General features: G+C 36.0%; 4 protein-coding genes across 6 annotated transcripts; 1 reads left to right on the plus strand and 3 right to left on the minus strand.

Annotated features, from left to right (window-relative positions):
- Positions 1-4,938: 4,938 nt before the first annotated feature.
- On the plus strand, positions 4,939-9,163 carry LOC110113989 (pentatricopeptide repeat-containing protein At5g15280, mitochondrial). Of its 2 annotated transcripts, XM_028692087.1 has the most exons (2): positions 4,939-7,737; positions 8,039-8,201. In XM_028692087.1, the coding sequence occupies exons 1-2, from the start codon at positions 5,025-5,027 to the stop codon at positions 8,062-8,064; spliced, it is 2,739 nt and encodes a 912-aa protein (XP_028547920.1). In that variant the 5' UTR covers positions 4,939-5,024; the 3' UTR covers positions 8,065-8,201. The 2 variants fall into 2 exon arrangements, with proteins under 2 accessions (XP_028547920.1, XP_020702387.1); XM_020846728.2 differs by having other exon boundaries at positions 4,939-9,163.
- Positions 9,164-9,854: 691 nt separating this feature from the next.
- LOC110113969 lies at positions 9,855-43,159 on the minus strand. 2 transcript variants are annotated; one of them, XM_028692098.1, is made up of 10 exons: positions 42,891-43,159; positions 41,851-42,373; positions 33,889-34,030; positions 33,578-33,634; positions 32,877-33,420; positions 31,093-31,185; positions 30,910-30,979; positions 19,280-19,452; positions 10,539-10,608; positions 9,855-10,246 (listed from the first exon to the last, which is right to left on the minus strand). In XM_028692098.1, exons 1-10 carry the CDS (start codon positions 43,026-43,028, stop codon positions 10,098-10,100), a joined length of 1,959 nt encoding a protein of 652 aa, XP_028547931.1. In that variant the 5' UTR covers positions 43,029-43,159; the 3' UTR covers positions 9,855-10,097. The 2 variants fall into 2 exon arrangements, with proteins under 2 accessions (XP_028547931.1, XP_020702354.1); XM_020846695.2 differs by having other exon boundaries at positions 33,527-33,634; positions 42,891-43,158.
- A 5,622-nt stretch (positions 43,160-48,781) lies between these two features.
- LOC110113968 (fatty alcohol:caffeoyl-CoA acyltransferase) lies at positions 48,782-50,650 on the minus strand. The gene is made up of 2 exons (XM_020846694.2): positions 50,032-50,650; positions 48,782-49,829 (listed from the first exon to the last, which is right to left on the minus strand). The coding sequence occupies exons 1-2, from the start codon at positions 50,485-50,487 to the stop codon at positions 48,945-48,947; spliced, it is 1,341 nt and encodes a 446-aa protein (XP_020702353.1). The 5' UTR covers positions 50,488-50,650; the 3' UTR covers positions 48,782-48,944.
- Positions 50,651-53,504: 2,854 nt separating this feature from the next.
- On the minus strand, positions 53,505-71,720 carry LOC110113974 (U11/U12 small nuclear ribonucleoprotein 35 kDa protein). Its single transcript, XM_028692089.1, has 9 exons — positions 71,664-71,720; positions 69,467-69,673; positions 69,295-69,392; positions 69,144-69,195; positions 62,670-62,740; positions 59,056-59,146; positions 58,857-58,932; positions 55,023-55,101; positions 53,505-54,334 (listed from the first exon to the last, which is right to left on the minus strand). Exons 2-9 carry the CDS (start codon positions 69,603-69,605, stop codon positions 53,909-53,911), a joined length of 1,032 nt encoding a protein of 343 aa, XP_028547922.1. The 5' UTR covers positions 69,606-69,673; positions 71,664-71,720; the 3' UTR covers positions 53,505-53,908.
- Positions 71,721-72,089: the final 369 nt, after the last annotated feature.

Below are 72,089 nucleotides of genomic sequence, written 5' to 3' on the forward strand. Positions count from 1 at the left end.
TTATGAATTTATGGTGCCATTGAAGATTAGAATTTGATAAATATTAACAAGTTGGAAAAAATAAGGTGAAAAGAAATTATTTCAATTTTAATTATAATAAAATTATTATATCTTCTACTTCTCTCAAAGTAGAGATATGGGTTGTTTGGTATTAGATTGGAAGCAGAACTTAGTAAATCATATAAATCCGGATTTAGTAAATCTTAAGGCTGTTAAATTCTAAAAATGGTTTGATATGACAAATGTTAAATCCAGAGAAATTGTTTAGCAATATATTTTAGGATTTATGATAGTTAGATATTTAAATATGAAGAAATAATTCTGAATTACATAAAAAAGCTTATAATAGATTTAAGATAACTCCATACCACATAATAAATTCAAAATGAGCACGTACAATAGAAACTACAACATGCAAAAAGAGTTCATGACACTATAATAGAGTAATTGTGGTCTAGACACTCATACATTACTATTTGATAGTTCACCTCAATATGATAGAGAATTTGATATATCTTGCATGGGAGAGTAATTCCATCATGACGATCAATTTCTTTGGCAATATACTTGAAACCAGAAAATCATGAAATTACTTTTTATGCAAAGAAAAATGCTTACCTGAGCATTCCACAAGTCTGTTGCAATGTCATGGTGTATCACTTCTCCATGAATTCTTTCTCCTATTGTCGCATGTAAGTTAGAATCCTCATCACATAATTCAACTTCGCCATGTTGATTATCATGATGCATTTCCATCTACGATATATTGAAATACATATATTGTTTATGGTATTGACCTATAAAGTTGTGCAAAACTACACATGCAATAACCAAATCAGCTTGAGCACATAGAGGAAACTGTCTCATGTGCCTCGAAATTTAAAATCATTCCTTCCAAATTCCAAAAGTTCTCTCTACCACATTGTGCAATTGGGCATGTCGGTGATTAAATAACTCTTACTAAACTACATATACCTTGTAGATGTACTTCAACAATAATCACCTAAGTGATATCGATATTTTTGAAATGATACAATCAACTTATCAGTATTTGCGTATCCATAATCAACCAAGCAATAACGATTGCGGGGCACTCCAAATCGACCATACTAAACAGCCCATCTAAGCACATGCATATCCGCAGCAAAGCCCTCCCACCCAGAGGAGACATACACAAATTGCCAATCAACTGAAATTGTAGCCATTAAGTTCTGCAAAGTAAAACCCTTATGATTATGATAACGATTCTATAAATTGAAAGTTTACCTGAGTTAATAATTTGAATTTGTAATTTGTGAGAGCTAGTTAATAGCAAGATAAATACCTAACTAATCTCCTCCCACAACTAGTTAATCACTACTGGCATGTGTAATTCGTCATCCCAACCTCAACTGCTATGATTTTTTAGTTGATATAGTGTTTTGAAGTCAACTTTCATGTTCTTAAATCTTATAATTATGGAAGATACTGTGTAATTTGCTCCAACACTTCTATTCAGCACAACAACTAAGTTTGACCATTGCTCTTTCCTCACATTACTATTACAAAAATTCCAATATACATACTGCTCGAACACTACATGAAAATAGGTGATTACCGGCGAACAATATCCACCGGTAACAAGAAAAAATGCTGGAAATTATGATTTTTAGGCGAATTTCCGACGAAAACCATGTGACGGTAATTCGTGCGTCGCAAATAAAATACCGACGTAAACATTTCAGCGATACTTCCGGTGAAATACAGGTGGAAATGTAAGACATATCTGTCTATTTTTAGATGTCATTTTTTGGCGTATGTTCCGCCACCATTTCTGATGAAAAAGTACGTCGGAAAAGCAGCGGAACATATGTCAGAATTATCATCAAATATCGATTTTACGAATATACTGACGTAAACGCCGCCGATATTAATGTCAATAGTTCACGCATTTAATAAACTCATATATTAATGTCTATCGTCGTTGTGACAATCGATTATACATGCAACTTCTTTGATTTATGATATCCATCTAAGATAAAACTGTATAAAAATATAGTGATTTAATAATAACATTTATAACAACAATAATATTAATAGTTGTGTAGTGATCAAAATATTTCCTATTGAAATATTGATCTTCGAATTTACTCCAAAACTCAACTCTTATCAAACACTAGGAAAATGATAGGTGGCGAGCAAGTGTTCGTGCAAAATCATTTCAAAGTGCCCAACAAGTGTTGAAAATCATCAAATATTATCTATCAAAACCCCTATAATTGATTTGGCTGAACATTAATGGCCAACATTCTCTTTTAATGGCCAAACTTAATATTATGATTTTCTTTTAATGGCCAACATTCTTCACCATAAAGCATTGCAGGTCTAACCACCATATTATAGAATTTTTTTGTAAGTTTAAGAGGGACTTTTCTATCAAACAACAAGCTAGCCCGATGAATTCCTTCAGTTCAACCATCCAACTTGAATTCTACTACTATTCTTTCTGTTCAAAAGCCATGTACTGTATTTGTAGATGATTGTTTTGAGGAAAAGAAAGAAAAATATAGATGTTTTGTTCCGCTGCATTTGGTGACTTATAGTAGCTCTGTTGTTCTGTGTTTGTGTGTTGTTTTGAGTTAAATATTTGGAAGATTCAGTTCAGGAACCAAACTCCAAAGCCAGATCCTGGATAAAAGGTTTTGTCGCGGCCCGGTGCGAGCGGGATCCGTCCCGGATCGGGTCGGGTCGTGATAGAGTATTACCGTAAGAGACGGACAGGGTCACGAGAACCAGTACGGGCGAATGAAGATCGGCTCACATTAACGGCGGCGGAGGCCAAGAATGGCGGCGGTGGCCAAGAACAGCGGTGAATGGCTGACTGAGGTCGGCGAGGTGTCGGTCGCAGCTGGACAGCGAGCAGAGAACCAAACGAGAGAAAATGAGAAGGAATGGACCGAAGCTGGGAAATAGGGCTCATTTCATCGAAATTACAGACGGATAATATGCCGGTCAGGTTTTCGGTGAACTATATGCCGGCAATGAGCTGTTATGTTTAAATAAGTCAGTGGCTAAATCGCCGGTAATTTCAACGAATTATTCGCCGGTATAACAAAATCACCAACAAATTAACTCGCGTCATATACGACGAAAATGTACCACCGTAATATACACTGATAATTACGCCAGAAATATTCTGACGAAATATCCACCGGTTCAACCGCCACTTTAAGCGACATATGAAGATCCGCCGAAACATCCGTCAGAAATAAGTAGTTTTCCTGTAGTACAATTGCTGCTTGCATAGTATGACGTTATGATATTTTGGTCAATGAGAATTTTGGGTTGTGCTTTTTGATTGGCCATAGTGAATGGAGAGGTCATCACCTAAACGGTGTTAGGTACTAGAACTTTCACGTGCAAAACCTTTTTCTTTTAGAAATGTCTACATTTCTATCAAATATTTATGAGAATCTTATTTGATTGAAATTTCAAATCTATCCAACCCATTGTATTAATTTCAAAATAATTTTTAAAGAAGTTTTATCAGTTTTACGGCGATAGATAGTGTTTGATGACTCGTTGTCGCTCACATATTCTACATAAATTATAAGACTACGTTACTACGAGATAATGGTTAAATTATTTTATTTCAATGTACTTGCACCATAACATAACAACTATTGTCATATATCATTCCTCTACAAATGCGATATGAAAATTTCCTAACAATAGCTACTAGATCCACCTTCCAATTAACCATATTTGATCATGAAGCCATTTGATTTACTCAATTAATTCTATTTTAGTTCTTTTCTCATGAAAATTTGGTGTTCTCCACACAAACAACAATTTGATGGCGGTATTATAGAGAAAATATTTCATCATCATGTATTGAATATGCCATTGAATATTTGTTTAATATATAATGTTTTCAAACACTCATATTCTACAACAGCAAGCTTACTCATATAATTTCATTTAATAATTCAATATAAAAATATATTCTTATATCTATATTTCTTCATCTGAACTTACAGCTTAATAGGGTGTTAGCATAATTGCTAATCAACAAGTAATTATAATAGCTATAGATTTTCAAAAGTTCAAAAAATAAACCAATTATCAATGCATGAGAACCACATAATCTATCTTTCAATGCTATATAATATTATACATGTAACAGCCCAAATTCTTAACTATCGAGATATTGTCCGCTTTAGCCTAAGAGCCTCACAATTTTGTTCTGTTGGTGTAACTTCCAAGTATGTCATTCATCATGAAATTTTTCCGGGATGAGCACGCTTAATTGCAAAATTTTTTAATGAAATTTCAACCATCACACCAAAAGGCACCTCAATATTTAAGAGCTTAGCTTCTTTTACTTATGGTTAATTAAATCATCTAATATTAAAAATTGATGATGAGAGTTTGCAGTCACTTAGGCTAGCTGTTCGCATCGACTCAAACTGAATGCCAGTCATCATGTTAGGATCTTGTCAGCCGTCATGTTGAGCCTTCAAGGTCAAGCCAGGCATCCGCTTCCTAGTGCCAGATGTAAGCCCCACCCGCAGACCGTAGTCTGCTCTTCGCTACCTTGCTCGCCTCCTCTTGTTGCCGAGTGCTCGCCTGCCTCCGTGTCTCGCCACATTCGGACGTACATGCAATGTGACAGCCCTCACGACTCAACCAGTCACGCCCGTTTCTAATCCAAATGGGTTCGCGGATCGGGTCAGATCAACCCGATAACCCGCACGGGTTGGGTCCGGGTTGAAATATCTGACCCTTTTGCTAAAATGGGTTGAGTTCAAGTTGACCTGTTTAGATCCAGATCAACTAAGATTTGACCCGAATCCGACCCATCGACCCAAAATTGACACCCCTGTCCCCAAAGTATTATCAAATTCAGAATATATAACACAATTTTACCTTACCGGGCCCTAAAATGTTCTAATTTCCCTCGCATCAATATCCACATTTTCCACAACCTGCGAGTTTTCTCCGTCTGAGCTTCCATGGTAGCATAGCACACATGAGATAAGGCTATGAGCAAGAAGCTATTTCCTCTTTCCTATCCGTCTTTAGAAACCCCTGCTGCTTCTCTTGGTCCCAAATTTGGCTGCTTGGGCGCTGTCTTAGAGCTGCTGCTGGTCAGTTCCTCTCCCATTCTCCGTCCAGTAGTTTCGTCAAACACATTCTCCACATCCGGAATTGCAACGTGCAAGCTTCATCTCTTCCTGAATAGAAGACCCTTTTCCACTAACCAGGCAAATTTTCTACCCGGAAGAGGTTTTGGTATTGGGAGAGCTGTTATTTCCAGATGCTCCCTCTTTTCGAAGAACAAAGCAGATGCCTGGTTGGATAATTATTCTTCTTTGCCTGAAATACTGAAGAAATATGGAAACCTTTGCCCCGAGATCATCCGTCGTTTCTGGCGTGTTTCCACATTGAGTCCTGGAGATTTCCTGGAGTTGTCAATGAGCTTCGAAGCAGGCAAAGATTCGATTTTTATGGTGGAATTCCTATGGACGTTGTTCAATTGGGCTCCTAGACAAAGCAGGAACTTTCATCATCTGCCAAGGTCGTATGAGATAATGATCTCCATGCTTATCCGATCTCAGATGTTTGCCGATGCCGAGTCTTTGGTTTTATCTTCAAACCCCAGTGGCATCTTTTCCAATACAAGTGAGATGTTTAGTAATATTATCCAAGGTTATGCTGAGAATTTCCTATTACAAAATGCTGTTGCTTTGTATAATAAGGCAGTGAATCAAGGGTTGGAACTCTCATGTTCATGTTACCAAGCTCTATTGAATCTATTAGTTGAGGAGGATAATTCTGAATTGGCAATAAGAGTCTATATGGACATGATGGAGTCTGAATTTGGGTTATGGGCTGAAGGCCGGCTGCTTGATTATGTTGTGGGATCTTTATGCAAGGATGGGAAGACTTTTGAAGCTGTAAAAATCCTAAGGCAAGCAAGGACTGCTGGTTTTAAAGCAAACCCTGGTACACTTGATGCAGTTGTTCTAGGATACTGCTGTAAAAAGGACTATGAAGATGTCTTAAATTTTATGAAAGAATGGGCACACATACCTTCATCTTCTGTAGTTAACAAAGTAATTTCTTCTATCTGCAGAAAGCTTGGTAGTGATTATGCTTGGTTCTTTACTCAAGAGTTGAAGGCTTTACGTGCTCAGATAGACCATATTACCTTTGGAATTCTTATTGTTCGGAGCTGTAAAGAAAGAAAGCTGAGAGATGCTTTCATTTACTTATCTGAAAGTTTTTCTCATAGGATAAAATTGAATGTGTACACTTATAATGCAATTATTGGTGGGGTTTTGAAGGAGGGAATGTGTAAGGCTGCAAAAGATATTTTTGAGGAGATGGTTGAGAGAGAGATCTTGCTGGATCTATCTACTTTGAAAATCTTGCTGGCTGGGTATTGCAAGTATAGAAAGTTTATTGAGATAAAGAATTTACTCACTGAGGTGGAAAATTCTGGTGTTATTTCCTTACCTCAAGGGGAGGAGGATCATCTTTCTAAGGCCTTTAAGATTCTGGGCATTGATTATCTAGGTTTGAAGGTTAAGAGGGATAATGATGCTAGAGTTCCAAAAGCTGAATACTTTGATATCCTTGGCAATGGGCTTTATTTAGAAACTGAGAATTGTGAATTTGAAAAGATTCTTGATAAGATTCTAGAGGATGCCATGAGTCCAGATTTTGGTTCTATATTATATGAGGAATGCCAACAGGGAAATCTAGAAAAAGCACTTAGGGTGAAAAATGAAGTTGTTCAATGGGGGCATGATCTTTTTCCTGAGACTTGTTCTCAGTTCTTGAAAGTGATGTGTAAATCCTCTTCTCATTTGAAAGAAGCCATCAGTTTTCTTGATGAGGAGCCAGAATTATGGGATCGGCTCGATGGCGATACTCTTAATCTAGTTGTGCAGTCTTTAAGCAAGAATGGCATGACACTCAGGGCAAGGTCAGTTCTGGACAGGATGCTGAAAATAGAGTTACCGGTCGATAATGCTAGTTACAATGCTGTGATATTGGGTTTCTACAATGAGAAGAATCTTCGACGACTTCGGGAATATTTGGAATTACTCAAGGGAATAAACTACTCACCATGCTCCAACGACATCAACATCCTTGTGAGTTGTTTATGCAATTCAGGAATGGTTGAAGATATGTTCATGCTTTTTGATAGCGTGACAGAGAAATTTCATGATCTGGTACCATCATTTGTCACTGCAATTCTGAAAGAGTTTAGTTCTAGAGGAATTTCGGTTATTGGAACTGTGTTTCTCGAGGAAGTTTTTAAGAGGATTGAAGTTTTGGGCCAATCATTCCTTATGAATCTGACAGAAACTATATGCCAAAAATCATATCAATTCTTATTGCATTTTTTGATAAGTTCTGGTAGAACTGAAGAAACTCTATTTTTGAAGCAACAGGCCCTGAGCAGAAGGGGAGGTCATGCTAATTGTGTTTATGGTGTAATGCTGAATGAATTTTGCATGAAGGGAAATCTAAGGGAAGCAACTTCTCAGTTGCAAGAAATGTTAGCAAATAGAATGTTTCCTGATGATAAAATTTTAAACGCCTTTGTTCATGGATTCTGCCGGCAGAATAATCTGAAGAAGGCACTTGAGATTTTGGCTATCATGTTAAGAACTCATGCTAACCTTTCAATTTCTAGCTATCGCTGCCTTGTTCGTGGATTGTGTGTTCACTCAGTGTTAAATGGTGCGTTAAATCTTCAAAAACTATTTCTAGTTGAAAATGGCCCAAATTCAACTTTAGTATTTCAAAACATTCTGATTTTTTCTCTCTTTCAGACAAAAAATTATTCACTTGTTGATGCCTTGTTAGATAACATGCGGGAGAAACATTTACTTCGGGATACTAACACTTGTAATTTCCTTGTTTATGGATACTATAAGTTTGGAATTGTGTCCAAAGCAGTTGAGGTCTTCTATGATATGATGGGCCATGGAATGAGACCGAATAATCGTAGTTTTAGAATCATAATTTGCCATTTTTGCAGGCATGGGGAGCTTAACAAAGCACTAGAACTGAGTAATATGATGGTAAACAATGGCTGGAAGATTGGTTCTTGTATTCAAAATTGCCTAGCCATGAGTCTGATTTCTTCTGGCCAGCTTTCTGAAGCACTAATCCTTTTGGACCGAATAGAGGAACAAGAGTTGATAGCTGAACGTGTCTGCTATGACCTTCTAATTAAAGAATTGAGTGCTGGAGGGAAAGTAAAGAAGGCAGCCCATCTGTTGAATATAATGTTGAAGAAGGGTAGCCTTCCAAGTCAAACCAGTTACATTTCGGTAATCCATGGATTCTGTATCCACAAAGCCTATGATGAGGCACTTGATTTTTATGAAGAAATGTTTCAGAAGGGCCTTGTGCCAAGTGAGGCTTTCAGTGCTACACTGATATGTTACTTGACTGAGTGTGGCCGAAGTGATGATGGTAGAAGGATATTAGGTTTAATGCTTCAATTTGGTCTAGTTCCAGCTTGCAGAATGTACAATTCTGTTATTAGAGCTTATTATGCTGAAAACAATATGGAGAAGGCTTCAGAACTTGTGCAGGAAATGCAGAAAGCAGGATATTCCCCTAATTTTGAGACTCATTGGTCACTTATAAGCAAGTTAAGTGGCGCTGCCGTGAAGGAGAATTACAAGGGTTTTCTGTCTAGTCTGCTATATGGGGATGGCCTTCCAGTAAAGAATAGGAAGCAAAGAGGTGTTTCATAATGACAGCCCTTGGTGGCCTCTCAAATGCATCCAGCGAGCTTGCACGATAGAGAGAAGAAAATATTTATGGGGGAGAGAGAGAGGTAGTTCAGGTGAAGCAGAAGAAGGGAGAGGCTCCGATAAGAAAAGTTGCCTCAAGGAAAGATGAGAGAAAAATTATCTGAGGCAGCTATTGGAGTCCTCAAGACAGGAATAACAGAGGGAAACTTGTATTCTCATTGGTGTCAGCAAATGGTTGAATGCCTTATTCTTGATTTGCAGCAGAAAGAAAGGAGGTTTGTATTTCTTTCTCAAATCTCATCTTAAAATTGACAAATCTTTACTTTATCTCCTAATATGCAAAGAAGGTTCTTCAATAATTCAATCTTTGTGCGGCTTTGCACATCAGCTTGATTGAACTTTAATCACGGACGGAAACATTGATGCAATTTTCGTATGCTTAGTTCCTAACAGAGAGAGAGAGAGAAAAAAGAGAGTTTGTTGACCACCTCAGGTAGAAGTTTGGAGACAAAATTTCAATGTGGTTATGTCGACAGCATTAAATGCTGCGCTCAAGATTGATTGGCATCGACTGCTTTTGGACCATGGTGGCTACTTAGATACATATCAATATTTTAAAGGACTACATTAAAATCAACTTATGATGTATTTAGGACAATAAGTTTATTATTATTTTATATATTTAGCCATAATCTGGCTATTATTTTCTTATTACTTTCTAAAAAAATTTATGATGAAAATTTATTTTTTATATCAAGAATTGCTAATATATGATTAGTTAAAAAAAAAAAATTTAATCTCAACAAGAGCTTTTAAAAATTTTATTTTCTTTACAACAATTTTATAATAATTTTAAACCAAGCAAATCATTAATCTTGTCATAGACATGGATATACCTATTCTCAATTAAATTATGTAAAATATCTTTAAATCAATATCACCTAATGTTATAATTTAAAAAAAGAACAAAAAAGTTTGAACATAATATTGTAAAACATTAAAAATGTAAAAATCAAACTAGCTTAAACCTTAATCGAAGCTACTGAAAAATCAAAATAATCAAAACTATCAATACTGAAACTTCCATAGTAGAGCCAAAACCAAATTAGCAAACCTTGCTTCGTGTTCAGATGGCACAGATTCAACATACAGTTAATGGCTCTTGGTCAGCTCTAAGGCTAAAAACTAGACGCATTTGGCATATTAAATTGCTATTGAATTCTTATAAACAGCCATAATGCCTGTCTATTATAGTTACAGAATATCACAGTTCTAAATTTACGAATATGCACAAAACAGAATGCATTCAAAAGCGTTTAATTTCATCAATGATCAATTTGCTTGGGCTGCCATGCTCCTTAGTTTGTTCAACATATTGGTTGCTGCTGATTCACGAGCTTTTTTAGGGCTCGTCTTCCAGTCACTATGGCTCTCACATTCAAAGTCCATTCCTCGCACTGTCACAAGAGCTTGGAATTTTCCTGGATATTTGTCACAGAATGGCTAATGTAGTTTTATGATATTAATCTTGTATAATAGCAACAAAGAAACAAGGCTAGATTTAAGCTTCGTTTGAGATAGCTTCAGACTACTTTGTTTCCTGCTTTCAAAAAAATTTTATACTAAAAAGTATCTTTACTAAACAATAATAATATCATCCCAAACATTGCTAGATTTTCCATGCATGACCTCTTTATGTTACCACAAAATAGAGATGCATGAATATGGATTACAGCTAACCAAAAAAAAAACAGATGGAATAAATGAGTTTACCATCAGATGAGGGAAGCACGCAATATTTTGGTAATATCCAGTTATTCGTGCAAAATATCTCATCAAGTTCCTGTACAATAAAGAGAACAGTTCAGAAAGTTTTTTTTTTTTTTTTCTGAATGAAATTAGAAAATAAAGTTAAAATAAACATGCTAAACAAGTATATAGTAAATTACAGTTTTTTTACATGCATATATTTAACAGTCAAATCAGATAAATCTATGATGCAGAAAATGAAGTTTTTTTCCAATAATTTTGACTTAATTTAATTACAAACTCATGCATACACTCATATATATAAACCTCAAACCCGCAATCTCTTGGTGATAAGCCAAGCTCTCAACTACATGGCTGAGGTGGGCTGCATGACCGAACTAAATTTTAGATAAATGCCCTTGAGCTTCCTTAGTTTGGGTCAACTTCGGATTCTATGAATAACTCTAGCATAGAAGAACCATTAACGGAGGTATAGATCAGACTTAATTCATTAGAATAAAGAAACTATAAGGCAATATAATTAAGCAAACCTGTCACCAATGCAGTCTAAAATTTAAACAAAATAGATACTTGATCTTTCCATTATAAAGCGCATATATTCATTATCCCAAACTATAACGAGTTTTTTTTTCTTTTCTTTTCATTTCTTTTGAGACCTCCACTAATTTAGAATGAAAGCATTTTGATTGCTCTAACTAACATAAAAAATTATGATATAGGCTTGACTATTGTCCAGAAGGTCTCTTATGTGGAGCTCATGAGCTATGACGTACCTGATGGACCCTTGCAAGCAAATTATCAAAGAGAAATGTACTTGTATTAGACTCAGGCAGGATCCATAACGGGTGTAGTGTATTTAAAGGAGATAATGAAAACTAGGATAGGCGAGAGTTGTGTGCGCATAGGAGATATGATGACTAAAAGTAACTAAGAGTAGGACGTAAAGGCTCCCCCACGAAATACTCATGATGTTACACATATTCGCAATTTGATGGCGAAGATGAAAGGGACTGTTGGGAGACACCGAGACAACCTGAGAGGATAAGAAACCATGAGTCCTTCAAAAGGGCAGTATTGCAGAAATTCAGTTATTTCTTAATTTTTGCTTAATAAAACAGAAAACGAGAAGAAAAAAAAGTGATGATAAAAAATAGCTATAAAATTAAATTTTTTTGTGTCTATATTTAATGTCCAAACTAGACAACTGTTTGACAAGAAATATTTATTATAGAAAGGGTATGCATTTGTGTAAGACATTTTAGTTTTTTTTTTTTTCCTTTTTTAACTTGGATCGAATTTAATCATAAACTCATGCATTCACTCATATATGCAAGTCTCGAACATACAACCTTAGTGGCAAGAATTAAAGCTCCCAACTACATGGTTAGGGTGGCTGAACGGTTGAACTAAACTTTATATGCATACTCCTGAGCGTCCTTTATTTTCAGTCAACTCCATGTATGAATAGCTCAAAAATTGAACAACCATTTATAGAAATATAACTCATCCTTCATTCATTAAATGAAATCTATGAACAAACTATATGACAATATAAGGAAACATGGTTCACTAACACAACTAACATGGCTGTCATTAACCCAATTTAAAATTTAAACAAAATGTATACCTGCTCTGACCATGTTAAAACACATATTCATGATAAGATCTTTTTTTGGAAAATCTCGACTAAATTTAGAATGGGGAAGCATTTTTATTACTCCAACATAAAAAATTATGAATCTAGTCTTGAATATTGGAACAACAAAGTTATCATCGAGTAATTCTCTTTTGAGGTGTTTATAATATAACTTATGTACCCCTGCATGCAAATAATCAAAGATAAATATACTTGTAAAGGCTCAACCAAGGGTGTAAGGCTATAGTGTGTTAAAGACGGATAATAACAAATATGAGAGGGGAGTTGTGTGCACTTAGAGATATCACGACCTGGTTCGAATGATTGAATTAACGAGACGGTAACAGACTGTCGAACGGTTGATTTTGTTAAATCTATCACTAATAAATTAAAAGAGCCACTAAATCCTCAAAAATTAAAACAAAGTTAAATATTATAAATATCTTTCTTCTAGTGCGTCGCGCCTACGATAGACATTATCTTCTCTTGTACTCATTTTAAGCTTCAAATAATACATGTCCATTTATCAATTTAGGAGTGAGTCATAAAAAACTAAATCAATAAATCATGCTTTTAAATTACAATAACCCAAGACATTTGGAATAATATGCATGATCATTTCAATACATAAAGTAATTCTATTTAATCATTTCACTTTAAAACTTTTAAAGTTATGTATATATCATATTTTATTTATATCTTTATCCTCTTTTTATAAATAATATAATTGTCGCATGAGCCACTGTCTAAAAATAATACAAATGAAGGTACTCATTTTTCAATTCGTTTTTCTTTTTCATAATCTTTTTCCTTTACATTCATGGGTATATTATATCCTCAGCCAATATCATAAGAGGGTGTGCTTCATCATTCAACATGCACATACAATCATTTCTATATATTCATTTCATTCATTTATCATTCAAAACTTTTTATTGTGCACATGATGAATAATCATGCTAACTATTAATCAATTCAATATGACCATTCACAAAGAAGAAATGTTAACATCTTACAATAATCATTCGACTAACCAATATCAATTAATTCAATGAAATCAACATTATTATTATAATATAGGAGCATGAGCATTGAGCACTCATCTCAAAATCTGATGCCCGGACAATCCACCTTAATTTGTTGCTAGGTTAACACCTATATAAATATCTTGCCGTTAAAATTTGAATTAATAATTGCTCTTACTCTCTAATTAATTAGTTAATTCACTAATTAGAATTAAATTTTTAAATATTCACTCTCTCTCTCTCTCTCTCATATATATACATTATAATTAACTAATAAAATTTTCAATTTTAATATTTTCTAAATTATATCAAAATATAAATTTTAGATTAAACTTCCTTAATAATATCTAAAAATTAATAATTCAATAACTTCAAATAAATAATTTATTAATTAAGATTTTATTATTGTTAGTATTATTTTTCTTTCTAAATTAATTCTTTTAATTTACAATTTAATTTTATAAATATTAAAATAAAATTTCTTACCTTTCTAAGCAACCCGTTGCTCGTTGCTCGTCCAATCCTTTTTCCTTGCTTGTGTTGTCATTCTCTCAATCTCCCTTCCTATTTTTCTCTATTTCCTTCTCCTTCCTCTTGAATGCTGCCTTCTCAGTTTCTTTCGTTCATTTGTCAAATTGAATGAAGCGAAACTAAATTATCTTGCATGAGTCGCTATTTTTCACTCCCGCATGCATTTCTTCACTTATCTACACAATCTGATCTCGTCTGTAGCTCCCACACCCGTTCGGCTCGCTCGCTTCGCTTGCTAGACTTCACCCACTCGATCCGCTGCTTCTCAGTTCCGCTCACCTGCTTCAACGTAAGGTCTAGTTCGGTTGAACTGTACCAGCCGGTTCTTACAAGAGATATGATAACTGAAAGTATGATATATTTAGTGCATGAAGCTCTTGATAATGTAGGGTATGAAAATGGTTAATGTATACAATCTTGCTCTAATATTTGCAGAGTCTACTTCTATAAATCAAACCTAGGAGTATGGGCATCCATATTATATTAGAAACAACTTAATCATAGCTCTAGACTCACCCTCAATAACTAATAGTAGCCAACAAAAACTAAAAATAAGAAGTAGACTTGCCAACCTTTGAATCCTTCTCTACAACTTATGAAAGGTTCTTAAGATTTTCCTTGTTCTTCTTGTAGATCTTCTCTTCCTTTTTGCTTTGTGTTAGACCAGTCCAATCGGTCCATCCTGGACCAGCCTTTATTTACCAAAGGTGGAACAACCAATGACGCCCCCTTTAGGGGTGGGGCCCAGCAACCATATTAATGCTCAGGAACATCAGAGGTGGTAGTCAAAGCTGTTAAGCTATGACTTTGAAATCCACTATAGCCAAGATTGGAGAACAGGGCGATTGATGCCTTGTCCAGATAATGGGAAAGCTCCATGAGTTAACTATGTCGTTACCACTAATGTTGGATTGAGGGGTTATTAAAGAGGAGAGTGTGCGGGATGAAGAGATGAGAAGGCAAAGCTACTTAGAGATGAGAATAGTCTCCCTTACTATTCTCTAGAGGAGAGATTGCTGTATCAGGCAAGGTTTGTGATGCCTCGGACCTCTTTCCATATCCCATAACTGCTACAGGAGTTCCTTGGGAGCGCAGTTGGGGGGTCATTATGGTGTACATAAGACATACAGGAGATTGATAGTAGAGTTGTATTGGAAGGGGATGCACAAGGATGTGGAAGATATGGTGGCTAGATATGAGGTCCAAAAGAACAAATATATGGTCATGGCTCTTGGGTGGTTACTTCAACCCCTAGCTCTACTAAGCGGGGTGTGGGAGGAGGTCACCATGGACTTTATACATGGCTTTACCCCGATCTGAGGGATTTAATGATTTTGGTGGTTGTTGACAAATTGAGCAAGTACACTTATTTCATTCCCCTACGATGCCCTTACATGACAGTGACAGTAGCGAAAACATTCATCAGAGAGGTGGTCATATTATATGGGATACCAAAGTCTATAGTATATGATAGAGATAAGGTGTTCCTCATTCATTTTTGAAGGGAGCTGAAGAGGAGCACCACCTACCACTCATAGAAAAACAGACAAACAGAAGAGGTGAACAAAAGCTTGGAGACATACATAAGATGTTTTTGCTCCTGAGACACCTAGGTAATGGGCCAAGTGGCTGGCATGACAAAATACTGGTACAACACTTTGTATCATTCAACTTTCTAAATGACCCCTTTTAAAGTGTTGTACAAAAGAGAACCACCTCACTTGGTACACTTTGGGTAGAATAACATAACAGTTTTCTCAATAGAGCAATACTTGGAGGAGAGGGACCAGGTGTTAGATGAGTTGAAAAGGCAATTGTTAAGGGCTCAGCATATTATGAAGAAGCAGACAGATGGCGTAGGAAGGACATCCAATTTGAGATAGGAGATAGGGTATACTTGAAGCAATGCCCCTATAGAAAAAAGACGGTAGCTCACAGGAGGAATGAAAAGCTGACCACGAAGTACTTTGGCCCTTATGAGATAATAGAGAGGATTGGAGCAGTAGCTTATCGATTAAGGTTACCCCTGACCGCTACTACACACCGGATGTTCCACGTATCACAAATGAGGAGAGCTATTGGGAATCATGCAACTAGTTCAAAGTTACTAGGGACACTGACAGAAGATCTGGAGGTGATGTTGCAATCGCTGGAACTGAAAGAGGTATGACAAGGAGAGAGTGGTGATAGGAAGCACTTGAAGATTTCAAGTAAATACTATCAATTTTGAAAAAACAGAGAGAAACTCTTAAAAACATCAAAGAAAAAAAATAGTACTTTTATTCCAAGAATCAAATAGAACGAAAGAAAATAACAAGATACAATTGATCCTCTATTCGAGAGGAGGATCTCTCTCCCAAATCTCTAGACGCTGCTAGAGCCCAAAAGAAACCTAAATGAGATCTCAAATTTCAACCAAATTCAAGATGCCCTAACCCTAGGAAAACAAACTATTCAATGCATACAATTCAAAAACAAATCTCTAAATAGTTCCTACATTCAAATTTCCCTCCCAAATCCCTCAAAAATCCTTCCAAAACAGCTCTCTAACCCTTGCAGCTCAAACAGGAGAGGCAGACACTTTCGCCTCTTTCCGCCAAAGCTGGTCCCATGTGGACTGGATGGACCGGTCTAACAATACACCCCCCCCCTCCCAAAGACCCACCTTATCTGCCAGATGGAAAGACGATACCCTCCTCTATTCCTCTTTATCAACAGTAAGAACCTGAAAAGTCCGGTCCTTACACATGTGCCTCAGCGTATACCTCTTGTCATATCTGAAACAGAGCTCCTTCGTCATTTTCTCTTGTAATTTCGTTTATGTGAGCTTCTTGAAATTGTTCTTAGGTCTTACTTCTATAGTCTTCTCCTTCGGGTCTCCCGAAAAGTACCCGATGTCGACTCGGGTGCCAGAAAGGTGGTGGTCCTCCTGTTCGAACCTCCTAAACTGCTGCCTCTCATCTCTCTCTCCAAGTGCCTCTGATCCTCCACCAATTGAGCTAGCTTCATAACCTCTCCCAAGTTACAAGGCCTCATTATTCTAACGCTGCCTGAATTTCTGGTGTCAGTCCCTTCATGAAATTTCCCTCTAGCACTGTCTCAGGAAGGCGGTCCAATCGGCTAGCAAGGTACTCGAATCTCTCTCAGTACTCCATCACTGAACCATCTTGTGTCAAGGAGAAGAACTGCTCGTAGAAGTCTCCTTCCCTACTAGTTCGAAAATGTTTTATCAAACAATCCTTAAACTCTCACGAAGTCATCACATGTCCTTCACTCGTACCAAGACAATGCCTTTCCTTCCAAACATAGGCCTGTTGACGTCATTCTCTCCTCCTCTGTCAACCTATTGATGGTGAAATATCTTTCTATCTTATAGATTCACCCATGCACATCCTCCCCCTCAAGATTGACATCTTCAATTTCCTCACACTCAGATCGCCTCTGTTGATTATGTTCCCTCCATAATCTCCCCTTCCCCAAGTGGGTGGTTCCCCCCAAACGTCTCAATCATCCCTTTTACACTCATATCCAAGCCTTTCATCAAATTCACATGGTCTTCTTTCAAATTCAGCACCCCTTGGATCATAACAAGGCCCTCTCTTGTCAATTCCACCCCCCCCCCCTTCGGTTATAATCACCCCTTTCTCTTTCAAATTTTGCCCCTCTCCTCTCAAATTCGGCACCCCTTGGCTCATGCTCCACCTCCTCACGCTTCTCCAAATACCCTCTACTCGACTCCTCCATAGGAACAGGCTCTAGAGGAGGTATTCTCTATTTTCCCTTTTGAATCTCCACCTCCTGACCTCCTCTTTTCCTTATTGGATTAGAGTTTTCTCCACTTCCTGGTTTGTCGAGGCTTCCCTCACCTCTGACGACATTGTTTTGGATTGGTCCACGAGAAACTTCTTCAACATCTCCCCTAGGGTGGAAAAATTTTCATCCATCTCCTCGTGGATGGCTGAAATTGACTATTAACATCTGAAAGTTGAGAGTGAAGATCTGAAATTTCAGTTTCAATTGTCCGATCTCCCCTTCCAACACTTCTATCTTTCTTCCTGTCATGAGAACTTGGATTTAGGCTCCAATAGCAAGAGCCGCAAACTTGACGCAAATTCTGGCCTCCAATCAACAAAAACAACACAATTGGATACGAAAAATAGCAAAATTCAGCGAGGAAGACTTCAAATTCAGCCCAGGAAATTGCTCTGATACCAATTTGATAGGAAACACTTGAAAATTTCAATTAAATCCAATCAATTTCGGAAAAAACAATGAGAAACTCTTCCAAACTCCAAAGGAAAAAAATAATAATTTTATTACAAGAATCAAATAAAATGGAAGAAAATAACAAGATACAATTGAACCTCTATTCGAGAGGAAGATCTTTCTCTCCCAAATCTCTAGACACAGCTAGAGCCCAAAATAAACCTAAATGAGATCTCAAATTTCAGCCAAATTCAAGATGCCACAACCCTAGAAAAATAACTTATTTAATGCATACAATTCAAAAGGAAATATCTAAACATCCCTACATTCAAATTTTCCTCCCAAATCCCTCAAAAATCCTTCCAAAACAGCTCTCTAACCCTTGCGGCTTGTGCAACTTGTACAGGAGAGGCGGACACTTCCGCCTCTTTCCGCCAAAGCTAGTCCCATGTGGACCGGCTAGACTGGTCTAATAGGTGGGCTTAAGGAAGTGCTGATAAAGTGGAAGAACCTACCTGACTATGATGCCACATGGGAGCCATATGAGAGAGTGAAGCATAAGTTTCCATCCTTACACCTTGAGGACAAGATGGATATTTGGATGGGGAGTATTGTTAGACCAGTCCTTAGACTGGCCTTGGTTTACCAGAGGCATTCCTCCCCAACCAATATAGTTGTAAGTTGAATAAATTGATATATTTTAACACTTTTAAAGTTCGTATCATTGTTAGACATGATTCAATGCAGAACTCTAAATTGACAGATAATGTGATCTCGAAATATCTTCAAAACATTGCCTACCTTAACTTCCTTTAGGAAACCACTTCAGCCCATTTAAAAAAAAAAGTCAATATAAGTGACAACATGGATAAATCAATTCCTTGAGAAGATAATAGGGGGTTCGTTTATAAGACATATGCATGCATGGTTTTTTATTGCTACTAGAGCCTCATGAATCAATTTAACTTATGATTTGGAGATCTGAAATTCAAATTATAGAAATAACCTTTCTATTAAAATAGGGGTAAGACTTCTTACAACATACCTTCAATTAGGTGCCTTGTGCACTAGCCATGTCCTCTAAATATTTGAAACACCAAAGGAATAAGTAGTATTGAGCAGTCTTCAATAACTAAGTGATTCTTGCAAAGATGAAGTGGATGCAATTAATGCTTAATGTATCAAAATGCTAAGAATATAATAGATTTGGATTCAATAATAAAATAATTGTCATTTGTAGCTTTGTTTTATGTGCTCCTAATTCATGGGAAGCTTGGACTTAAAAATTTCATTGCATGTAAAAAACTGTAATATAGAAATTTGATATGTTTTGACCATATACTTGCCTGACAAGGACTTTGTAAACGAAGAACTGCCTCGCACAATTTCTTTCTGCCGACTGTCTGTGATTGGCATTGAGCTTCAGTGGAAAAATTTGCATCATTTTTCATTTCGTTTGGGCAGATTAATTCACAAGTTTTCAACATGAACTCAACTTTTGATTCTGAGGAATCTTTTCCTGACAAAATAATCAATTGACTATCACATCTCTGCAAAATCTGATTCCATGATATAGAAATTCAATTGCTGATAGAGGCAGGAAAGGTTTATTATTTAATTATTAGATATAAACTTAGGCGTTTATAGTGTATAACGACTCCACTCAACTATATTCCGGCTTCATCGTTGATTAAGAAGCGGTTTGTTTTGTTGAAAAAGGAATACAACAACAACAACAACAACGTTAAGCCTTTATCCCACTATGTGGGGTTGGCTACATGAATCCTTTTTCTCCGTTGTGCCCGGTCAAAAGTTAAATTCTCATTTAAATCTAATAAAGAAATATTATTTCTAATATTTTATAACCATAAGTCAAATCTTAAACATCTACTTATCTAACAGGGCCATTGAAAGGCCGCCGTCTTATGCAACCGAACCATCTAAGGCGACTCTCTCTAATCTTATCTTCCACTGGAGCTACTCCAAACTTTTCACGTATATGCTCATTTCGTATCATGTCTCTAAGAGTACAACCACTCATTCACCTAAGTATCCTCATCTCTGCAACACTTAACATTATGCTTCTCTTTTAATGGCCAACATTCTGCACCATAAAGCATTGCAAGTCTAACTACCATCCTATAAAATTTTACCTTAAGTTTGAGGGGGGCTTTCCTATCATACAACAAGCCCGATGCATTCCTCCACTTCAACCATCCAACTTAAATTATATTAATAATATCCCCATCTATTTCACCACCACTCTAAACAATAGACCTAAGATATCTAAAACGTGTACTCTTATTAATGACTTGATCACCCAAAGTCACAATCCCCCCATAAGAACTATTATTACTAAAATTATACTCTATATATTCAATTTTAGATATACTCAAACAAAAATCTTTAGACTCTAAGGTTGACCTCCATAATTCATGTTTACCTTCAACTCCCTCTCTAATTTTATCAACGAGAAGAATATCATCAGCAAAAAGCATACACCAAGGTACAACTTCTTGCAAATGTCTAGTGAGAACAACCATGACTAAAGCAAAAAAATATGGGCTTAAAACTTATCTTTGATGTAATCCAACTAAAATAGAAAAATACTTGGTCAAACCACGTTGTGCCTGAACACAAGTAACAGCTCTTGCATACATATCCTTAATGACTTGAATATAAGCATTATTAACCCCTTTCTTTTCTAAAACCCTCCATAGGCACTTCTCTTGGAACTTTATCATATGCTTTCTCTAAATCAATAAATATAATATGTAGATCCTCCTTATTCTCTAAATACTTCTCCATCAAACCTTTCAATAAATGTATAGCTTCCAAAGTAAACCTACTCGGCATGAATCCAAATTGATTTTAAGAAACATTAGTTTCACGCCGTAACCTATGCTACATAATTCTCTCCTGTAGTTTTAAAGTATGACATATTAACTTAATTCCTTTATAATTCGCACAATCTTGTGCATCACCTTTATTCTTAAAAATAGGAATTAACACACTCAATCTCCACTCATATGGTATCTTTTTAGTCTTTAAAATAACATAAAAAAGTTTAATAAGCTAGAAAATTACTTCATCTCCTAATAATTTCCACACCTCTATTGGAAAATCATTAGGTCCAACAGCTTTTCCACACTTCATTTTTTCTAAAGTTTTTCTAACTTCGATTTTGCTAATACACAGATAAAAACAAAAATCTTTATTTTCATTTAGAGTGCTAAGATCACTAAAGTTAATCGCATTGTCATAATCTTCATTGAAGAGTTTATAAAAATAACTCATCCACTTTTGTTGAATGTCCTCTTCTAATAAAAGCACGTTTTGATCTTCACCCTTAATATACTTCACTTGAACTAAATCCTTACTACTTTAATCTCTATGTTTGGCTAACATATATATATATATATATATATATATATATATATATACTATATAATATTATATAATATATATAATATATATTACTGTGGGTCTCAAATTCGGCCCCGCCTCCCCGCTAGCGCTTCTCTTTCGTCTTCGCGAGGGGGAGTTTTAACTGCATAACGTTTCGGAGGTAAAATTTTGGAAGGCATGTGGTTTGTGATAAACATTACCCACGAAAGATTCGCCCCGTCATTTGTGGAGGACTTTATGATCGAGTTTGGTTTCCTATAGAACGCAAGCCCCTATAGTTAATTACCCCTCTCAATCATGAGAGAGAACTTTCGATTAAGCTAGTCAGGTCAATCAGATACGCTATTAAATAACGTGTATCTGCTATAGTACTAAGCAAATGTTTGGATTGGATAGTTGGATATCGAAAATGGAAATTGCACCACTTGCACGTTAAAGCGGTGGTGGGGAATGAATGAAGACCCGAATCAAGATTCATTGGTCTCCGTCGTCACCGGGCCATCGTCGTCCGCTGTCTATTAGTCAGAGGAGATAGTCGACCCCAACTCTGATAGAAGCGATCCTGTCGCAGCCATGGCGTGCTTCGTCCAAGGACCTTGTAGACCTATGAGAGTGAATGTTTGTCTAAGAGGACAAAAATTATGAATCCAAACCTTAGCTGACAGAAAGGCTCTTGTGCTACCTAGTTCAATTATATCATATTGATTCATATCTCAAGGATTTGATGCCACTAAGGAGCGTATTGGCTCTGGCCATAACCACTATCTGTGGTGCCATTTGGCGGCAAAACCACTCGGTTCAAAGGGCCCCGGGTCGTCATAACCGTTTATCCTGCGGTGCCATTTGGTGGCTAACCACCGGTCAGAGGACACGTACCACGTCCTTACTGGAAGGAGACTGTTTGAGAATGGATCCTGGTGATATTTTCGACTAGGTATTTGACTCTTTGTGAGCAGAAGTATATTTTGAATTTTTCCACATCGGCAAACTGTTGCGGAGGGTGGATGGGTTTTGCGTTGAGTGATTGATGGATTTATTTCAGATTTAAATATCTTGTAATTTGGGATTTGTGGAGTTTTGGATTTTTGGGTGGAACTTGGAGAGCATTTTTGGAGTTTTGGGATTTGAATGGACACCCCCCCGGTTGAGATAAACATTCTGAATGGACCCCTCCGGTTGAGATAAACATTCAACACAGCCATCATCGGGGTGTTAGGGGTCATTTCCATTTTCTAGATTGAACCTTGTCGACTCTGTCTGGCTGTCAACAGAGGATTGGGTTTTGTAGGCTTTATGCCTTTATTTGTGAATTTTCTTGATTGTAGGCCTTGAAGGCCTAATATGAATGTATTGAAACAAATACATCGGTCCCCACAACCATGTATTCGTTTGAAGGTTCGAGCCTTGTCGACTTCTATTGATCTGTATAGAAGGATTAGGTTCGAACTTGAATTCACTTGTCAACCCGCGCAGCATCCCTAGGCGTCACGTGTGTACCAATAACATGTTTGCCCGGGCTCATGCGGGTATTTGGGGACATTTTGAGACCGGCGTCGCCACTAAACAAGAACACACACTGGAGAAAAGAACTTCGGGAGGAGGCGTTAGTTCCAGCCACCACCTCTTTGCTTTGAAGGTTCACGCTCACGTCAATGCTAGATCTCTTGTTCTTCACCACCTGCACAGTCTCGTCATGATACAGAGAGAAAACAGAGAAATAGAAAAAGAACAGAGCTCTTATTACGGAAGGAGAATTTCCCTTCACGAATCAAAAATCCAAAAAAACTCCCTCCACTCTTATAAGGAGAAACTATTTATACACATAAGAGAAAACAAAAAACATAACTAATGGCCAGGCTATATTGCCGGCACACAAACAGAGCTACACAGGCATTTCTAAATGCCGCAAGTAGACGCTCCGGCGTCATTCTTCCGGGGTGGGAGAGGACTCAAGTTCAATATGAGGGGTTAAGTCCGCCACATTGAACACAGCTGAAATGTTCTAATCACCCGGTAAATCAATTTGATAGGCATTGTCATTTATCTTCTTAATGACTCTAAAAGGTCCGTCGGCCTTTGGCTTCAACTTCCCAAATGGTCCTGGAGGAAATCTTTATTTCCTTAATCTAATCCAGACGAGATCACCTTCTTGGAACTGGACGAGCTTCCGATGCTTGTTAGCTTTTGCTTGGTATTTGTAATTCTGTTTGTGAATCTCAGCCTGCACTTGCTGATGCAATTTCTTTATTTCCAAACTTCTTTGCTCACCTTCAGAGCTATAACAAGAAGGGGAGAGGATAGGAACTAAATCCAGCGGGGTCAAAGGATTGCTTCCATACACAATTTCAAAAGGACTGTGCCTAGTAGTATTGTTTGGGGATCGGTTGAATGCAAATTCAATTTGAGCTAGAATTAAATCCCATTGCTTAAGATTCTTTCCCACAAAGCAGCGCAGGAGATTTCCCAAACTCCGATTAACAGTTTCCATCTGGCCGTCCGTCTGAGAATGTGCGACGGAGCTAAATTGTAGGCGAGTTCCCATTTTTCCCCATAAAGTCTTCCAGAAATGACTTAAAAACTTGACGTCCCGATCGGAGGTTATGGTTTTGGGAATTCCATGAAGCCGAACTATCTCTCTAAAGTAGAGATCGCCAACGTGGGTGGCATCAAGCGTCTTGTTGCAAGCAACAAAATGCACCATCTTGGAGAAGCGGTCTACGACCACCATAATAGAATCTTTATTTCTTTGTGTCCGGGGCAATCCCAACACGAAATCCATGGCGACATCCTCCCAGGGTCCCTGAGGCACAGATAAAGGCAAATATAATCCGGCATTTGTTCCGATTGTTTTTGCTTGCTGGCAAATTCTACAACCCTGCACATATTTACCTACATCTTTGGCCATAGCAGGCCAATAGAACTTTTCCTTGAGCAGGAACAAAGTCTTGTCACGCCCAAAATGGCCGGCCAATCCGCCATCGTGACATTCAGAGATCAGAACAGTCCTGAGAGAACATCTAGGTACACAAAGGCAGTTATGGAAGAACAAGTAACCGTCTCGTATGTGAAAAAACTGATGAGCAGAATCTTGACAATTCTTCCAGGTCTCACTGAAATTCAGATCCTGTGCATAAAACTTTCGAATGGAGTCGAAACCTATAAGCTGAGCTTGCATTTCCTGGACCAGTATATGACGCCTACTTAAGGCATCCGCTACTTGATTTTGCTTGCCCGATTTATGCTTCAACACGAAGTGAAATGCAGCTAAAGATTCAGCCCACGTTGCGTGCCGACCACGAAGTTTCTTCTGGCTACTAATGAATTTTAAAGCGGCATGATCGATAAAAAGAACGAACTCTTTGCTTAGGAGATAGTGACTCCAATGGTGAAGAGCCCGAACTATAGCATAAAATTCCTTGTCGTAAGTCGAATACTTTTGACGTGCTTCATTCAATTTCTCACTGAAATAGGCGATAGGCTGATCTTCTTGACTCAGTACTGCGCCAATCCCCACATTAGAGGCATCACAGTCGACTTGGAACAATTTGCTGAAATCAGGGAGTCGGAGTACAGTCGTTGTTGTCATTTGCTCCTTAAGGCGTTCGAAACTGCTGTCAGCCGTCGTTGTCCAGACGAATTTATCTCCCTTCAGTACTTCTGTGAGGGGAGCAGTAATGGCACTAAAATTCTTAATGAATCGCCCGTAGAAGGAAGCCAAGCCATGGAATCTCCTTACGTCAATGAAGCACGTTGGTGTTGGCCAGCTCACAATAGCTTCAACTTTCTCTGGATCGACTTCAATTCCAAATGCAAATAATATAAACCCCAGGAAATTAGTGCGACTGCTCAAGAATTGACATTTTGGAAGGTTGTCGAACAACCTTTGTTCTCTTAACACCTCAAGCACTTGCCTTAGGTGTTGCAAATGGCTTTGGAGGTTGCTGCTGTAAACAAGGATATCATCGAAATAGATGATTACAAATTTACTCAAGAAAGGTTGGAATACCTGATTCATTAGCCGCATAAAAGTATTCGGGGCGTTGGAGAGGCCGAATGGCATTACCAACCATTCAAATAGACCATCCCTGACTTTAAAGGCTGTCTTCGATTCGTCCCCCTCTCGGATCCGAATTTGATGATAGCCACTGCGTAAGTCTATTTTGGAAAAAAGAATTGCCCCTTGCAATTGATCAAAGAGGTCATCGATCCGAGGAATAGGGAATCGATAACGAATAGTGATTTTATTCACCGCCCGACTATCTATACACATCCTGTAAGTTCCATCTTTCTTGGGTACGAGTAAGGCAGGAACCGCACATGGACTGACACTTGGTCTTATGAAACCTTTGGTCAGCAATCCTTCAACTTGTCGTTTTAATTCTTCATGTTCTTCAGGCCAGAGCCTGTATGGAGGTCGATTGGGTAATGCAGCTCCCGGAATCAAGTCCATTGCGTGTTGGATATCTCGGAGGGGTGGCAAACCCGAAGGCAATTCATCAGCAAAGACGTCTTGAAATTCTGATAGAAATGGTTGAACCTCAGTTGGTTGAGAACAGACATTTTCCCCCACCTCTTTGAGGATTACCAAGTAACACCTGTGAGCTTCTTGCAGGGCTAAATTACATTCAGCCTTGCTAATGAAAAATTGATCGGCATGCCCTTCATCTTGGGAGGTGGCTAACGGAAGTAGAACAATCGGTTCTCCCGCCTGAATGAAGGAATACGTGTTGTTGACTCCGTCGTGCACAGTCTGCCGATCATATTGCCAAGGTCTTCCTAATAACAGGTGACAGGCATCCATAGGAAGCACATCACACCAGACACGATCTTGATACTTGCCGATGGAGAAATTAACAAGACATCTCCGGGAGACTTCTAATTCGTTTTTCCGCTGAACCCATGACAGCTTGTAAGGCTTGGGGTGGGCTTCTGTTGGTATTTTTAGCTTCTCTACCAATGTAGCCGACGCAATGTTCTCACAACTCCCGCTGTCTACGATTACTTGACAGACGCGATCTTGAACTGTACACCTTGTCCTAAAAAGACTATGACGTTGTGCAGGTTCTCCTTTTTGCACACTAAGCACTCTCCGGAGAACCAGGAGGTTTCCTTCATCTGCTCCGATAACCATGGGTTCACTAGGAGAGTTGTTGGCTTCTAGAATGGGATCCTCAGCATGGGCAGTCTCGGCGAACTCCCTCTCTTCTTCTTCAATAAGGGTGATCGTTCGTCGAGTTGGGCAATTCGAAGCAATATGCCCAAACCCGTGGCATTTGAAACATTTCCGCGCGGACACCCCCGTAGGCTGACTGATAGGAGGTCGACTAGTAGCAGGAAGATTTTCAGACGACGTAGAAGCTCCACCACTTATATGACGGATGGCTGGGTTTGTTTCTTTCAGCACCACTATCACGTGATCTGAGAAAATTTGGCTTGTGAATTTTCTGTTGTTTTTCCACTTTCAAGGCAAGGTTAACAACATCCTGCATAGTCCAATAGGATTGTAACTGGACAACATGAGCAATTGATGGCTGAAGGCCTTAAGTGGCTCATTTAAATCGCACTTCAAGGACAATTGTTCGAACTCAGCCACATATTCCTCCACCGTTCGTTGCTGCTGTTGCAACCGATGTAATTTCAAGAATAGCTCATGCCGGTAATGTTCGGTTACATATTTGTTTTGCAACTCCTTCATCTTATCCCAGCTCATGATTTTACTTCTGCCTTCCCGCAATCGTATGCGCTTCAAATTTTCCCACCACAACGAAGCATTCTTCGTCAATTTGATGGCAACCAATTTCACAATTCGATCAGGAGCAACTTCTTTATATTCAAGAACACGTTCCACCGTGTGCAACCAATTCAAGAACTCATCTGGGTCCATCCTACCATCAAATTCTGGAAGTTCTACTTGCACTCCACTGTCGTCCCTGGTCGCGGATCTGCCACGAGCTAGACCTCGCCTATGGCCTTCTTCGTCGCTGGACAGTTCTTGATGGAATGGATTGACGTTTTCTTCCCTTTCTTGATGATTCACTGGATCCCTATATTCCCTTCTTGCTAGTTGTTGTTGCAACTGATGAATATTTCTCCGCAACTCCTCGATCACTACTTCATGGACTGGACGTTGAGGATTCCGGCGAGGAGGCATCTTGCCCACGCTCTGATACTAAATGAGGCCGGCGTCGCACTAAACAAGAACACACACTGGAGAAAAGAACTTCGGGAGGAGGCATCAGTTCCAGACACCACCTCTTTGCTTTGAAGGTTCACGCTCACGTCAATGCTAGATCTCCTGTTCTTCACCACCTGCACAGTCTCGTCAGGATACAGAGAGAAAACAGAAAAATAGAAAAAAGAACAGAGCTCTTATTACGGAAGGAGAATTTTCCTTCACGAATCAAAAATCCAAAAAAACTCCCTCCACTCTTCTAAGGAGAAACTATTTATACACAAGAGAAAACAGAAAACAGAACTAATGGCCAGGCTATATTGTCGGCACACAAATAGAGCTACACAGGCATTTCTAAATGCCGCAAGTAGACACTCCGGCGTCACATTTTGTAATTAAACCCTGTCTACTCCTTTTTACCTGCCTAGGAGGATCGGGTTTAAATTTAATAACCTGCGCAGCATCCCTAGACATCACGTGTGTACCAATAACACGCTCGCCGGGGCCCTTGCGGGTTTTATAATTGCTTTTACCCCTTTTAGTGTACCTAAGTGTATACAAACTACGGTGCACATGCAGGGGTATTTTGAAAGTATTTGTAGACGCCTTCTGTCCGCTTGTATGAATGTTGCAGTTGCAGATCCGATGGCGTTGCATTGTAGATTGTAGATGCCTTCTGTCTGCTTGCATAAGTGTTGCAGATCCGGTGGCGTCGTTATTTGAATGTCATGAGGCATTTCCTCATCTTGACATTGACTCCCCTTTCTCAAACACCGGGGATGAACTTTCTGGATTTTGAAGCTTGTTGCTTTGTAGAGAATTCCTTTTAAGATCATCAGTGTAATGGATTTCTTCTTAAGTATAGAACTAAGAAGAGACTTTGGAACACCAGGAAGTTTGGTTCTAATTTGCTCAAACCTCTCTTCCATTTCTGCCAGGGAGTGTACTTTTTATACATTGAGTCGCCCTTGTACCCGAAATATTCAAATATATTGATCACCAATGTCGTAGGTGATATCAATACTTGGGCCCACAGTGGTTCGTTGTATCTACGATATACCCACTGTTGTTATCCACAAGTATTCATTTACAGGGGACCGTTGTATCCTCTACGAGCTCCTAGGAGTATTCGTAGAAGAGTCATTGTTGCCTACATCGTATCCACCTTTCACCAATCTCAGGTGGGTTTTCGTTGTACTTATTTGTAGAGGACGGGTCTTTGATTGCTGGTCTCCAATATTGCCATCTCAATCAACAGGCATTTGTAGGGATTACCGTAGGAATTCATGTATCGAGGTCTTGTAGTTTGAGTTTCCTCGTGTATGATTCAAGCCTTGTCCTTGTATGTGTTTGAATCCAAGTTCAGTTTCATTTAGACTCGAGTTCATCGAGTCTATAACTCCCACTTAATGTTGTATAGCACGAGTTCAAGTGCGAATTTAAGTGCTTTGTTCGGATTCTTATTTAAGTCCCCTGCAGTCCTTTAAGTTCAATTGCATGTTCACATTTTGTTCAGAGTCTTCTAGAGTCCTTGTAAGTTCAATTATGCTCAATTTGATTTGGATTTGGGTTCATTTATGTTTGGTTTAGACTCCGATTTTATGCTCAGTTTATTGTCCAAATCAAGTCTTCATTGGTTCAAAAAGTTTAAGTCCACAAATCCACAGTTCATGTTCATTTGAGTCCCAATGCTTGTTCTTTTGAGTTCAAACAGGTCCGGGTGTGATCGTACATTCACCCGAAATTTCGGTAGCCTCCCGGCGTCTCCCCCGTTTGGGGGAAAATTACATAAAACTGGATCTTTCCCACCACGCTAAGAAAAGTGTGTATGGTAGGTGCCCTCTTTCGAGGACACCGCGGCCGTGTAAAGTCTTTGTCCCAACCACGCTAAGAAAAGCGTGTATGGGTCTTATACCGGTACCTGTTGCAAGAGAAAAAGCAGTTGTTTCCCTGCAAGTGAGTACTTATGGGTATCCCGACTTCGTCGTACGCATAACACCAAATTCCCTCCCACCATGCTAAGAAAAGCGTGTATAGGTGGTTAGCCGGCTCGTCGCACATGTCGAGGGCAGAATTTTGGGGGCCGAGGGGTCGCTCGCTTATCTCGTTGTAGGTGTCGCGCCGGGTTTCCTTCCCACCACGCTAAGAAAAGCGTGTATATGCGGTCTACCGGCCCGACACGAATGACGAGATAAGAGAGGCATTTTTTTATTTTTATTATTATGATTATTATAATTATTATTATCTTTAATTAATTAGGATTAATTATAATCAACAATTATTAATTAATTAAATAAGGATAAATAATTAATTATAACTATTTATCATTATTAGTGATTAATTATAATTAACATAATTAATTTTGATTAATTAAAATTAATTATAAATAATAATTAAGATCCGACAAGGAGGGAACGTCGGTGTGAGCGAGGTCGGACAGCAAGGAGCCGGGGAAGCAAGGGTGAAGGAGGAAGTTACCTTCACACCGGCGAGATCCCGTTGTTTCGTCCGATCAAAATGTCCGAACTTCTTATCTACAGAAGGGAAGGTCGTTCGAAGGAGCGGCGTCGACAAGTCATGGACGAAGCCGAAGGAGTGACGTGAATGGGAGGAAGTTAACTTCACGGAGAGCGATCTCACGTTGTTCCGTTCGATCAAAATGTCGGAATTTCTGACCGGAGAGGAAGGAAATGTCGTCGAGCAAGTGTGAGGGAGAGAGGGAACCAGCAGCCGAAAACTTAGCCTCCCTCTCCCTTTTTAACGACGCTAAGTGTGATTCGCTCGAGGCAAAGATCGTGCGACGTGCGAAGAGCGTCGCGGTCGTGCGCGACGTGCAACGTGCGCGGGACGGCTGCGGCAGAGTAGGTGAGGATTTGATTTTTATTTTGATTTTGATTTTTTTTTATTATACAATAGGTCAACAATTACTTACATCCTACTTAGTATCTAATCTATTATATAAATCATTAAAAGCTAAAATCTTTGCATTGCATATCAATTTCTTAAACTCCTTACGGGCCTCTTTATATCTTTCCTAATTATTAGAATTTTTATATCTGAACTAATTTTTATAACAAAACTTCTTATTTTTTTATCTTTTATTACACATTTTGATCTTACCACCAACTATTTTTATTATTAAGAGCTTTTCCCATTGATACTCCAAGCACATCTTTTGCAACATTTTTAATATCACTGGCTATGTTTTCCCACATAATATTAGCTTCCTCATGCACAGACAAAATCTTAAATTTAGTATCTTACTCTCAAAAATATTTTTGTTAATATTATTTAAATACACTCATCTAATTTTAGAACAATGTTTTACTTTATTTTTTATTTTATGCTCCTTCATCTTAAAGTCCAAAATAAGCGAGGTGTCTAAAAGAAACATACCACTTAGCACTGTCTGGATGCTCATCTCACAATGAGCAATATTATCCTCAAGTAAGCGCTGCTGGTGACACTATCAAACAGAAGAATAAAAAATAATTACTTGCACATAATAAAGAACGTATACAATATAAATAGAGGAAGAAGAGAATGCTTAAAGAATCAAAAGAAAAATAAATGGCATACTAATTCTTCTCTCTTCTTCTTCAGCATTTGTAAGACAGACATCCTATCAACTTTCTTTGACAGAGCAAGTGCGTCATGGTTATCGGAGTTAAGCTGCACAGGAACATAAAAAATATCAATGATGCAGATTGTAAACTTACAAGCATCATGCCTTCTTTCAAAGACTTGTTAATCATTTATTTCTGACAGGTATTTCTGTATTACCAAAACGAATCAGATTTTCCTTTTAAATAAACATACGTTATGGAATACAATAGTTGTAAAGAGACAAAAATGTTTTTATGAAAATTTTAAGCCATGGAAGAATAAAGGGCACTAAACCATATTAAACTTCTAGATAAAAAACCAGCGAAATCAAGAGTAAATGCTTCTCTCTTGGCTTCAATGCAAGTTTGAGCTCACTTTGCTGTTTGTAAGATACAAAAGCATTTTTTTTAAATAATGATTTCAATTTTACTCGTTTTGTATGAAACAAGATCATTACATTTGAAAAAAATTTAAGCCACCTAATGCAAACTTTTAGCTTAAAGTTTGCATGTCATACCCTTTCAAATAGGAAATGGTCAAGCCCGAACAATATGAATCATCCATTAGTTAGTCTTCTTGAAAGTGTGGAGCCGAACTTTTTAGGCCATGGTAATATTTTGATCAACTTGTATAATGTCAAAATCTTAAAAAGATTCTTTATTGACATTGAGAAATCTTGTTATACCCTATAAATTTCATGATACATAGGACCGGGCAAAGACTTGACGGTGGTGGTCGGACAGAGGTCCGATGGTGATGATCGGTCGAAGGTCCGGCAGCAGAAGCCAGGTTGAGGTCTGGTGGCGGCGACTAGGTGGACGTTTGGCAAAGATTGGTTGGTGAAAGTCTGGTGGCCGCGGTCGAGCAACAAAGGTTTGCTACTTTGCCGATTTTGGTGCTCAACTAGAGTTTGGGGATTCAAACCTTAGAGCTCTCTTCCCTCTCTAGCTAAGGGTCCCAGCTCAATCTATACAAAGAGTGAGGGCCTATTTAAAGATTTTTTGGAGTGGCAGACTTTGTAAATATGGAGAAGATCCGGGGCAAATTCGGAGTGCTCCATTGGATGGTCCATGATTCCCTCGATTATAGAGGGTTCGTTCATCATTTAAGTGTCTTACTGATGTTGAAAATCAAGCGATCTTGGGCTCGCTGGATTCGTTTTGTCGAGCTGCTCGATTCGACTATAAGCATTTCATATTTAGAGAACATTTTGTCATCCAATTAATGTTTCGAAGTTTCCCAATATACTTCAGGCCCTTGATTTTGGCCCATTTGGGCTTGAATTGGACCAATTTTGACATCATTGAGTCCATCTCATCAAGACGTTCGGTTTGACTACAAGTTTAGTTAAATTGGAGTTCATATGGTCCAAATTTTAATATTGAAAATTTTTAATTCAAATATGCCTCGAGATTCTTGCCCGAATAGATGAATTTTAGAGACCTATCAATCATCAAGCATTATTAAATAACTATGGTTTATCTTAATGTACCAAGGAAAAATTTTACAAAAAAATATTGAATTTATATGGTTGGAAAAAGGATCTTAAAAAATTTAGAATTACTTACAGGTATCAACAGCTATACTTCTGGCATCCAAAAGAAAGACAAAAAAACTCAAGTATCCCAAGAAAAAGTTCAATTGTTCAATAATATCTCCCAGGAAAACTTTTTGCATATAAATTGTGGAGGAAGGAACTGAAATTGTGGAGTAATTTAAAAAAGAGTTTAAAATTTATTTGAAGAGAATAGTCTTACAGCGACTATCATATTGTTCATGGTTCCTCCAGCTTGGTTGAGGTCGTTTTTTGCTTCTTTAACTGAGTTATGTGATATGGCATTTTCCAAATTTGTTTCCCAATCTCCATCCAATTTCTTCAAGTTTTCATTAAATGAATCATCAGCATTGTATTGATGAGCAGTTCCAGATGATCCAGCCAAACTATTGTTTAGTTTCCTCTTCTTACTCATCAAGGTGTCCCAATTTTGCTTCGTCAAAGCAGGAAAATCATCCACAGTAGCCTCTTCCTTAACAGTTGACAAAACAGGTTTTTCGGTGACAAAAGTAAAAGCTGCATTTTGAGACCTCACAGATGATTCTCCTAGTGAAGGGTAGTTTTTGAAACTGCCAATAATTTCAGTGTTTGTGCTGGCCTTGCTACAGTTGTTCATATTTCCTTGGCTCCAACCAGAATCATCACTGACTTCATGAATATCAATTACGAGAACTCCTTCAGATCCCTTATTAACCAAATCAGTTTTCTGCCTTGGGATATGCTGCAAAGCACTATGAGAAGTTTTCCTGTGCAGACATAATTCATCAAATCGTAGAGTGTTGGAACAAAAATTGTATGCTCTTGACGATTTCATACTTTACAATAGAATCTAATCAAAGCAGGAGTACAAACCCGGACATCCAATCAGATAAAATGCCAATATATGGAAACAAATTGTAGTACCCTACGACTTCTGTGACTTCAGGTGCACTGTTGATCTTGACAAGTGGTCCTTGCAAGCTGTAGAGAAGCAAATGCAAATGAGTTGCACATGAGATTTGTGTTGAGCGACTAAAAGGACAATCAGAATTTGAGGGCAAACCCTCCATGCAGAGATATATTTAAGCCAATAATGATAATAGCACATACAGTCTAACTTTAGTTTTGATGAAATCAACCACTTGAGTAATTTTTGTTATGTTGATATAGTTTCATCAAGTATAGAATCTCTTTTTGGGTAAGAATTATAAAAAACATACTTGATGAAAACAAACCTTTGCATCAAACCCTTGATAGGAATTTGGTTAACAATGGGTTCTGCATAGCTCATTATATATAACCGAGCGCATGACTTCATGCGACTCAATGAGTATGATAGATAAGATCCCAAAATGCTTAAGTTTGAGTTATCGATGCCTGCTTGCAAAACATATGAAAAGGCTCATTAGTGACAGAAAAACAAAATCGCAGAAGACTCTTAGTTCTCCGCTTAAAATGCATCAACAAATAAAAAAATGTGCTTGACTACAAACAAGAAAACTTAGCTAGCACAATGCAAATTCAAACTGAGGCGACGGTTTGCATCCTTGCAGAAAACTTCACATGTTCCAAAAAAAAAAAAGAATAAACTTTGATAGTACCCTTTACCATCCAATAGAAATTACATCAATTGATGGCACAATTGAGAAAAAGTCTTCAATAAGTCAAAATTCAGTACGATAACAAGTACCACAAATTTGACAAGATAAGACAGAATAAGATTCAAGCAACCATAAAAGAGTAAAAACTCAAAATAATCTCCCGACTATTAGTAAATGTTTAATTTAGCCTCAGACTTTTATGATGACTCAATTTAGTTCTCTGACTATTATAAAATATGTCAATTTGATCTCAATGCAAAGAATAATAGTTAAAATTAACTAACAGAGTAACAACTTAATGTGAGGGCATTTTGAGTATTATGTTCTATGTAAGATTATATATATTTTTTGTTTATTATCATATTAAAATACATACAAAAATCATAATGAAAGCTAACCAACTAAATAATTGTTGGCTTATGAAAAAATGACACGTTGGCATGAATCCCACTTTAAAGATATAAGATTCCATTCTCCTTAAGTCAAATTGTAGTTAGTCGGATTTCCCCTAAGGATAATATCAGGGTTTAGTTAGATCTGGGTCCTTACTTCCTATGAGCGCAAGCATTCATAGTTAATTACTCTCTTAAAGCGTAAGAAATAACTCTCGATTAAGGATGAGTAATTTTAAGTGTTTTAGTCTAAGTTGTGAGGGAAAATGAAGGTAAACCGATAAAGATCCCATAATTCTGTCGTCATGGATATACCGTAGGTTTAAGTCTACCAATTGACCGTAGTGCCCAGGGTAGGGGTGCAAATGAGTCGAGTCGAGCTCGAGTCAGGAGGTGTTCGAACTCGACTCGCGAGTCAAACACCGAGCTCAAAATCGAGCTCGAACTCGAGTCGAGCTAGAACTCGACTCGGTTTACATAAACGAGCTCGTTGAGCCGCTCAATTTTGATTTCCCACCCACCCGATTTCATCATTTCCCGCATGGTTTCTCGACAAGCGAGCCAGCCAACACCTTGGGGCGCTCATCCACACAGCTCTTAGCTATCCGTTGCTTGCTTTTTCCTATATATAAAAGAAATATCTCTTGCTTTATCCTATAGATAAAAGAAAGATTTCTTGAGCCAGCCAACATCTTGGGAATATATTAAAATATTTAATGTATTTGTTTTGGGGAACTGTTATATGCAGCCTTTTAAAAAAAAACTAAATACAGTCATTTTTTAAAGATTTAAATGTAATAAAAAATAATAATTACTTAATTTTAAAAAATTTAAAATTTATTTGAATCGGCTCACGGGCTCATGAGCCGAGCCTCATCAAGCTCGAACTCGAGCTCCTTTACGAAACGAGCTCGAGCTCGACTCGTGAGCTCGATAAGCTCGGCTCACGAGCCCATAAACGAGTCGAGCTCAAGCCGGCTCGACTCACTTACACCCCTAGTCTAGGGAATATGATTAAAAGCCATGAGTTGCCTCCTCCCAGGAATCCCGAGCAGATTGAGGTGGTTATTGGTGGGTTTGTAATTTTATAAAAATTTGAGGTTTACATCTGTTAGAATATACAGTGATTAATTTAGTTTGGGATATATGATTTCGTTTAAAAGTTACTTGGAGGTTCAAATTAGTTCGAGGCTTAAGATTTTCATTGAAAGTAGCCTGAATGTTTGAATTTGGGTTGAAACTTACGGGTTCCTTTGAAAGTTGCTCGAATAGCAGGTCTTACAACTTAATTTGGAAGACGCCTAACTATTTTGAATAGGTCTTACCGCTTATGGATTTCAAAAGTAGCTTAAAAGTGGGTCTTATAATTAGGGGTGTCAATATTTGCACAGCGTATGTGACTCAGTTTCTGCCCGGCCCTTTGCCATCTGCTCGCACAGCTCATCCGGGTTCCGCGGCTTCCTCCATCTGCGAGGCTGAGGTGCCAGCTGCCCGCAAGCACACCTGCGTCTGCCAGTCTGCTCACTACCGCGTCTGGAGAGCACGTCTCGGCATTTGTGGTATGCCCACACACCCTAAACTCCGCCCTCACAGCTCCAACATTCGCAGTCAGCATAGCTCGTCCTCGGGTTCACGTGTACGGTCGGGTTAACCCAATAACCCATGTGGGTCAAGTCTGGATTGAATTTCATGGCTCGTCTATAAAAATGAGTCAGGCTATGGTCAACCCGTTTAGAGCTGGGTCAATCCGGGTTTGACCGCAACCCAACCTGCGGACACGTTTTGACACCCATACTTACAACATTGCCATGTAGGCTACGTTGTTCGTTTGTTTTGATTGTTTGGGTTTTAGGGTTGTTGCACTCTATTTAGCAATTTCTCTAACATGTGGGTCTTACACCTTTACTTAGAAGTTTTATGTAGGGTTTTGTTTTAAAATGGGTCTTACTGCTTTCCTTTGAAAGTAGCCCACAGGCGGGTCTTACAACCTAGCCCTATAGGCTAAGTTACCAGTTTTGTTTTAAATTTGATTGATAAGACTTATGATTCCATTAGAAGTTGTATGTAGATTTGTAAGGATCTACCGCTTCCCTTTGGAAATAGTATGGTTGTTTTGTTTGTTTAGATAGGTTAGACAACAGTTACTTTAGTTCGGCTCTATCTTTACACCAGTGTTTGGTTTCAATGTCATACTCTTCTTGACAGTACGGTAGTTTAGTTCATAGCACCTATTTTTTCTTTCTTGTACTAGTACCATGTTTTACTTTCAACACATAATTTACTTTCAACACCGTAGTTTACTTTCAATATCATAGTTTACTTGACAGTACTCTGCTTTACTTTCAGTATCATAGTTTACTTAACAGTATTGATATCATTGCTTTTGTTTGTTCGCATTAGTTCGTCCTGCTTCAGAATTTGTCCAAGAGCATTGGAGAGTTTATATAGTTGTTGGTTGTATAGTGTAACTAATTAACCAAATTAAAAAAAAAATCAAGTTAATTTCATTAATTAATTTAATAATAAATTTGATTGCACTCATTTAATTAATTAACATGCTCCCGGATTTTAATTGCTCTCGAGTTTTTAACTGCTTTCGAATTTTGATTAATAAATAAAATTTAATTAATTAATTTCAATCAGTTAATCAACTTCAATTATTTAATTTCAATTAATCAATTGATTTTTAATTAACTAATTTTAATTGATTAACTAATTTTGATTAATTAATTTCCATTAATTAACTCCAATTAATCAATTTTTTATTAATTAATTAATTCCAATTGATTAATTATATTAAATTAATCAATTGATATTAATTAATTCCATCAAACTAATTAATTGAAATTAAGTTCAATTAATTAACTTTTCATTAATTAATTTCAATTAATCTCATTTTTAATTAATAAATTTCATTTTAATTAATTAATTTCAATTAATTAATCTTAATTAAACTTAATCAATTAATTAATCAAAATAATCAATTAAAACTCAAATTGAATTTGCTCTCCAATTTAGTAGTCTTCTAGGACAATTTCGATAGCATCCCAACGTCCGCTCCCCTCATAGGGAGGTCGGGATGGCATTTGCCATAATTTCTATCCTACAGGATCATAGATTGACAATGTGGGGTCTTTGAATTTTAAAACCATCCGCCCAGATAAAAGATCAATGGCATAGGTATTCAAATTTAAAATTCTCCGCCTAGATCAAAGATCAATAGCTTGGGGTCTTGAGTGGGTACCTGTTGCTGTCTCAATCAAATAAAACTACTCAAGTATGAGTAATTGTATATTAGAGTAAACGAGTGGCTCGAGCACACAGAGACAAATGCACGGAATAAATTCATGTACATTAAGGTCAAATAGACTATTTGAAGAGATATGAGTAATTTGTGTAGTGGAAAAAGGACAACAGACTGCTTTCCTTGCTAATCATATTAGTGGAACACACATAAGGTGTGTGCTTTGGATCGAATGCAAACAAAATTGCTAGCATGCTCAAGCGTGAAGTCGGACGGTAGATCGGACCTGGGGTTCGGCAAAATCGATGGGGTGGTCGGATAGGGAGTCCGCATGCATAAGGGATGCAGATGAATGACGGGTGGATATGGTGGACACGGGAGGTCGAATAGGGAGTGTGAGGTGGAGCATTCAATAGAGTGAGAGGTCTGATCAATGTGCGCAAGGCAAGCTGTAGGGAGGCTACTCACGGGAATTGAAATAGGCAAGCAGAGGAGATTCGACAAATGCATATCGAAGGGAGAGAGGCGGAACCGAAAGTAAGTTATCTTCTTTTTTTTCATTTGTTTCCTGTTGTTTTTTTATTGTTTGAATTAGTTGATTTTGTTGAGAGGATGTATCGTTTTGGCGAAACAATGTGGCGGTTCAATGTGAATGCATGATTTCTCTATCTTTTTTATATGAGTAAACAATAATAAGAGTGAATAATTAATAAATGTGGTTAACTTCTATTATGATTTTTGTATTTATTTTAATATGATAAATGATAAAATATATATAAAAACAATAATATAATCTCACATACACTATAATATCAAAAATGCCCTTTAACTGTTATGTTGACTTTAACTATTACTTTTGGCCTTTGAATCAAATTAAGACATACTCTAATAATCGGGGAAGCTAAATTGGAGCATTATGAAAATATGCGACTAAATTGGATATCTAGTAATAGTCGTAGGGCTATTTGGGCTTTTACTCAACCATAAAAATAAAAGAATGATATGTCATATTCATACTATAATATTGATCCATTAGTTAACAATGGTCAAGACAAGGCCAGAAATACGAAAGCCATAAAACAAATGCACTCAAGCGAAAAAAAAAAGAAGATAAATTATGATATTTTAGTTGATAAAATAATTGGAATTTAATTTTAGTAGTAAACAGGTGATACCAATGCCCATACATAACCTCAAGCTCAAACAAAATAAAAAAGTACAATAATAAAGCGTTGCTAAAAATGTATACTAAATCTATCTTTCCTCACCCAAGCTTTATCGATGGAAAAAAAAAACATCAACATTGAGAGAAGAGAAAGAATAGGAAAAAATTTGGTTCATATTTTGTGTCCTGTGTCGAAGCATATGAGGATCTATACATAAGTAGAAATAGAAAACAAAAGGATAATATGAGGGAAAATATCTCAAAGATAATGAAGATCATTGTGTACATTTGGTTTTATACATGTCATGATACTACCCTAAAAACTCGAAGAGGCATAAAAGATGACAGCTTGAATTTGGCATACAATGTACCTGAAATCATCCTAGAAGATGAAATTTAATAAAGTTATCAACTAATTGCTTTCTTGAAGGAATCAACCACTGAGAAATAATAAAACAAGCAGACTCAATAAAAAAAGTGATAATCAATCTCTCAATGTGTTTGGTGCACTCATGATAGACATCAATTTGAGTAATGGCAATCACATTGTGATTGTCACAATAAACAATGGAGGGTAGGGTTCATCATGAACTATACTCATATATATATGAGGAACCATCAAAACCAAAGTAAATTGCCCGCCATGTATGCAACGTTATGATATTCAACTTTGGTATTAGAATGAGCAACCCTTATCAATTGCTAACTCCAACAGAAAATCTAAGAGATACTCAAAAAGAAATAAAACCCAATGACTGATCTCCAATCAAGAGCATCACAATCGACAACCATCAACATCATAATAGGAAACAAGTATAGATAAAGGTTAAGCAAAATAATGAAGACCGCAATACAAGGTACCTTGTACATAAAAAAGAATTCGAAGAACAAAAAACAAAATGGGTAGTGTGTGGATTCCAATAAACTAACCAAAGGCTATTATATAAGAAATATCTGGTAGAGTAATTATTAGATATACTTATCCTCTAATCAATTATATATATTGAGTAGGATATAATTGAGGCATCAACTCAATAAAGTTGGTTCGAAGGAAGCGGGGGTCAATTTTAAAGTCAATCTTGTCAACATGACTGAGAATATATGAGACTTACTTTGATTAGGAGAATTGATAACAAAACTAAAGAGATTTTGAGGCCCACAAAGTTGGGTAAATGGCCTAGATCATTCACTCAAAGCAATGTTGGAGATACTTTTTAAGAATTGCAATACCATTATTGTCATTATCAATAATAATCACTAGGGTCAATTCGGGTTGATGGGTTGGGCATGAGTTTGACTCAAAGTTGAATTGAAGCAAATTTGCTTCACTCAACCCTATATGTTTATTATATGGGTCAAAAATATTTGACTCGAACCCAACTTGACCCAAAACAACCTAACCCAAATCTGGCCTATCAAACTAGTTTACTATATAGATCATGCAATTTATTCGATCAACACGACCCAACTATCCAGAATGTTACCTGTTTAACTTAAAGTATACAAGTATATTTTCCAAACACGAACCCACATAATAATTGTGTTATTTTTTAGTTGATTTTTGGTTATTTGGATCAGTTTAAACCCAACCAAAATAATGATCAGGTCTAATATTTAGACCCAAATCCGACACAAATACTAATCAAGTCAACAAGAACCCAAATTTGTTAATTTGGATTCATGTCGGGTCATTTATTGACACTTATGTAATGATCATACCATCCACTTAAAAGATAAATATTGTTAGTATGGAGTAATGAACAAAGGCATTAGGACTACAAGAATAGCCATAATATTAATAGTGTTGCTGAAATTTTAAATCATGCTCGGGGAGCTAGTTTGACGCCAAAGAGTGTTCTTTGGGTCTAAACATTGTCCCAGGAACAACACAAACTAACATATAAACTTCATTCTTAAGATGACATTTGAGGAAAGCATTTTTTACAACTATTTGAAAAGAGGTTAATGGTGAAAGACAACAACAACAACAAGAGAGCAAATGTGAGACAAACAATATGAGCAAATATTTCATAAAAGTTAACACCATAATCTTGTGTGAAGCTTTTGCAATAAGCAATGCTTTATGATGGTCAAATGACCCATCTAAGTTAGTTTAATTTTGATTTTTTATATCCATTTTTAGCCAACAATTGATTCTCCTACAAATAAATCAACTAAACCTCAAGTATGTGTTTAACATAGGACATTAAGTTCTTTATATATGACGTACTACCAACAGGGTTTTGAACTAACCTCACGGTAGAAGCAAGGCTCAAGAAAGTTTTTTGATGGTGGAATAATATTGAAAATTTCCTTGAAATAGGGATGAAAGATTACCTTTCGGATAATGAAGATATTATCAAACATTACGTAAGATATGATTTGTTGCCTCCTCTATAAGCAGATGCCTAGGTTCAAATGGTATGTTGCATCATCAAGGATGTTTGTTATAGCAGTTGTGTCATCCATAGAAGAGACAGGATCTATAAAGTCAAAAGGTGAAGGAGGAGAGGTTATGTCAGAGTGAAATTGAGATAGTAAGGCAAGTGTGGTGTGCCTCCCAAAAAAAGGGCATGTCTATTCACACCCTGCTTCTTGCCCTATATTTTTTATATAAGCAAATGCATGCACAAGCACATAGATGTCTGTTCATGCATGTTCCCCCCTTCCTGGGTTAGTCTAATCCCATTTTAGCTTACAAGTTAGCTTGAATCCATAGACAAAAGGAGAGTGAACGGTTGGAGAAGAGAGCTGCTTCAACACAAGGGGCAAAAAAAAAAGGAATTGTAACATACCCATTTCTTCTTTAACTGTAGAAAATGCAACCTCTTGGAGGCGATCTTCCAAACCATTGAACTTGTCTTTTAAAAGCCCACTTGCATTTGTATTGCTTCCTAATGCATTACCCATCTCCGGTACACCAACAACATTTTCAAGGGGCATCTCAAGGTTCTTTTCAATCAATAACTTCACGGTTACAGTACTGCTGCTGGACCTTAGTAAACAGTGTTCCTTTGATGGATCTACTAGAAAAACTGCAACTTTAGAGATAGGCCATCCCTTCATGTCAGGAAAATCTTTCGATGCATCTAATGCTGAAGAGACATTACAAGCATCCATGATCATCCTCTCTGTGATTGAAAGAGGTTCATCCAGATCTCCTGAACTCATATCACTTTTGCACATAGCGTTCATATACTTCAAAAGCGAAGGTTTAGAAATGCAAGCTATTTTACAGAATGAATTGAAATCCAGGAACTCTAGTTTCGGAAACAGCTTCCGATGGTAGTAATTATACAGCAAATTAACTGCATACATCTGCAAATTCACAGTGTCAACAAGTAGGTTAACATTAACTTACTAGCATAATGAAACTTCCAATAAGAAAGCATATTATGCTGAAAATTAATATTAAAAAAAATATATAAGCAAGGGTATCAACCAAAAACTCATCATCAATGTTTTCTATAACATTAATTTATTCATAACTGCCGACCAAATGTCAGTCCTTCATCGCAGAAACATATTCCATCCACCAAATGATTCCTAAATTATGGTTAACATTTGCTATACATGCGAAGAACTCATACCCATTGCCCTAATTTGTCCAAACAGGCATTTTACTTAAACAAAAAACATTTCAACCAATCAAGTTCAGCTAAGCCGCGCCAAAAATACAACAAAATTAGGAGAAAAAAAAAAAAAAAGTAGAAGGAATGTGAGCACATTTTATCATTTCACAAATGTTAAACACATTTGTTGCGGAATTCATGCCAAATAAATTTTAAAAATAAAATAACATTGCATGTAGAAGGAATTTGTTAACAGTGCATACCTGCTTGGCGACTGCTTCCTGCTGTTCGGTAGAAGGGTTATCCCAAGAGATTCCACGGCGAGGCAGGAAGGGGGAGACGAGACCTTCTATCAAAGCTTCCACTGTTTCCTCCGCCGGCACCATCTCCGGCGGCTCCATCGAAGTGACGAATGCTCCTACGTAATAATTTCTGGAGAGAAAGAAGGAATAAAAAAAATGATAGGATTTTACTAGGGTTTCGCTAGGGCATTCGATCGAATGATCGATTTGGCTTGAGCGCGAAAATGTAATGTTTTAGTATAAGGCGCGAAGCAGAGCGAGTAACAGAAAAGAGGCGTTTGATGTGTGTGCTGAAAAAAGAAGTTTGTAGAAGGTCGAATTGGTTTCGTCCACGTTATCTTGCTAAGATGCATGGAACACTTTCATAGCACGGCCTTTCCATTTCATTGGATGTAATAAATGTTTGCTGTTTGGAAGGTCAGTGCTACTTAAGAGAGGAGCTCATTCCTCGCCCCCAAGAATCTGCAATACTGAGCGGCATTTGCATTTGATTATAACTAATTAAAAATCAAATGTATCTAATATATAATATAAAATAAAATTATATATTCAAAAAACTTTGTCCGACTTAATTGCTTGTAAGAAAAATATAAGATTTTTTATTTTTTATTTTTTATTTTTTAAAATATTTCTTTTAAAACATATATATATATATATATATTAAATAAAATAGTAGTCCGTAAATACATTGAAAATAAAGTTAATAAACTATATAAGAAATTTTAAATATCTTAGAAGATTTTTTGCATTTACTTCTTCCAATCAAGCCCACATTTAATTTACTTTTGCACTATGTAGAAAATTTTGTACTTTCCATAAGAAATAGAAGAAAATTTTAACTTTAATCTTCATAATGAGACATTTTGAGGAAAATATATTTGAAAGTATATTATGAGCTTCTTGATGAACTTTCAAGAAAGAAGCTACTTGACCTTTTATTTACCACCATATTCTCCATCACCAGCGATCATCATTCTGAAGTGATCAATCAATGCAAAAGTTCCAAGGCAAAAGTCTATTTCTTTGTCCCAATCTTTGCCTACAAATAGTTGTTTAAGCTTAGCGATAATATGTTGTTAGTTAGGTTCAAAATGTAGTTCACAGATTAAATCCTAAACACAGGATAACATTAAATATCATGTTATTTGCTTTGAGAACTGACTGAAACTTGTTAGTGTGGAATTAACTTAAGGGAGGGTATGGGGTGGTGATGAGGGATAATTATTTAAAATATTCTAAAAAGTTGATTCGATGCACAGCATCATGGCACCCAACTTTCTAGCACCGCTGTGATGCATGTGATCTAAGAGTTATTATAGAATAGATCTAGCGATGTCACGATTCTTTGTCCAGCATAGCGTCATATCACTGCAACCCAGATTTATATATATATATATATATAGGGTATTAAACTCTATTATTCCGGCTACATATAATTAAGTCAATTTATTATATTATTTAATCAATTAGCCAATCAGTATTATTAGTCCATCAATCATCTTATATCATATATTTGTCATCTATCTTATTGGTTATTAATCATATATCATATTTATTATCTATCATATATCAATCATCTTTCATATCAATCATATGTCATATATATCATCAATCATATTTCATATCTATCGTCGATTATATATAAATAATATATCATCTTTATCATCTGCCATATATATTATGACATCTATCATTTACATTGGTTTTAACTATTCGTACACCAATAAATCAGATCCAATGTCAGAATCAGAGCAGAGCTATGTAATTCCAAACACAAAGTTATTTAGAGCCAAAACAATAAGCAAAATAAAAAAATTCCAACACATAGTTATTCATAGCCAACCTAGAGAGCAGAGCAGAGTATTATCCAACACAGAGTAGAGTAATGCAAAATAGAAAGTCATTAGGCTTCTCAATCATATCAATATCAATCTCATCTGCCACCTCTAACTTATTCGTTCATTTTCATCTATTTATTCTTACACACATTTCATATTATGTAAAACATAATAATAAATATCATATTGTCAATCATCTTCCCTCTCAATCATATCAATGTCAATCTCATAACATATCAATTCATTCATTTTACAAGTTCATACATTTTACATGTTATTACTCATATCACATCATTTATATACACATCTTGTATATACCAAATGCAATTATCATAACATATAAATCTATATATTATGTTTATCAATATGCAATTATTATCCCAAAATGCATGTCATGCCAATTGAATAATAACCATATGTATATCATATATCTCATATCTAGATTTAATACATTTGCTCATAATCATTGTGCACTCGATCATTTCTACTCATTTTAGATAATGTGACATACATGCAAAACTAAATGGTGAAAATTCTATAGAAAAAAATCAAAATGTTTAGAACAATAATATATGTCACATACCAAAAGTTACACAATGAAAACTCATTAAAACAAAAGATAGTGCTTTGTTGTCAGATTCAAGTTGGAGAAATATTATATTTTATTAGCTCGTTACTATTGCTTTAACCTTATCTAATAGAGAAAAAAAAAATCAAACTTAACTAGTCAAGGTTAATGAACTGTCAAATGTGTGACATGTCATATTTATTAGTCAACTAGAATTCTAAAAGAACAAAAGAGTGTGGAGTAGGGAGTTGGTTAGTGCTTACAAGCAAAAGATATAGAGTAAAAGAATAATTGAGATCATACCTTCTTTAGCCTATAGGAAATGACAAGTTTTATTTTGCCATTTATCTTGAATTTAGAATTGGGACTCGAGAATCACCTGCTATATAAGCCTCCCATACATTGTCATTGATGAATATGCAAGTCTTAGAGAATGATTGATGGGGACATCAGCTCATGGAAGGTTTATCAGAGGCGTGGCCCCCGATCTACGACCACAATCGAGTCTTTATATTTTTGAGTATTTATGTATTTTCTTATTCATGTATTTTCTATTTTTAGTGTCGTGTATTTGTTTTTATTATATTTCCAGTTGTACCCTTTTAGTGGGAAATGTCGTGTGTAAGCCCGGAGGGCAAATTTGTCTTTTGTTTTCATGAGTCCCTTGTACTTGGCTATTTATAGCCTCATGTTTTATGTTTGAAGGTAATGAATGAATGATTAAGAGATTTATTTTTTCCACACTTATGTTTTGAGAGCGTTTGAGAGTTCTTGGAGAGAACTTTGGAGATATCTCTAGGAGAGGGAGAACGGATCACCCACCAACATTGGAGACGGTCGATTTCGTGGTTCTTTTCCTTTGCCTTCGTCTTCCCCTCCCACCTCTGTTATTCGTCTTCCTTACATCCAATCCCACCTCCAAATTCCAACCAACATCTTCCCCACACCAAACTCCTCAATTTCTCCTCCATAAGCAGCCGACCACTCTTACTCGAACCTCCCTTTTGCCGCCGGGCATGCCCCATAACCGCCGGCCACCTCCTCCACTTCCCTCCTCCTTGGTTTCCTAAATTAAGTTGGGACTAATTGGGATAATTTGAAATTCAAATTCATTTAAATTTTAATTCAAAATCTTTCCTAATTTAGTTATTCTATTTTTTTGAAGTGCCTAATTTAAATCTAACTTTGAATTTTAAATTCATGAGGATTGAAATTAAATCTTTCCTAAAACCAAAGACCTAAATTAGGAAGACATCATTCTCTCATTAAATTCTCCTTGCCCATGTATGCCGCCGGCCCTCCCCCTCTCTCCTAGCCCATTAATGCTTCAATAATTATTTCCTAAACCCAAATCTCCCTTTTTGAAATAATTCCCAAATCCTCATTGTCCCTATTAGGCCGAAATTTTCAAAGCTTACAAATCATATTATTTCTTTCTAAACCTATCAATGGGTTTTAGGAAATAAATCCCCACCCTCCCTCCTTGTCGCCAGCCCCTATCCCTCTCCCTTCCTCTTTTGAGTTTAATTCAAATTCAAGGCTCATTAATTCTAAAATCTGAAATTGATTTCAGATTTTTACTTCTTGGCTCTCTTATTAACTCCCCACCCTTTACAAAATCTGAAACTTATTTCAGATTTTTGGTCTTGGCTCTCCTCCCTCTCACTTGCAAGAGAAACTTCTTTCTCTTTGTCAATCTTCTAGAACCCTAGCAAGACGAGAGGAGATTTGTTCCCTAGCTCCCATGAATGGCAGATCCAAAGACTGAATACAACTTAACTTGGGATGAGGACGGCTTCACCGATATTCTCCGATCAACTTTCTTCGACATGAATCTAAGGATTGATCACACCGTCGAGGATTACTTAGAGCGTATTTTGGACATCTTAGTGGAAGCCATCGACGAGCACTTCGAAGGCGTCGAGTGGAGGATCTCCACCAGTCTCTGACGAGAGGTTCCCTTCTCCCCTTGTCATTATATTTCTTTAGTCTAACTCTCTGTTGTGCTTGATTGTACGTAGTCACGAAGGACAACTCTCCTTGATACTGCTAAGCTTAGTAAACGTAGGATTTTGAGCATGCATTTATGCTTACTAATTTTCATTGTTAGATTAGGGATTGTATTGAAACTACTACTACGGCATCAAGTGATTTACTAATTGTTTTGAAAGCTTTTCTAAATATCTGGTTATGTAATTTAGCCAAAGCGGTTGTGATCCCTCTCTTGTTTTATTCGTTGTTTTAAAATGCTAAAGGTTTCTTCATTACTATTCTAATCAAGAGTTGTGTAATCTCTTACAAAACATTGCATTCATTCGTAGTCCTGCATCAATAATAGATGTGTGGTTAATTAGGGCATAACATAGGCATAATGAATCAATTGAGGGAATTCAACCCATCCTTATTTGCTTAAAGGTTAAAAGCATGCATAACCAACTTGTGGAATAAACTTTGCTTGTATTATTTGTATTTAACCAAATTAAGTGTTTTACAGTGTTGTGCCTTCGAGCAAGTTGACAGATTAATAATGATTGGTTTAGCTCCCAAGTCATGAAAACAACCAATTTTAGAAGTTTTGCATTTTTTAATTAAAAGATTGTTTATTTATTTGTTAAACATCTATTTTAAACTTTTGATTCATGTCCTCCCTCTCACTTGCAAGAGAAACTTCTTTCTCTTTGTCAATCTTCTAGAACCCTAGCAAGACGAGAGGAGATTTGTTCCCTAGCTCCCATGAACACTAGAAGCACTGCTGGTCAATTCATGCGTGATATATAGGATAAAATTCATTTATTATTAAATGAACCTAATTATATATATACAAATAATTAAAATGTACTTTTTTTAAAAAATTAAAATGTAGATATGCATACCTCCAAATTAGGATTGATGAAGACATGTGACTCTTAGCTAGGCAATAGGTGTTCATGACATATGCATGACTAGATTAATATATACTTTACAACCGCTAAATTTAAATATTAATTCCATCATTAAGTCTTGATTGCAAGCTTAACTATCTTTTGTTGTTGCTAATGATCGAATATTCTAAGTTTACTTGAGTTCTAACTGTTTCATAGTTCTATTTTTTTTTTTTAATTTTATAAATGACTTTGCAAATGAAAAAAAAAAAAAAAAACTAACCATTAAATATTCTCTCTATTTATTGTGAAAAAGGGGAATTATGTACGTACATATCATATAATTTTTTTTATAAACACTTAAACTATATATAAACGTTTATATTTATTTCTATAATATTTTAGTATCACGACCGACCGATCATACAAAAACACATGCTTAAAAAAAATTATATGCGGTCTTTTTTTTATCTCCAACCAAATAAAGATTAAATATTGTAATTAAAAAAAAACAAATTCTTTACTGAAATCATAATTTAATTTCTAGAGGCATCATACTCTTCATCACTTTTTTCATCCAGCAAATAAACCATCCAAACATTTCCATGCACTTCCATTCACTCATTCATACATTACATACATCTTTCAATGCATACATATCATCTTCCCCTCCCACATATACTTTATGCAACATGCTATTATGCCACCATCATCGCTATACACATAACATAACAACATCATTACATCATCACTCAGCGGTCGGCAACAACTTGTAAAAATACTCTTCAAACCTCTCCATCTCCTCTTTTGGTAACGCCACCAAAACATTCACCCCTTTGTCCACCCCACCAATACTCGGAAACAACAACACGATATCCTTCCGCGGATGTGCCACGGGGCACACGTAGACAGCCTTACCCCACGGAAATTCCACGTCGGCGAAGCCCAATTTCCACCAAGACGACACAAACATATCCCCTTTCGGAAACCCGCGGTGCAACGTACCCCAATCAATCACGGATCTCGCATACTCGTTTTCCATTCGCTCCGCTCCTTTAGCCACCGCCTCGACCACCTTCCCAAACTCCCCTTTCCCGACATCTTCCACCGTCGCCGCCCCATACGCCGTCAAAACCGCATTTCCGGTATACTCCGGCGGAAGCGGCGGCGAAACTTTTTTTCTTATATCCACGGCGTAGAGAACCATGGACGTCCGTTTGAGGTCCTGATCCGGCGATAAAGATAGCGACTTGCATCTCCAGAGATGGGCGACGACGACGTTGAAGCTGGTGGGGCGGGTGGAGTGGGGTTGTGAGAGGAGTTTGAGGGAGGAGATATCGGCGGCGGAGAGGCGGAGGAGCTTGAAGTTTAATGTGGTGGTCGAAGGGGAGAGTTCGAGCATCGCGGAGGAAGGAGTTTCGAAGAGCTCGGGGTGGGGGAAGGTGACGCGTGGAGGGCAGCGGGTGGAGAGGAGGTGGCGGTTGGTGAAAGGTGGGGTGGGAAGTGTGTTGTTGTGGCCGGCGGCGGCGAGGTAAGCCAGGTTTTGGAGGAAGTTTTTGAAGCTCATGCCGTCGAAGGTGACATGGTTGTTGGAAATGCCCAGAGCGAATCCGCCGCATTTGAAGAATGTTAGCTATTCGTAATGAGAGAAAAAAAAAAAACACCAATATTATCAGATTAAAAAATTGAATATTTAATAGTAAATTTTAATTTGAATATTGATAAAAATTTTAGGCCCCCCTTAGATTTTTATAAGAATATATGATATTATACACGCAAGAAATCTACCATCCGTCTATAATTAGAACGGTCAAAAGCATGCATGGATTTATTACCTGAAAGGAGCACAAAGGTTGGTCCTCCATCTTCACACCCTCTTTCACCGCTCTGGCGGCGGCCAGCTGCCGGAAAGCCGGATTTGGGTACTCCAGCTCTCCAATTTCATCAAGCTTCAACTTACTTTCAGCCACCAAGAACTCAACACCGGCAGAATTACAATCAATCTCTAATCTCCCTTCCTCGTCCTCCAACTTCAACCGCCCCGCCAGAAAGTCATATGGCAGCAGCACTCGCTCCACGGCAGACCTCAACCTCTCCACTACAATCTCCGATTGAAAGTCGGGATTGGCAGCGAAGAAGTGGATGGTTTCGACGGTAAAGTTGAGGACTTGGTCGATGTTGGAGAGGAACATCGACCGCCTCTCCAAAGGAGGCGAGGGGTGGAGGACGGAGGAGCTAAGGATGGTTAGTTTAAGGTCTTGGAGGAGTGGAGGGTCTCCTTGACCACCCATTGCTAGGTAGTAGCTAGAGCTGGCTTCTTTCAAGGATTTGTTAGGCGTTCAAATGTGGGGGGATTTGTGACTATATGAACATATATAGATAAGGGCAGTTTGAGTAAGAAAATAGAAAAAATATATATATAGCGAGGGGCCGGGAGGGGATGGATGGTTATAGTGGGGTGAGCTTGAATATAATTTCGGTTGGTGGAACTTTTATAGTTGTATGTATTGGTACGTACGTAGCATATATGAGGAGAAGAATTCAAAGGAGCTAGCCATGTGAAAGAAATTAATTAGATATGTAGCTGGAAACATCATCGTCCATTCCATTGATATATTTGACTAGAGTACTTAGGGCATCTCCAATCAGAAATCTCATTTTTCACTTCAAAATGAAGCAATCTAACTCTATTTTGCATCATTATGCGAATATAACATTCTTTCTCCTTTTTCGTGCATTTCTTCAACAAATCCAATAGATACAGAAAAATAGTGTAGGTGACCAGTGAGATGCCAACTGTTCACCTGCAACCAAACAGTGGAAGTTTTGCCATTCGGCTAGAGCTCTTGAGCGACGCCATTCATGCATTTTGAATTCGGTTGGAGAAAGCCTTACATGCAAAGAAAAAAATAAATATTCCTAATTAACAGTGATGATGTACTATGATGACCATTGGGCCAATTGTACAAATTAATTAGGAATAACCCTAAAAAGAATTGCATTGAGAGGTGAAAATAAATGTGTACGTATATAAGACATGAATCTCATTAAATATATGAGACAATATATGGATTCAATATGGGTGTTGAAATGAAATCCGTCTGAGAAGAAATTGTACCCTAAAAGTCACTGTCAGGAGCATTAAGATTTGAGCGGCAGTGGTCTCCACTTGGCTTTAGAACACGCCGAAGTTTCAGCTGAATCATTTATTTTGCCTAGTTTCCATAATTAATCAGCCACATGAAAAGAAGTAAAGTTTCCAGTGGCATACTGTTGAAAGCTTAATCAGAGGAATACGGCTACAGTCATTAATCATGCATTCAAATAGCAATATAACATTTAGAAAGACTTCTTTATATAGGTATATGATCACTTTAATTAGAGAAATTATTCTTTTCAAGCGGTAAAGAATCATTCAGATGTAAGTATACATAATATGTACACTCACATCCGGACGATTCTTTATCGTTTGGACTCCATACATAATAATTTCTCGATCAATAGTTGAGGTACGTACAACAGGCACAGCTGGCTGAATTCCTTATTCAACATCTTAATTACTATCATTTTCTTGGATCGATGGCCAGCAGCGACTCGTCATATGTAACCCGTACTTGTAATCAAACTAAAGTTGAAAGTCGATCTTGTTGCAGGCAGCAGCATGTGCTACACAACTTGGTTAACATTTCGTTTGATTGGGCATAGTTTAGAGTGTACGTAGCTAGCTCATAATTCAATATAATGATTATATTCAATATATATTATATTATATTTATAAATGATTTTGTAGAAACAAGGGAAGTGTGACCCTACAGCCTTACGTACAGTACATGCCTAAGTTCCTTTCGAGCTCCTTTTGTGTGGTTGCTTTAGGTGACTGCCATTAATTCGGCTGGAAAAGTTTAGTTGGAATTCATTAACATGCACTTTTGTTTGGTGGGTGCCATTATTTATGTTCATCTCTATCAATGGCAAGTACTATAAATCCTCACTTTATAGCTCTAATTAAAAGATTTATTTCATCATTATTAGGATAATCCTTTTATGTTATGTCTCTTTTTTTTTTTCATCTGTAAATGACATCATATCTATTTATCTATAATTGACTATATATAATTATATATAAGAAATAAAATATTAAAAAAAAAAAAAACAAAGAGCCATTCCATTTTGCTTGATAGGCATATTAATGAGTTGGAAGTAGCTTTAGGTGAAGTTGGATGGGCTTTTAACTTGTGGACGATGATATCCTTTTGAATCTTAGATTTTTTACAAAAGTGAAGAAACCATTGAGCATTTATATTGGTTTTTATTTTTCTGTTTTATATTCAAAGAGTAATCATTTATGATGTAGCATTTAGTTTAGGGTGTACAAAATTGTTTATCACCTTCTATTATATTTATTTAACTTTACTTTCAATTATGTGGAGCTATATAAGTTCCAAGATTATCATAAAAATAAATTAAATAACACCCTATTAATACAATTATACAAAACTAAGCTCAGATAAAACTCTATAACACCGTAATAACTTCAGATATGTTGCAGGGATTTAATATGCTAGCAACCCCAAAAGTTAATACATAACCTAAGATATATGAAATACATAAATAAATGAAAATACTAACATTCAATCATCGAAGAAGCTAAAACACCAAATCAATGAAAAGAAAAAGAACTCATTATATCAACAAAACTAGACAAAAAATTCGCACAAATGTCTAAATAAAGAAACCACAAAAGAAACAAATACCAAACACAAAGAATAGTTATTGCTCAAGAATTAGCTCTGGTGATAATGGTCCAGAAGCAAACTTGAAAGGATCGATTAAGAGAAACTGACAACAAATGAGTTCTCTGGGCACAAATGAAATAGGTAATTGTCATAAATGATTAAATATTAAGCATGCAATATGATAAATGAAGACACTATGAGTAACAATTCATATTAATATAATAAGTGCATTATTCAATCAACTTAGAATAATACTCCATGGCATTAATAATTAAAATGTTAAATAAGCTATAATAATTTAAATTGATGGAGTTCATGAACCTTCATATGAAGGTTATTGGTTAATGCATACTTATCTCATCAAAGAATACAAACACTAACACATCCATGTGCATCAACATCATACATATTTATATGTCCAACACTATCTCATCAATGTCATATATACCACATAGCCACTTTCTCCAATTTACTTTGTTGGGTTTGAGCCCAAAAAACTTAAAATTGGAACAAAACTAGATTATCTCACTCTTGATTAGTACTAATTCGTTCAAACAACAAATTCATTCTTATACTCCAACCTTAAATGATATAAAAGGAAGACTTGCAATAAATTTGTTTTAAGGATCTCTTATAGGAAGGTACGTACAACACGTTCTTTCTTGAAGTCTTTGTTATAAGCACCTAGTTCATGTTTCTTGGCTGACCACAGCCACAGGTAATGAGCTTGGAACATCAGGCCATCAAATCTACGTACCTGAGCGTGTCTTACTTAGGAATCACATTAAAACGGAATGCAACTTGATGCGCGTAAAATACAGGTTTTGAGCAACTTCGACTAACCTATGGTTCAAGCTTTGAGCATTCTTACTTTGGTACAGAAATCCCCTTAAACGTGATTCTATTTCAAGCTTCAAAGGTGAACTGTCGGACAAAGAGTAGAATCAAACAATAAATTGAACTCTCAAATTGGTAATCACTTCTTGTGCCGATGTGATCGTTCAGTATAATCCCTGTGGGGTTTATGTGATGAATCAGCTCCATCAGATGGGCTTCTACTTCTTCTTCTTCTTCTTCTCGAGCCATCATCAACAGATCTCCTGTGCCGATGGGGTGATTCCTCTCTTACAGTATAGCTGTTCTTCGATTTAGCTGGAACCTCTTTCGCATCCTCTGATCTTAGGTGTCTTAAGTGTCTTGAATGTGAGTCGTCCCCAGATTTAGATGGAATCTCTTCCCTTTCCTCCAACCTTTGGTATCTCAATTTCGAATCTTCCTGATAATTTGCAGGTCTACTGCTTCTCGTTGGGGGAGCATCTTCCTTATCCCCAAATGCCCTATGCCTGGTAGGTGAATCTTCTTCCCCTTCCATGTGATTGACACGCCTTGGGGGTGATGGAACCTGACATCAGAAAATGAGGTAGAAGAGCATGAAACTAAAACAGCAACGTTCAAGTACTCTGAAATATAAGCTGGGAGATACTAAAAATTGATAATGAGTCGAAAAGATGAATTAATCCACTTCTCCTCATCATCAAAATTACAATTATTTAACTAAAAGGTGTTGTCTTTGTTAATCATCATTCTCCATTCATTCATGCTGAATGTTGAAAAAAAGGATCAACTCTATTTGATGCAAATCTTTTTCCTCAGCTTATATAGTTATATCCATATATTCTCCACTCTACCCTTTTGCTTGATTTTCACATTTATTTTATATACCCATCTTATGATACATTCTACGTTCCATTTTGCCTGGTAAAAAAAAAAACTTTACTGCCATAAAGTTCCTAAAACCTATGAATAAACAGTGATATGAGATACTATAAAAATTTTATTGTGAAACTTCGTCATTTAGGATTTAGGATGGTTCTTTGCTCCCCCTATCAAAGTTGGTGGTCACGTGTAAGTTTTAGATGGAGAGATACAGAAACTGGTCCAAGTTGCTTCATTGCTCAACTCCAAAAAGTTCAGTGCATTTTCAGCATATAATTTTGATACCATCCAATCTATATAAGCAACGCCAAATAAATATTGAACTACCGTTGAGAAATACTTGTTAATATTGAACATAGGAATGATTTTTATACCTGAAAGCGGGATAAGAACCGCCCTTCAGGAGGTAGCGGAATGCCAAGCCTTTTCAAATCATCATATGGGATTGGACGCCTACATAAACAAAAGCCCCGGAGATATAACTGATGAGTGTCCAGTCATTCCATAAAACTGTGCAAATAATTATCTCTCTTCTTCTCTATAAGAGAGATAAAACATCTTATCCTTACAGTTTTTACCATTCATCACAAATTTTGAATGACTACAATTTATAGTAGTTAACCATCAACGTAAAAAGAAGCTAAAAGATGCATCTTAATTTAGAGATTAAAAATTTGTAATAAAACACGTGAGGATAAATGACTCTATCCTTCTAAAAAAAATTTCCTCTTACAAAGGTGTGATTTATGTTTGATGACTATCTAAGATGATATACTTGTATATGTATGGACTTAAGGAAGAATTTTTCTCTTCCTAGGTGGAGTATTATCATTCTCCACCAAATTATGTCACGTGAATGATCAAAAACATATATTTCTTTAACATCATTAAAATTAACGGAATGCATAATTTGAAGATTTTTAAGACCATTGATCAACAATTAGATGCCTCAATTCTTTTTACAATGGATAGCTTTGATCGTATAATTTCAAAATATAGAAACATTTGAATGGCTTCGAATCAAATGCATGAGTGTTTGGTGATATCTTATATGAATCATATAGTTTTGATTGGTGAATTACAAGAATAAAACCAGAGTTTTGGAAAGGGAATTTCATTATTGTGATGGCTACTGGAGTCCCATGAAAGTTAAAATTCAATTTTTATCCAAGTCTCAAAATCGTTAAGCCTAGCTTCACCAATACAGGCTCATATTGAGGCCTGGTGGTCAACGGTTGCAAATCATTGAGCATAAAAGCCTTGAGTAGCAGTAAGTAATTGAGAGGGGCCTCCCTAAACATAGAGACTCAATAAAGCTCCCCATGGGTTGGAAGAGTTGCGACCTTAAGTATGGAGACAGTATAATATTTATCAATAAGGGGAATAATCCTAAAAATCCTTAACAGTAATGTGTTGCTAAAGAAGGAACTATATTTAATTAAGGTAATTGGAGCTAGGAAGTCAGTACCCTTAAGCTTGAAGACATAGGATGGAGCTCTTCTACTCACTAATTGAGAATGGAAAGATGGGAAGCCTTCCTTTATAAATCAAGGGATGGAGAATGTGATACACATGCGAGTGTACAGTCTCTTTTTTTCAATCATGAGACTAATGGTAATATCTTCAAGAAAGATGTGAGGAAAACTAACTTATCCTGCAAATGCAAATAAAAAAATATTAGACAAAATGCCAACATTTCCTCTACTAAGTTTGTTTAGAATTATGTCAATCCACTTTGCATTTCTATTTCATGCAGAGGATACGCTTCATCCGTGTGAATGTTATTCAATTGAGGGATATCCAGTTAGTTTCTAAAGAACATTGTTGTTGCCATATTAAAACTGTTTCTCACATTATCCATTTCAAGAAGATTTGGGATCATTTTGCTAGTTTTTCAATTTTTTCATGTGCATCAATTATGTTATTTATGAAATAGGTTACCTATGTTGATCAAGTAAATAACTCTCACTGTCTCACATTATTTGTATCCTTCCATGCTTTATTTTGGGCATTGAAAAGCTAGGAATAGGCCAAACATAGTAGTGTTAAAGTTTAAACTAAGGGTATTATTAACTCCATTTAAAAAGAGTTAAATTTTCTTAAGGCGGTTAATTCAATTATTGTAGCATGAAAAAATGTTTATAATTTTGCTTACTTGGATTTTGGCATTATCCCTCCTAAAAAATAACCTATTAAAATTTTGAAATGGTAAAAGCCTATTAATTCCTTCTTTAAAATTAAACACTGATGGTTGCTCAAAAGAAAAAATGGAGGAAGTTGCTTGTGGGATCCTTAATAGAGATATTAAGGATAATGTTATTCTCACTTCTTACAAATATTTGGTTATACTAACTCAATTATTATTGAACTTATATATCCCTTTCTTGGATTACAATATTGTTTAAGGGCTAAAATTTCTAATTTTCATATTGATGCTAATGAGGTTATTATTATTGGTTATATCTATAATAATATACCATGCAAGTGGAACTCTTTTAGCTTCAAATGACAAAAAAAGGCAAATTCTCCCTAACTTCGACTCTTAGATTTCCCTTATTATAGAAAAGCTTAACAAGCTGGAAACTACCTAGTGAAATTGTGCTTTAGTTGTAAGAACTTTCGCCTTATGATGGGGTCACCTAAATCTAATATGCTCCTTAGTATCGATAGATTGAATAAAGATAGATTCCCCTACATCAAAAAATAATGGCTAAATATTTTTATTTTCTTATTCAATTGTTTTTGGTTGTTTGGTGTCATGCTTCTCCTTTGGATAATCTTGTTAATTTGTTTTTATTGAAGCCAGTTGTGCTATTGCCTTTATTTGCTTTACTATTTTGGTTTTGTCAATGTTGGATTATTCCTAGTTTGATAATATTTACGTCCTCGTGGTTTGCGCCCTTGTTATAATGATGTAATATTGAGGTGTCATGTTGGCTTACAGTCAAGCTATTTAGTGGTTTCTTCATATTACCGTTTACTTGATTCCTGATTTGAAGAGAGTGCGGCTTGCCTAATAAAGGATTAGTTTTTTTTTTGGTGCATGATGAATTTCTAGTTTGAGATTGTTTCATTTCATCTTCTCCTTCCTTCACTCGCCCCCTATTTTGTGTATATATGGTTATTGTTGTTGTTTATATTATAATAACTCTAGCTGGGATGTTTTATAGATTAACTTTGTATTTAGAGCTACTAAATTCGAGCAAGTTCTCATAATTATGCTCAATAGCAATTTTCTAATCACATTACATATGAGATATTTTCATGAAGCTTACTGGCTTGAAAGTCTAATGATGTGGCTTCCCTATCATAATTGCTGCCATGATCCGTCTCCCCTATTAACTCGCCAAACGAATATGTTTCACTATTGTTATTGCATCTAGATTTTATGCTAATGGAAAACTGTGCATATGGATCTCTACTATTCAATTCTTAATTGTCTACAGTATATTGTTTTGAATTGAAACAAGCATTTATATGTTATGCTGGAAGACCTTATTCACTGTCATGATCTTCTTCGAATGTGATCTACATGGTAGCTAGGGATGATTGTAGGTCCTTTCTGCATTCATTCATTTCTTGCACCTGCCTTCATGTTGAAGGCTGGGATAAGTTCATGGTGGTCTTTGTCTTACAAGCAGGGAAATCTTTTTATGTGCTACACATCACATTTATTCGAACTAACAGTTTCTAATTATCTAGTTTATGTTTTTTTCTTTTAACATAAGTCTGTTGTAGTGATTTTCAATTTTTTTATAGGGGCTACTATCCTAAACCCTGAACCCTATATTCTAATATCTATTAGTTTCATTTTAATTTCGCTTTGTACATCATTTATATATATATATATATAGAGAGAGAGAGAGAGAGAGAGAGAGAGAGAGAGAGAGAGAGAGAGAGATACTCTACTCTCAGAGAGAGAGAGAGAGAGAGAGAGAGCTACTATCCTCTTAGAATGAAAGAGTCATTTCTCCTTAAATATATTTCACCCTCTATCAAAAAATTTGAATGGCTGGAATTGAAGTAGACAAAACACAGCTTTGAGCTACATTTTACATTAATTACTTTAACTACTTACGTTGTAGCCATTTAGTTTTTTTTTTTCCATGGTAACTAAAAGATGTATGAGGAGAAATGGTTCTCTAAAAAAAATGTGTTTTCGTTCAAAAATTTAAGGCAACAAAGAAAAGAGTGGTGAGGGATCATACAAAGGGGCTCGAAATGGTCTCTCTCGACCTCCAAAGCGAAGTTGACCAGATTCCTTTTTTCCACCAAGTCCCCCGCCTATTAAATTGGAGACATTAGAAGTTTCTAAGATTTATTAATATGCAAAATCTTCATATTTGGGATTAGGGATGAGCTATGGAAGAAGGAAAGAAGATAAGTAATGTAACTTATCCAACTAACCTAACCTCCTTGGAATCCACCCAGGCATTAATTGCTGCCTGTTATAATCTACAATCACTTCAGTGTCATCAATGATTGAATGATGCGCATCCTGCAAATAATAAAAAAAATTTAAAAGGCTAGCTTGAAATATAAAAAATTATCAACTGACTTTTTCCCCGAGAAACGAACACATATTAGAAATGTGCTTATGAATCACTAGAATGAGATTAGAAACATCTCATATCTACATTTCTCTTAATAACAATCCTCCAAAAAGAGAGAATAAATAGTTTCATCAGAACTATAAAGTAACAATGGATTAAATTCAACTTATATTATCTAATTCCACACATTCTAGTTTTCAAAGAGTCTAATGTAGGATTAAGCCTTCTAATACATCTATAAATGTCTTTGTAATGATAATCTAATTTTATGTATAAAGACAAGTCAAATATTTTCAACGCTATAAACTGCTTGAAATCTACTAATCATTGCATTCTCGTTTAAAAGTTATCATATATTAGAAACTTGACTCCATCAACTTTAAGTAAGCTATCAAAACTTATCAAAAATACAAAAACTTTAGATTAATAAAGTTATTTTCTAGAGTCGGTGCTTCTTTCAAATGAAATATAAACACAATGGCCTTAGTAATCTACAATTAGTGGATTTTATGCAAGGTCTAGGGTGGCAGCTATGTCAAGATAATTGGAAGAACTTGCGCCCAACTTTGCTTAAAAAAATGGCATTTTGATGTGATATAATTAGCACATATTGTCTGGGCTACGAAGAACAATGACAAAAATCAAGAGAAAACAAAGGACAACCGACAAAAAGTAAGTCAGGAACAAGCATGGGGTATGAAATGAATGGCTTCGAATATGTCAAAGATTTGAACCCTTAAAAAATAAAAAAATAAAAAATAAAAAATAAATGTTACAGCATTTATGTCAGTGTAATGCCAAAGCCAACATCATAAAAAGTATTGTCCACTTTGACTTAATTTGTAATATACTACACTAAATCTCATGATTTTATCATTCCTGGTATAACTTCTTAGTAGGTCACCCTAGCAAGATTTGCTCCATCATGAGCAAACATAATTGTATAGTTCTCATTGAAACTCCACCCATAAGAACAAAAAAGTCCCTCATATTTGCTTTATCCCTTCACTTATATACCCAAGAATATTTTCACCACTTCTGATATAAAATTTGGTTCATTCCTTCCCCTGTTTCCTCCTAAAAGTTTTCATCCTAAATGTTGCATGAGCCACACATTATCTGGACCTTAGCCCCTATGATTTGATTGGGAGGGAACAACATGTTGCATGAGCCACACATTATCTGGAACTCAACCCCTATGATTTGATTTGGAGGGAACAACAAATGATACTAAAGGAGATCTAATTGATAACAAAGTTAATGACTTAGCTTACATGAAAGGCATTATATGCTTTGGCATGGTTATATCTTTCATGGAGTAACTTCTTGGGATCTCAATCATCCTAGTAATATGGTATATATCGTGCACACTTAAATATGGAGTTCCCATTAAAATTTCACCTAATACAAAAAAAGGCACCTCATATGATGCCATACTAATACTAACTTGAAAACTATTATTACAGAAAAAATTTGTGAGTAGAATATAATCTACACAGCTATCTCCAAATTCAAGAATACAAGTTCCCAACAAATCTTAATAATTTTTAAATAGCATGCACTAATTGATTGCATGAGGATGAAACATTGTAATGAAGTCTTATCTTATGTCCAAAGCCTCTTGCACTTACATTCAATAACATAAAAGTAAATCTCTCATCACAATCATATGTGATAATGGCTGGTAGGTCATACATTCGAATAAAATTTCCCATGTAGATCTTTACCCATTTATCTACTGTATTATTTTGTTTGATAGGCAAAAAATGAATAGTTTTCATGAGTTTGTAAACCACTACCCATACCATGATAACAAAGTCATTGATAGACTCATGAAGATGGCTCATTTTCTACATATCACGTAGAAAGTAAATATGCAAATTAGAATTTATATGGACAATATTATTCAAATACTTGGGAAATTAATCATATGGTATATGATCATGATGGAAAATTTACTTCTAAGCTATAGAAGAAAGTGCAGGAGATTTTTGGGACAACGTTAGACTTCAGCACAACATTTCATTCTTAAACAAGCAATCAATTAGAGCATACTATTTTAACATTAAAAGATTTGCTAAGAACTTGAATTGTGAGATTGTATTATTGACATTGGAGGTAGCTAGGATGATTATATTCCAATTTTGAAGTTCTCCTGAAATAATAGCTTTCAAGCTAACATTAGCATGACTTCTTCTAAGGCATCATTAGTGTAGGGCAGAGTTTCAATGGGAAATACATATATGATATAGCTTTTTTGGAATGAGCGAACTACAGGGAAGTAAAATAAGAAGGATAAATCCATAAGGTTCAACTTGGGATGGACAAACTATGACAAAGCAGACAATACTTCATATAATGTGATATGGGTCATTATAATAAAAGTAAAAAACTCATTTAATTGTTTTCATGGGCTGCATCACCATCGTCATTTACGTAATATATAAAGCCAAATTTTATATTTTTCATAAGATCAATAAATAGCTCAATTTAAATTATATCATTACACCAACGATAATATTTTGGACCGCCTCAATTCTTGCATTACGAAGGAGAAACATAATTAAAAAGTTCATTATCAATATGGATGAAAAAATGAAGACATAAATTATAGCTGGACAAAATGCATGATTAGCTCAAAATAACTTGTGTTGTTATCCTAATTAATAATAATGAATAATTTAATTTAATCATGATGAAAGAAGCACATAGCACAGAAAATTGACCATCCATCATGCAGATATGCACAAAAACCCTTTGATACTCCAAGGACATCTTTTGCAATATTCTTAAGATCACTAGCCACTAAGAGAAAAGAAGTTTTATATATCATCTTCAGGTATCGGCAAAATCATAAGCTTTTACTTAAAACACTATGGTAGGAATAAAATAAATAGCTAGTTAGCATTTCCGTAAGAACATACCTAAATCATGTCATTTAGAGTGAATGAGTAACAATGGACCTAAATCAAAAGGAATTCAGAGTGAAAAGGGCTCAACTATTATTTTTGTACACAAATTTGTATCTTCTGAACTCAATTGCTTTTTTTTCCATGTAAAGACTTCAGGTTGTGCTAAACTTATCAATCATCTATAAACATAATACGCTGTAAAAAGTTTGCATGCATTCCAACCAGAAATAACAACATCAAAATAACGAAGACTTAACATGAGAGAAAATTTTAGTAGATCACTACGACTGAGATCCACGAACAGATTGACCACAAATAATATGCAAGAACAGATTCACAATCAGAAGAACATCAATGTGATTTAAATATCAGGATAAGAAGCATTTTGTGATTCCTTTTATGAAGAATATACATAGATTCACGGCAAAACGTACCAAGAGGAGCATATAGACAATTGCATAATATTAGAAGTTTTGCATGTACATTTAAAAAGCACGCAGCAGAGTTGTGAAACTATTAAGAGAAAAGGCTAAGTGATGTGAAAAGAAACTCAGACCATGTATGCATGTCGCATTTCTCTTTCAGTTTCAAATTCAACAAACGCGTAACCACGTGAGGCACCAGTGACTGCAGATAGCACTCAAGGATTCAAAACAGAAGTCAGTTCAATCCAACAACTTGGTTAAATATAAAATACACACAAATTTTGGAGCAAACAGCTTAAAGACAGACAATCAAATCATTTTGAACGTACTAGCACGTCTTTCCCTAATTCAATACCAATGTCGTACAAATAGAAGTCTACAACACCACCACCAACATCATCATCATTGGCTATGATGCATAGACACGAACATGGTGACACGGACACGACACATCATGGATTCGGGATACGTCAATTATTAAAAATATAGGACACTGACACAGGTTGGATATGATATCATAATTTTTATATCTTAAAAATAATGTATGGAAATCAAATAAGCATAATATTAAGAATTATTGTAAATAATAAGTTATTTAACTAAGATATATGCTTAAAATGATAAATATTAGGATGTCGAAAGTCGGGCATGGATATCGTGTCAGACATCGAGAGCGGAGATGAAAAAGTTATCTAGAGTTGAGCATCGATGTTGTGCAATGAGGCAAATGAGGCATCAGACAATGTCGGTTGTCAATATTGAAAAGACGTTAGACAAATATGAGATCTTGAGACGATGAGATTACGGGAATCTAGTGTCGAGCGTTAATGCAAGGCAACATAGTTTGATGTTGAGATAATTTTGAAGCACTGATGTTATGATGACGTCAAATGTTGTTGTGAAACCTAATAAAAATAAGAATGTTCGAAGAATAGAATATTGAGTATGGACAATTGATTAGGGGTAATGGAGAGTAAATAAGAAATTTAGTTTTTCATAAATTAAAATTGGAAGAGCAAGAAATTTTATTTTTAAAAAATCATAAACTATTTAAGACATGCATGTCAAAAAAGCTTGTCCAATTTATTTATAATATTTTTTTAATTGGACACACCTCTGATGTAGGCAGGGGGGGAGTGGGGGTCAAATCATTTTGACTTGTATTTTTAGTAAGCTGCCATGACCTCTATTAAAATCAGCTCATTAATGTCTAGTAGAGTACCTTTTAAGCTCATAAATTGGAGATTAATTAGGTTCATTCCCCCCTCTTTATTGGCCCTTTGGTTTCCCCACTTGGCTCTCCTTCCCGTGGCTGGTTCCTTCCCCCTTTTGGTTGCCGGTTCCGGTTCCCTTTGGTTGCCTGTTCCTTTTAGCTGTCTGTTCCGGTTCCCCTAGCCGTCCGTTCCTTTTCCCTTGGCTGCCTCTACCAATTTTCTGTGTGGCTGTTCGGATTCTGTTTCTGGACTGATTGTTGGTCTTCCATTTTCCTGTTTTTGATTGGTTAAATTGATGGTATTTTGGCTGGTTGGCTACCCCTTTTTTCTTATATATATGAGATATTTTTGTGAATAAAAAAAGGATGTTATGGAGTTATTTTTTGAAGCCAAAACCTACGGGTTTTCTTAGAAAAGCTTGCGAGCTTGTTCCATCCCTTCTCCTTATTCTAGGAAAGCTTGCGAGCTTGTCCTCTCCTTTGTCTTGGCTTCTTACCTCTTTCTTCTCCTTGCAAGTTCGACGCCATCTATATCTTTCTTCTCAAGCGATGGAATGCAAGTTTAGGTTTCTTTTATGTTAAGTTTGTATGTGTCGTTTTATAATATGAAAGTTGTATCTTAGTTTATTTAAGTGTGATATTTGTGTATTTACTTATTTCCTAGGAAGTTTTTAGTATGCTTGCAAAAATTAGGGTCTCCCTATATTTTTGCTTGCATCAGTCTCCGTCGTGTCCGACACATGTCAAAGGTGTGTTTGACACATGTCGAGCCTTACACTGTATGACTCTTTGAGGAGAAGTATCGATGCATTATAGATCATTCATCACATCCCAATTATATCATTCGTCTTATCCCAACTATACTGAGTCAGCTTTAAGATTCCCCAACAACAATTCTTTCATGCTAAATGCTACAAAAGTAATTAAACCTAATTTGCAAAATAAAAAAAATGTATAATACTACCAAAACAAAAATTTGTTAGCTGTCTATAGAATTAAGGATAAGATTTTCAGCACATGTATGACTAGGATCATGAACATCTTAATTATGTCGTGGCAGTTAACTAACATTAGCAGATGATACACGACCAAATTGTTGCTAAAGCCTATTCTTAGAGACCTCTGCTAAGATTTGAATGACTAATCTTACAAGTCTCAAATGCAGGCAAAGCTAAAAAGACTCTTGTAATCAAAGTGCAAATAAATTTATGCCATAGGATTCAAGCAGTTTTCTTATCCCTCGATACAAATTAATTATAGTTCTTTATGCTCCTTTAATCAAGACTTCCAAGAAACAAAAAAAAAAAAGAAGGCAAAGATGAACTTATGTCTTCTCCCCTTTTTCCCATACATTTTTTCGTTAGAACCTCATTACTTAAAATGATATATTGTGCAGAACCTCTCATAATTTCTTCAAAATGAATGCTCCGTTCGGTCTTAGATGTCAATTAAAAAAGAATGCTTACTGGATTGCAAACTTGTGGATTGGCACTAGGATGCGGGCTCAAGATGTGTTCACTACATGGATTAGGGCTTCCAAGCGGTTCACAGGCCCCGGTGATTAGAAAGAGGAACACTGAACAATTTGCATGCTTTGTCAGAAAGGATGAATCCTGCCTAAAATAAAATATCAAATGGTCCCATAATGAAGGAAACCCAAAAAAAAAGGTACAAGAAGGCTAACATTGATGATGCTGTATAAATCTACCAAAAAACAAGCTAGAGATACCTTTCAATAAGCTAATTCCCACAATAAAAGTCCTACAAGAATATCCAGCATATAGAGAAACAGATTTCTCTTAAGATCCATTCATTGTAGCAAGAAGGGGGTAGGAAGTAGTATGAAATTTGATGGACACAGAAATATGTAAGTAGTAAGATTAACCACTTCAATTAATATAAATCCAAATATCTAGAAAATAGGATTCAATTTAAATCAAGCACGTTCAAGTCAACTTGATCTACTCAATTAGTCAATTTCATACTTTAACTTATTAGAGAAATTACCTCAAGAAAGTGGCAATGATCTAAGAACTCATCCCAGTATGTGAATAATGCCTAATAGTTGTCCCTAAGAACTATCATCTATGAAAATGATGACTTCTCAAGATAAACTATTAATCAACTACCCGGCTATCGAGTCGGTGACTTCTTCAAAGCTCAATAGATTACTTACTACAACCAGACCTTACGCTCAAACTACACAACTATTATATTTTCTCTTAATTTTTGTATGGTTATGTTTGTAGCCAACTATGTAACGGTCAAGCCCAAACCCCAATCTCTAATTAAGGGTTGCAAGGTGAGCTTAATCAACATGAATTTTATTCAATTGATCTCTAAAAATTCAATTTTTTGTACTCGAACTCATTTTGATAAAATCTCAAAGCTTCCTATTCTAATTTTTTTCTTTCTCCCTCTACTTATACTGCAACTATACCAAACAGTCGACTAGATGACTTCATCCTCATATTGCAATAGGCGGTTGGACGACCTGACTTTCCTCAACCTCTACGGGTGGTATACAATATTGGTCTCCGACAGATCAACCACTTGGCTGATTTCTAAACTCTCGCATGCAAGAATTTTCTTTTTTTTTTTTGCAATATATGCCTCACCTAAAATTTTCTCATATAAAAAATACATTAAAAATATGTTCAGTAAAATTAAAATTAAAAAATTACTAGCATAAATTTTACTAAAAAAAGTAAAAATTTTAAATTTCTTTCCAATGTTCAACTTCAACATGAGGAAGATCAATCACTAGTAGAAGAACAGTGCTAGATGGCTAGGGGCTTCGACGAAGAAGTGCGTTTCTGCATCTCACCTTTAGCCTTTGTCACTTCAATGTTAACTCTCTTCTTCTTCTTCTTCTTCTTTTTTCATTATTTCTTATGTTTGTTGAACAAGCTAGCTATGATATCTTCATTTGATATGTTAATCTTATCCTAAGGATCTTGATAGCAATGAAATTTTGCTAAACTCAAGCTCAATGAAGAAGGAATCAAGGAAGCAAGTTTTTGAATTAAAATCAATGATCTCTCTTTTAAAGACTAAGGGGTTGTTTGGTTGCTTGAAAAAGGAATGCAGTGTAAAAAAAATACAGTATAAAATTAATGTAGTGTAAAAGAAATAGTGTAAAAGGAATGCATTTTTTGAGAGGTTTGATGGAGAAGTATAGAGAGAATAAGGAGGATCTACATAAAATATTTATTGATTTAGAGAAAGAATATGATAAAGTTCCAAGAGAAGTGTTATGGAGAGTTTTAGAAAATAAAGGGGGTTAATAATGCTTATATTCAAGTCATTAAGAATATGTATGTAGGAGTTGTTACTTGTGTTCAAACACAAGGTGGTTTGACCAAGTATTTTCCTATTTCAGTTGGATTACAAAGGATCAGCCCTAAGCCCATATCTTTTTGCTTTAGTCATGGATGTTCTCACTAGACATTTGTAAGGGGTTGTACCCTGGTGTATGCTTTTTGCTGATGATATTCTTCTTGTTGATAAGACTAGAGAGGGACTTGAAGGTAAACTTGAATTATGGAGGTCTACCTTAGAGTCTAAAGGATTTCGTTTGAGTAGATCTAAAATTGAATATATGTAGTGTAATTTTAGTAATAAGAGTTCATGTAGGAGGATTGTGACTTTGGGTGATTAAGTCATTAATAAGAGTACAAGTTTTAAATATCTTGGGCCTATTGTTCAGAGTGATGGTGAAATAGATAGGGATATTATTAATTGAATTCAAGTTGGATGGTTGAAGTGGAGGAATGCATGGGGCTTGTTGTGTGATAGAAAAGTTCCCCTCAAACTTAAAAGAAATTTCTATAAGATGGTGGTTAGACTTGCAATGCTTTATGGAGCGAAACGTTGGCCATTAAAAGAGAAGCATATTATTAAGTTGAATGTAGCAGAGATAAGGATGCTCAGGTGGATGAGTGGCTTTACTCTTAGATACAGGATACGAAATGAGCCCATACGTGAAAAGGTTGGAGTAACTCCAATGGAAAATAAAATTAGAGAGAGTCGCCTTAGATGGTTTGGTCAGATAAAACGACAGCCTTTCAATTACCTAATTAGGGAAGTAGATGTGTTAGATTTGACTTATTTTAATAAATGTAGAGATAGATGTAAAAAGACTTGTTTAGAAAATATTAGAAATGACATTTGTTTATTAGATTTAAATGAAAATTTAACTTTTAACAGGACATAATGGAGAAAAATAATTGATGGAGATGGCTAGAGGTGGCGGAAGTGGTGGCTACCGACAGGCAATTCCCTTGAGTTATTTGAAAATCGCTCAAATAGGAGGAATTCCAAATACACTAAAATGAACTAAAATGGAATACACTGTATTTGTTTTACTTTACCTTGAATTTATTTTTCATCCAACTAAACAACTAAATTATCAAAACACCTGCATTTGGATTACTTTACACCCTATATGCAACAAACCAAATAGCTCCTAAGTATTAGCTAAAATGTGCAAAAATACAACATAGAATGTCAACATCAAATTAATGAACACTACATATCAGCAAAAGCGTACAAAAAGACAATGTAAAAAGTCAACATCAAATTTATTGACTAATATTCAACATTAAAACAAGCATTTATCAACCATCAATGATTAATTAATGAATAATATTTTGATATTTTCTTATTCTTTTTGCAATAAACCTACAAAAATATAACAGAATCAAGGAGCTAAATATACATCCCAATATCTAAAAAACCCAGTTCAAGCTAAATAAAATCAATTCAAGTTAAATCAAACTGGTTCAAGTCAATTTAACTCAACTTGTTTAGCTTCATACATGTTGGCTTATCAGAGAACTCGCATCAAATAAGCGGCTATGATCAAGAACTCATCCTGATATCTCGGTATTGCCTAATAGTTGGCCCTAACAACTATTATTTATGAAGTTGGTCCTGGTCGCTACTCCAAGAAAGACGACTACTCAAGATGAACTATTGATCGACTAGCTGATTTCACCAAAGTTTGGTAGATGAATTCCTATAGTCGGACTTCTAATTAGGCCACACAATTATTATATTTTCTCTTTTTTTTTGTATAACCATGATTGTAGCCAATAATGTAATGTTCAAGCCAATCTCTAACCAGGGGGTTGCGGGTGAGCACAATCTACATGAATGTTATTTAATTGATCTCTAAAGACTCAATTTTTTATACTCAAACCCATTTCAATGAAATCCCAAAGCTTCTTAGTCAAAAATTCTTCTTTCTCAGTCTACTTTGTTCTCTCTTTCACTCAGTATTCTCAGTATAGTTGGGTGTGATTCACCCTTCACGGACAACTATTGATTCAACAATTAATACTCAAATTAACACTTCAAGAGACGAGCATTTCGAAAACAGAACACCTACCTATATCCCGAACCAATCGCAGGTTCTTGACCTTTCCATACGCGCTCATGGCCTTCAAAAACAACGCAATAGAATTCATCAGAAACAAACCCTGACAAAAACAAAACAAAAATGGTAACTCTTTCTATCGAATCCAATATCAAAACGGCACCTTTCGAAGCGTTTCTTCGCTTGTCTGACGAGAAAGCCGTGCCACGAAGAGGGTGCAGTAGGAATCGCCAATGATCTTGGGATCACCAGCGGGGTCATCTAAAAGAAAACAAGAGTCGGGTTGGATAACGGAGGAGACACAAAGGCACAGGAAAAATAAGAGGATAACTCACAGAGGCCGGCGGCGGAGCAGAGGACAGCTCTGAAGACCCCGTTGTCATGAGGGACGATGTCTGTGCCGTCGATGCTTCCGGCCTGGATTGGATGGTAAGAGTTGGCATAGAATACGGCGTTCAGATTGGCAGCACTCATCTGCACTTTGCTATTAGGGTTTCATTGCAAATCGAGATTTGTCCAAGTCGAGTAGCGTGACGAGTCTTCTACAAAATGAAATTAAAAAACATAAAGGTCAATAATAAAAAACTGAATTATATTTGAAAAAAAATATTATAGTGAAGGTGTGTCATTTTTATTTTTTAGTGTATTTTTCTCAAGGGATGATACTCTCTCCTCTATCATTTAATTCACTTTTATATATATATATATATATTATAATTTTATAATTTTTAATATTATTATTATTTATTATTTTATCCAATTTGATCCCGGCTGATTCATTGTTCGGTTCGATTTTCACAACATATAGATATTAGTTTAACTTAATTTAAATATAAATAGAAAGCACGCTAATTGAATTATTTAAAATTATTATTATTTATAAACAAAAAATACACAATTTAATTATAAACAGAAAATATAATATAAGAATCACGTAGGCAAAAAAAAAAAATGCAAATGAATATAAAAATCATTCAATAAATTTACCTTCATAGTTTAATAGATTAAAGAAGTTTCGAACCATAGGCTTAAATATTTAATTCACCCTATTGAATTTCTTGATTCAATGAATGTAACACATCAAATAAGGAAATCAAACTTACAAAACATATAAAATAAGATAAAGTATATTTTATTATCAAGAAATATAAAATTTACAAAACATATAATACAATGCACTGATGCTATACATCCATTATTATATGAACAAGATAATACATTTAAAATTTGATTACATCATAATGATGAATTTTAAAATGTTTATATTTATTTTAAATTAAATATAATATATGAATTAATTAATTAGTTATTATCTTCTACACATATCAAAATAATAATAACAGCCTTAAAATAAATCAATAATAAATTTTAGCAAGGATATTTTAATTCACAAATTCACTCCCCCCCCCAAAAAAAATGAATTTTTATTAGGTCCGGACACCTGACATAGCTTTACATCCGGATGTCAATAGAATGTCGCCACGTGCTCTTACTCTTTACTGCGCGGCCCGACGACCCGACACAGACCGGAACCCAACATTGCTATGTATTAGCTGATTTGTACAGACCAGAGTATTGTTAGGTTTTGCTCGGTATTGCTCGGTAACGAGAAATACCATTTTGTCAAGACCAGTAACTAGCAATACCCCAGTTTGGCTAGGTATTGCTCGGTATTGGTCTTGACAGAGCGGTATTTCTCGTTATTGTCAAGCAATAACGAACAATACCGAGCAAAACCTAGCAATACACGAACATAGCAATACCGGGTTTCCATTCCGGGTCAGGTCGTCGGGCCGCGCGGTAAAGAGTAAGAGCACGTGGCGACATTTTATTGGCGTCTAGATGTAGAGCTATGTCAGGTGTCCGAACCTAATAAAAATTCAAAAAAAATGCGAGGCTGAGCAGAGATCAGCTTCCCTTTCACGCGTGCGTAATTCGCTGTGGGAAATATAAGGTAGCAAAAAATGAGAAGATGAAAATATTCACAAAATTAATTATGTAAATGTGAATGAAAGCAGAGAAGGCATCCTATCCTATGAGGTCTTAGCTCTTTGAAAAAGAAAAAAAAAAAACATGAAGAACAAAAGCAAGTTATCCACTTTCGCATTTCACCTTTCAAGCCGCATAAGAGAAGGATAATATCTTCCCCCCTTCTTTTATAGTTTATTAAATATTTTAATAACATATTCACCAAAAACATGCTGAAAATGGAGGTTAAAAAAAAGTGTTCTCTTCTCCTTTATTTCTATTGAAGTGACGCTTCTTCTTATTCTTATTCTAAAGAAAAGGAAAAAAAAAAAAAGAGAACAAGTCTAAAGATAGATGCAGTCTTTTTTCCATTTTACTTTGTTTTGTCAGCAGAATGCGACATATCTTTTCATTTGGTTTTTGATTAGTGATTAACTTTCAATCACAAGCTTGAGATTCTAATTCCCTACTTTTCTAAAGAAAATTAAAACTAATACTATGTCAAAAAGGAACATGCGGATTGCACAAACTTTTATGTGATGAGCATAAAGGGAGGGGCCATACCTTGGTAATTACCAGATAAGAAGATGGCAAGATCATCTTGAAATCCCTCCCTCCCTCCTACAATTCACCATAAAATTTCATATAAAAAATAAACCATCTTTGATTTCTTCTAAAGTTTAGGAAATAAAAAAACGCAGAAGAAATCATCCAAATTGAAAAAGCAAACATGTATGATGAAAATTGATCAAGAAATGAAGAATGCTCTTGCTATCAAATGAATACTTAGAAAAGAAGTTTAAGCTAGCTTAAACATCCTTAAAAAGAAAAAGGTAAGAAGAACCAACTTAATGAAGCGGATGCAATTGGATAGAATTGTTCCTTCTCTTAGCACTTGCAGTCTTTTTGAGGAGAGCAATATTAATCTACTTTAAGGTACCAATTAACCATAAATATTTGAATCCAACAAACCTCTTCAACATTTAAAAG

The sequence above is a fragment of the Dendrobium catenatum genome, unplaced genomic scaffold (assembly GCF_001605985.2).
Source record: "Dendrobium catenatum unplaced genomic scaffold, ASM160598v2 original_scaffold_117933, whole genome shotgun sequence".
In the NCBI taxonomy this organism is placed as follows: Eukaryota; Viridiplantae; Streptophyta; class Magnoliopsida; order Asparagales; family Orchidaceae; genus Dendrobium; species Dendrobium catenatum.

Bases quoted from the DNA above. Each gene is read 5' to 3' on its own strand.
- LOC110113989 (XM_020846728.2), top strand. From the start codon at position 5,025: ATGAGCAAGAAGCTATTTCCTCTTTCCTATCCGTCTTTAGAAACCCCT.
- LOC110113974 (XM_028692089.1), bottom strand. From the start codon at position 69,605: ATGAGTGCTGCCAATCTGAACGCCGTATTCTATGCCAACTCTTACCAT. The intron at 69,196-69,294 runs GTGCCGTTTTGA...TTGTTTTTGAAG, and splicing joins GCGAAGAAACGCTTCGAAAG to GCCATGAGCGCGTATGGAAA. The intron at 59,147-62,669 runs GTCTGAGTTTCT...TATTATTTGCAG, and splicing joins AAATGCGACATGCATACATG to GATGCGCATCATTCAATCAT.
- LOC110113969 (XM_020846695.2), bottom strand. From the start codon at position 43,028: ATGGAGCCGCCGGAGATGGTGCCGGCGGAGGAAACAGTGGAAGCTTTG. The intron at 10,609-19,279 runs GCAAGTATATGG...TTTATTGTACAG, and splicing joins GTTTACAAAGTCCTTGTCAG to GAACTTGATGAGATATTTTG. The intron at 10,247-10,538 runs GTAAACTCATTT...ACAAATATCCAG, and splicing joins CGTGCTTCCCTCATCTGATG to GAAAATTCCAAGCTCTTGTG.
- LOC110113968 (XM_020846694.2), bottom strand. From the start codon at position 50,487: ATGGGTGGTCAAGGAGACCCTCCACTCCTCCAAGACCTTAAACTAACC. The intron at 49,830-50,031 runs GTAATAAATCCA...CATTACGAATAG, and splicing joins AACCTTTGTGCTCCTTTCAG to CTAACATTCTTCAAATGCGG.